This window comes from Nicotiana sylvestris, chromosome 7 (assembly GCF_000393655.2).
Source record: "Nicotiana sylvestris chromosome 7, ASM39365v2, whole genome shotgun sequence".
Classification (NCBI taxonomy): Eukaryota; Viridiplantae; Streptophyta; class Magnoliopsida; order Solanales; family Solanaceae; genus Nicotiana; species Nicotiana sylvestris.
Window position 1 is genome coordinate 38,346,709 of NC_091063.1, and position 72,089 is coordinate 38,418,797.

At 38.6% G+C, this 72,089-nt stretch overlaps 3 protein-coding genes across 3 annotated transcripts; all 3 read left to right on the plus strand.

The window, feature by feature from the left end:
* Positions 1–16,730: 16,730 nt before the first annotated feature.
* On the plus strand, positions 16,731–17,798 carry LOC104219533 (NDR1/HIN1-like protein 6). Its single transcript, XM_009770226.2, has one exon. It carries the CDS (start codon positions 16,971–16,973, stop codon positions 17,634–17,636), a length of 666 nt encoding a protein of 221 aa, XP_009768528.1. The 5' UTR covers positions 16,731–16,970; the 3' UTR covers positions 17,637–17,798.
* Positions 17,799–23,809: 6,011 nt separating this feature from the next.
* On the plus strand, positions 23,810–27,046 carry LOC104219534 (uncharacterized). Its single transcript, XM_009770228.2, has 6 exons — positions 23,810–24,077; positions 24,161–24,293; positions 24,530–24,633; positions 24,721–24,892; positions 24,985–25,113; positions 25,399–27,046. Exons 1-6 carry the CDS (start codon positions 24,037–24,039, stop codon positions 26,845–26,847), a joined length of 2,028 nt encoding a protein of 675 aa, XP_009768530.1. The 5' UTR covers positions 23,810–24,036; the 3' UTR covers positions 26,848–27,046.
* Positions 27,047–52,871: 25,825 nt separating this feature from the next.
* LOC138873005 (structural maintenance of chromosomes protein 4-like) lies at positions 52,872–54,037 on the plus strand. The gene is made up of 3 exons (XM_070151430.1): positions 52,872–53,042; positions 53,136–53,402; positions 53,462–54,037. Exons 1-3 carry the CDS (start codon positions 52,872–52,874, stop codon positions 54,035–54,037), a joined length of 1,014 nt encoding a protein of 337 aa, XP_070007531.1.
* Positions 54,038–72,089: the final 18,052 nt, after the last annotated feature.

Genomic DNA, 72,089 nt, shown 5'->3' on the forward strand with positions numbered 1-72,089 from the left:
TTCCGTGCTTTGGGGAGAGCTTGCCATGTAGACCCCAGCACAGTCTCCAACTCTGATTGAGTCTCAGGGAAGTCTTCTTACCCTTCTGCTCTTTACTTTCTTGATATGACATGGGGACATGCCATGATTTTAAGTGTGGGGTGGGAGACTTGCTCTAGTTATATTTGTACTGTACATAGACATTGTGTGTGTTGTAGCATGAAATTGATGTTGCTGTATATAATTGACTGTAATTATATTAGGAGTCTGACTTGGCCCAACGACGGACACTTATCGACGGGTCTCTTGAGGGTCCAAGTCGGATATATATTTTTAAAAAAAATAAAGGTAGAGGACTCTTCCTAAGGACGGACCACTGGGACAGTACTCTTGAGGGAAGTAGTCCGTGAAGATTTTTTTATTTTTTTTATTTTTCTTTTTAGGTAGTGTAGTAAGTCCCCCTTGGTTTTTCTTTTGGCCACGGTTCTTTTCCAAGGGTTTTTCTTGAACCGGGTTAGGTAGATTTTTCTTTTGTAGTTAAGACTAAGATGGGTAAAGGCTAGAATGCTACCTCTAATGTACACACCTGCAACTAACTAAAATGAACCTGAGAGTGTGACGTCTAGGCTCAGTTGTGGACTTGTAAATCTATGTCTTAATTTTGCACATCTTGCTTTGCTTGAACGCTCGTATGAGTGTGTTGATAGACTGATCCCAAATGAGTTACATGCTAAGTGTGTGTGAGATTTTACTTGCATTCTGTGCGTGCGTGCGATACCTAGAACTTGCCCTGTGTGTTTGCAAAGCGAAGTAGAAGTTGTTGGGTTTTAGAGATGCTTGAGGCATTTCTTTGTGTAAGCCTACATATAATGGTCAATCCACCTGTCTATATTGTCATAGTTAACCCCTTTGAGCCTGAAGCATGTTCTCTGATAACCCTATAATGACCTATATCCCTGTGTTTGAATAGCTGATTGTTTGAACCTATACCTCCGAAAAGCACTTAATCACTAAAGAACATACAAAAGTCAAAGTGTGGGGTGGTAGGGAGTTAGCAAAAAAATGGGGAATCAAGAATGAATTATTTGAATAGTGCACTGGTATATTCAAAAAAAAAAGTCAGTTGCACCTAAAGGAAAGTAGGGGTCACCTGTGAAACAAAAAAATGTGGAGGAATGATTGGGCTGAGCAGGAAAATTGAGATAAAAGGAAGTGTGTATTAAAAGTGTTTAGGGAGGTTAGTCACTACATCCAAATGTATCGTACCCGTCCTTTAGCCTACATTACAACCAAATAAAGACCTCTTGATCTTTGACTAAAACAGCTCGTTTAGTAGAGTACTACACTAGGAACAAACTTATGGTGTGTCTGTGCGGCATGTGAATGTTCTTTGCTAAGAGTGAGTGAATTCTTTCTATCTTCAGTTCCTTGTGTTTGAATTTTATGCGTGTGGAACTTCTCTCAGACTTTTTGATGTGAGGGAATGTGACTCGGGAAGGAAAAGTAAGTCTTCACCTCTGTTAGAGTAACTAGAGTGAGCGCAAGTGTGTCATGGCAGTAGAGTCTGCATCTGGGGTATGACCGACACATTGCTTAGGTAGTTCCGTCAAAATGGTGGGTGTGACATATTTGGGGTAAAGCATCAAACGGTTAGGCTTTTAAGTGTGGTTTAGCTTGCTTGAGTACGAGCAAGGGTTTAAGTGTGGGGTGTTGATAATAGGTGAATTTAACTATATTCAGGCCCTAAATAACCTCCTTCTTGCATAGTTTTAATAATAAAAGTGATAACAAAATGCTCTTATTAGTGCTTTTCATGATTTTCATGTTATATATGATTAGGGAAGGCTAGGGAGCACTTTTGGAGTCAAAAAAAATGAAGAAAGAGAGGCCAACCGTGAAATGTCCCAAGTGAACCACGCAAAAACAGGCTGAAGAATCAGAAAAATGACTCTGTCGCGGTTCTACCGCGACCGCGGCAAAACCGCGGTGACGGATGCTCGCGGACAGAAGAAGATTCAGAGGAGTTGTTTGACCACGGTTCCACCGCGACCACGGCAGAACCGCGGCAGGAGGCGGAAATTTCAGGGACTAAAGTGCAAAACACGGGATTTTTAGCCCAAAACCCTATTTTAAACACTAGACTTCGCCCAAGAGAGACATGTATTGATTTTTAGAGTTTCTTAGGAAGAAAAACCATTGTGAGAGATCACCCAAAACATCTTTCTTCTTTTCTTTGATTTCTATTGCTAGTTTATGATGAATCTTATCTTAGTTTGTTTACCCATAGTTATGAGTAGCTAAATCTTTTGTCTAAGGTTTTGATGGAACCTATTGGGGGATGAACTTCTTGTTTATGTGAATACAAATTGCTAGTTTCAATCTTTATTTATTCAACTATGTTCTTGTTGTAGTTAATTGACAGGATCCTCAATTAGCTGTGCCTATTTAGTGTGCATAACTCGGGAGAGAGTGCATATTTAGGTTATTGTTGAATAACACCACTCCTAAAGTATAAGAGGAATCTATAACTGCGGGTTTAAAGGCGGGATTAGGGATAACGAAGCCTTGGGTGCAATCTTAAGTGAACTGTGTTAATTAAAGCTAGCTAGTGTATCTCGGGAGAGTGCAATAGTATATTACTGTGATTACTCGGGAGAGATTTATGGTAAGACGAGCGTTCATGATTGATAGAGAAGTGTTGGTACATTTGTATGAAGCATAAAAAGAAGGGATTCCATCAATAGGGGAAATCTTTACCTTAGCTTTATTTCATCATTGTTTACAACCTTAGCATTTTAGTTTACAGCCTGTTTAATTTACTTGCAATCTTAGTTACTAAAGAAACCATCAACTTGTGATTCAAACATTTGGGAAGCTGGTTCTGAAGAGTTTAGTGAGTCTAAAGATTGTGATTGATAGGTTAACTCTCTGTGGGATTCGACTCCGGACTTGTAAACCGGATTATATTTGCAACGACTGCATTGTCCTTTTTATAAGGCATAGTTGGGGGTGATCATAGGCCATTTTGCAAAAATTGCCTCAATCATGTCTTGCATTTGTCTAGTAGGGAGTATTATTGTCTCACATAGTGTTCTAAATCTTTAACTCTATTTGGTTTTAGTTTTCTCATACAGGTGTGGATCTACTTACCGTAGTTTGAGAACGACAGACACCCGGGACCATCCAGTCAAGGCCGCTGCATTCAAGAGCTGCTTAAGGGAATTTTTTGTGTTTTGAGTTTGCCTTCCTTTTATGTTGTCTTTTACTTTCTAGTCCTTTCTAATAATACTGAGTCTTTTAGGTGGTGTCAAAATCTATCATTATCTACCTGAGTTTGTCGATTCTTTGTTATCGTATTTCAGATTCTGTATTCAAAAACGTTGTAAATGAATAATCCAAAAAGATTTTTATTTTTAGTTTAATTTATCCATTACTTTTTCAGAACTACGCTTGGTCTGATTTATGTGGAACATGATACGTAGGCAACCTACATAAGGTTCGATCGAATTATTTTTAAAATTAAAAGAAAAAGAAAAAAGGAAACAAAAAAAGATGAAATTATGGGATGTGAGAAATAAGAGGAAAGAAAAGAGTGATAATTAGAAAAAAGAGGAAGGAAAATGAGCAAGCCAAGAAGTGCTAGAAAAGAAAAGAAAAGAGAAGATTGAAATGAACAAATTGGGATGATGCCAAGTGACCTTGTGACCCTCGAAGTCATTCTTGAACCGTTAATTGTTGTTAGGTACATTGCACGTAATGTGATATTTTTAGCTGTTAAATGCCTTAACGCTAATATGATGACTTCATTTTGTTTCTCTTTGTTATTTTCATTATAGCAGAAGGGTGGTTGGTTTGTGGTTCTTAAACTGGTAATTCTTCCATACAACAGAAGGTCAAAGAGCAAGGTAGTCATTGCTAACAAAGATTTGGACATAGGTGTTATTGATCCGTCTAAGGAGATTGTTGAATCAGAATTTGAGTTGAAAGAAGAGGTCTTAAGGTTGAAAGGACAGATGGCCGAAATATACCAAGCCTAGATTAGTAGGCGTCCTCCCTCATTAGTTCCCGCTAACTACACTGAAAGTCTCGTCACCATTCCGCCACTGTCACAAATCCAGCTTCCTACTGCTGCTGCTATCTCCCCATAACCTTTTCACACTCTACCTGCCAAAACCACCTCACATCCCACTCCTTTGACCACTCATGTTTTTATATCTCATCCACCAGCTACCTTTCCTCGATCCTCTAGCGAGACTGTGTTCAAAGTCCCCGATGCCCAACACTATGCTCCAAAACCAACTTTCAAGGTCTCGGATCCATACTCTCACGCTCCTCACTTTGAGCCTCTTGGTGAAACTGAAAATCCTGCTAAGACAGTGGAATAAGATGAGATATCCAGGAAGGTGAAAATCTTAGAGCAGTCTTTAAGAAACATGCAAGAGATAGGGAGCCATATGAGCATGTCTTACAAAGATTTGTTCTTGTTTCCTGACATCCAACTACCTGTTGGGTTTAAGATGCCAAAGTTTGATTTATATGACGGACATGGAGATCCCGTGGCCCATTTGAGAGGTTACTTCAGTAAGATGAGAGGCGCCGGTGGGAAGGATAAATTATTGATGGCGTATTTCATTCAGAGTCTGAGTGGGGAAGCTCTGGAGTAGTACACCCACCAAGATACTAGCAGGTGGTACACATGGGACGACATGGCTCAGGTCTTTGCCCGGTACTTTCAGTACAATATAGAAATTGTCCCGGATCGCATGTCCCTCACCAAGATAGAAAAGAAGCCTAATGAAAGTTTTAGGGAATAGGGCTCAGATAGAGATAGCAAGCTGCCTGAGTCAATCCCCTATTGGAAGAAGACGAGATGGTAGAGTACTTTCTTCAAGCTCAAGAACCAACTTACTTTGGGCATTTGATCTCGAATGTGGGTAAGCCTTTTAATGATGTGGTAAAAATGGGAGAAATGGTAGAATATGAGCTGAATTCAAGCAAGATCATGAGCTATTCTACTTTAAAAGCCACAACACAAGCAATTCAGAATGACATAGGAAGCTCGCTGGGTCAGAAGGAACATGATGATGTTGTCATGGTTGTCTTAGGATCGCGACATGGTCCAACAGGTCCGTCTCACCAATATACTCAGCCTCAACCCCAACCCCAAACATATCCCCGAGCTCCACATAATCCACCCCATTATTATTCTCCAAACAATGTCCGGTCATCTATCTAACCATTGGGTCACTCCTTATGGCGGGCGCCAGCACTGCATAATGCACTTTTGCCTTCACAACATTTTCGAGCATCCAACAACCCTAGAAAATTGGGTCATGGAGGAGAACAAAGGCAAAGAAATAGTTTCACGCCAATCGGATAATCCTACACAAGCTTGTTTGAAAAGTTAAAATATTCTGGCCTGGTTGAGCCGCTCATCAGCTATACTCCGGACCCATATGCAAAAGGCTTTGATCCTACTGTCCGGTGCATGTACCACTCTAATGTCCAAGGGCATAGCATTGAAGAATGTCGTGCTTTGAAAAGGGAAATCGAAAGAATGATTCAAGAAGGGATAATTGTGATCCAGGATAGTGACACCCAGAATATCGTGCAGAATCCTTTACATGCACATGATGATGCACATTTTGTGGGGATGATACGTGGTGACAGGGAGTATGAGAATCCTCTTAGGAATTTGCTGACTGAAGTTAATGATATTAAAATTGGTAATGGTCTTGGTAATATTGATGTGAAACTCAGTGGCTAAGATGTTGAGTTTGGTGATTGGAAAGATGCTCCTTTCTTGGTTAGCCGGAAAGGAGTCTTGGTGGCTTATTTTGTTGTCATTTCTGTTGCCTGGGTTATTTCAGGATTGTAATCCGGATATTATCTTATGACTCTAACCCTTCTATCCTTTTATTTTGCCTAGTTTGTTTAGTCGTAAGTATCTCATTTAGTGTTATTTAGGTTTGTTCCAAGGTTTTAACCCCAGTTTATTTTTCTTGTTTCGTTTTTCAAACCCTTTCACCATCTGTCTAATGCAATTTTCTGTTTTATGTTATTTCTAGTCATTTTTGTTTAGTTCTCTTTTCCTTTATAGTTCTTTTCCTGCTGACTCTAGTGACATGACATGCACGCATAATTCTCAACCTGGTCTTAAAAGTTAGTTTAATCATGAAGAAATGAAATAATTTTGAAGATGACAGGGGACACTTGAGGGAAATAAGTACAGATTTGGACATTTTGATATTATTTGAAGCCTGAACTGTGTGAAACAGGGGCAGATAATTTGGAAAGTTAATAGGATGACAAGAATTCGTTAAGGGAGAGTGCATCCCAGACAATTCGAAGCGGGAAACTTTGAGTTCAATTGCATCTCAAGTTACAACATAAAGCCAAGGGAGTTTGCTCCAAACCGACGGAGCGCATCCACTGTGAAGAAAAATTACCCAACAAGAGTTCTGTACTTGATAAGGTACTAAAAAGTGGAAGGCATATTAGTGATATCAATGCTGAAGGTGAAAAAGAAATATTGTGCATGATATTCCTTTTTCATCTTCAAGTTGCACGTGTTGTACTTGGCATTTACAGGGATTGGGAGACCCTCTTTCAGCTACCCAAACACTTTATACCATTTGGTACCCCTTTTGAGCTTGTGCTAATTTTTCTGACCTCCCCTATTTTGGAATCAAGTTAGAGTCAAAAAAAAAGAAAAAAAAGTTCATGTCCACATAGGTTTGTTTTAGAAAATTCATTCAAAAATATAAGTCAAAAAGAAAAAAAACAAAAGAGAAAAGAGAAAAAGGAAAAAAAAGAAAAGGAAAGGAAAATAGCAACAACAAAGAGTAGTCTTTTGAACTATATTCGACCTGATTCTTGTCACCACAAGATACGTAGGCAGCCTTAAGGTTCGGTCGCACCAAATAAAATATTTCATAATCCCACAAAGTCGAGAGTGGGGCAGTCTTTCTTAGAAATTCCATCTCAAAAAAAAAGAATCAAATTCCCTTGTTCTAGAAATTGGGGCAACGTTTTATAATAGATTCCAAAAGTTGTAAATAAATTAACCCTACTGTCTTAGTTATTTTGAGCCTTTATGGTATCATTTCTTTCTAACCATGTCCAAAAGCCACATTATAGTTCAAAAAAGACCTCCTAGATAATATTTGAGAGTGCCGAGCTAGACATGCCAAGAGCATATGATGTTTTCACTATATTCAATGCCTTGTCATCTACAGAATCAGAGGAAATAAAAAGAAAAAGAACAAAATGAGAGAGTCTTATCAGTGAAAACCTTCACAGGCACCATAAGGCGACCGTAAGATGAGAGAAAGAACAAAATGAGAGGGGATTGATGGTGAAAACCCTTCAGGAACTACAAGTCGAATAAGGATCATGAATCAGATAGGATAATCAGAGCATTGAAGCCCAATTTCACGACTCAGAGGTACAACAAGAGTTGAACATTATACTTGATGGACAGTTTAGGCCACTTAATCCAAATGTGCATGCCATGGTCATTAGAGCTGGTATCCACATCTGATAAATTTCTACTTCGTAATTTTCTTGTTATGTATCATCTCTTTCCATTGTCCTTTACTTTGTTCCTTTTGTTTTGTTTACTTCCTATTCTTGAATTTGTTTGGTCAAAACAAGTGAGAAATAACTTCAAAATTTGCTACCAGCTTTCCAATTGCACAAAACGGAATCTGGCTAGCACATCAAAGTAGCATAAGTCAGGAACGAACAGTGTGCGCTCTAAGTGGGTAACAATCAACGTGCTTTGGGGATTCATGTGAAATGAAAAGGTTCGGTAAATGTCAATTCATGAGAAAAATGTAACAGATAGAGGAAATTGGGCTCGAATGGATCTGAGGTGTTTTTTGTGATAAGGGTTGAAAGAAAATGGTTAGTTGATAACAGGCAAGGTCTTCCAAGTTGAAGTCCAATTTGATCGTGACAAATGCAAGAGAAATCGCCCTCGTAGTCAAGGCCACAAACTAACCACCATGTTTTAAACTCACAAGTTTTCTTTGTCTGAAACAGGGATGAAGGCTAGGTTCATATCAAAGCTTGGAAGCTTGAATTTTTTAGGTTTAATGCCCCAATTCTGCTTACACAAAGGCTATTGAGAAGATCACACATCAACCCTAGGAGAAGCACTTCCTAGTCTAAGTCTTTCAAGTTATATTTTGTTTTAGGAGACGCACCTCCTAAATTGAGATTTCGCCACTAGGAGACGCACTTCCTAGTTTGGGTCATTTAAGTTCAGCCCTATGAGATGCACTTCCTAGTTTGGTTCATTCAAGGTTCACCCCTAGGAGACGCACTTCCTAGTCTGCGTTTTTCAGGATATACCTTTAGAAGACGCACTTCCTAAATTGAGATTTCACCCCTAGGAGACGCACTTCCTAGTTTGGGTCATTTAAGTTCAGCCCTAGGAGACGCACTTCCTAGTCTAGTTCATTCAAGTTTCACCCCTAGGAAACACACTTCCTAGTCTGGGTTTTTCAGGATACACTTTTAGGAGACACACTTCCTAAATTGAGATTTCACCCCTAGAAGACGCACTTCTTAGTTCGGGTCATTTAAGTTTAGCCCTAGGAGATGCATTTCCTAGTCTGGTTCATTCAAGTTTCACCCCTAGGAGACGCACTTCCTAGTCTGGATTTTTCATGATACACTTTAGGAGATGCACTTCCTAAATTGAGATTTCACCCCTAGGAGACGCACTTCCTAGTTTGGGTCATTTAAGTTCAGCCCTAGGAGATGCACTTCCTAGTTTTGAGTCATTAAAGTTTCATCCCTAGGAGACACACTTCCTAGTCTGGGTCTTTCAAGATACACTTTTAGGAGACGCACTTCCTAATCTGGGTCATTCAGATTTTATTTTTAGTAGATGTATTTGATAGTTAGATTTTCTTGGTTTTACTCACAGGAGACGCACTTCCTAAATTGAGATTTCACCTCTAGGAGACGCACTTCCTAGTTTGAGTCATTCAGGTTTTATTTTTAGCAGATGCATTTGCTAGTCAAAGTTTCTTGGTTTTTCTCACAGGAGATGCACTTCCTAGTCGAGTCTTTAGTTTACTCTTATCATTGCATCAATAACATAAGTGGTTTATAGTTTGCTAATAACTCACAAACCTTCCGAGTGCAAATTGGGGCAGAAAATTTTATTTGTTTTGTTGTTTTGATTGCAGGCACCCACCTAGAGAAAAAGGGAATTCGTTTCGGAATTATTTCAAGTTTCAAGTCAGTAGCAGGCGCCCACCTAGAGAACGAGGGAAGTCATTTCAGAATTCAATGCAAGTTAGAAGTAGCAGAAACTCGCGGCATGAATGCGAGTCGTTAGTCCGAGATGATCAACAGAAGTAGTCTCGATATAGAATAAAAAAGAAGAAAAAAAAAAGAAAAAAAAAAGTGAATCTAAAATGCATAAGCAAAGACTAAATGTGGATTGCTCAAGACATGACTGAAGTCACGAGTACGGTGTGTCCGGTTTTGATCCGAAGAAGCTGAGGTAGAATGAATCAACACATGCAGCTATCAAGCATTAAGGTTCAAATCAAAAGTCTGCATGAAGAACCAGTCAAGATTCAAGATCAAGCTTCAGAAGACTTATAGATAGGAATCTTGTAACTCATAGCTGTTAGGTTTGTTTAGTTCTTTTAGATTTTGATTTTGATGTAATAACAGGACCGCGGACCGGAACCTCGACGGAATGACACCTCAATCGGCTCTCCAACACGGTATACTCCATCATTGTTCCTACTTCTGAACTCCACGTGGCCTGATTCCTTTATAGCCAAGGATATGTAGGCAGCTCAAATACCAGGGCTTGGTCACATTCTCCTTTCTCTTAGTTTTTGGTCTCCCTAAATAAGGGTCGGGTCAAAAAACTTGTCTCGTCGCTCTTTGTCTGAAAATTCTTCGCGTTTCCAGTCAAAGAGGGGTAGCTGTAGACATGTAATTTTTTACCCTCCCCAAGATTTTACACATTTTAGCGTAAATATTTAGTTTAGGTTTAGTGTCTCTATTCTAAATAGTTTTGCCTCTATTACTTTATTTTATCACAAATATGAAAATTACAAAAATATTTTCTTTTATTTAGTTAATTAATATTTTATCTAGTTACTTATAATTAATCTTCCTTACATAAAATTAAATAATATAAAAATAGTTCCACTTTGTTTTCAGAAATATTATTTTATTTTTGCAATGATATTAATCTAATTCTATTTTTATTTTTTAGTATGATATTTGAAAAATACCAAAAATAGGTTTATTTTAACGGTTAGTTTTATTTTAATAGTTATTTTACTTAAGTAGGATTAATTAGTAAATGGGGTAGTATTTTTAGTCTTGTTCAAGGAGAAAGAATAAAATTTGGGCTTAAACATCCCATTTTTTAGGCCCAATTCGGACATAACCCATAATTCCTAAGCCCACCTTTACCCTAATCTAAAAGACTCCTTCTTCTTAACCAAAAGGAAAAAAACTAGAGAACCCTCTAAGACCACAGCCCCTCATCTCACCTTCTTTTTCTTCACCAAAACAAAAAACCTAGGAATTCTCAGTAGCCGCAAACCAGCCGCAGACACAAAAAGAGGATCGAGTTGTTCCCTCTTCTTCATCATAGAGACACCACCAAAAACCCTAGAAAGACCTTAGCCACCACAGCCGCAACTCTCCATCTCCTCACCCTTACTGTCGTCGCCACCCAACCCATAACACCAGCGACCAACAACCACCTCACAGCAGCCAACCCCAGTCAGCGACACACACACTGAAGAACAAAACAAAAAAAACGGAACACGCACACACAAAGTCACGGATAGAGAAAAGAGTGATGAAACATCAAAGGTCCATAACGAGAGCTTACTTTACATTTGTCTTCTTCTTACTCCCATTTTAGCTTTTAATCAAGGGTAAGGGGCCTGGTCTTTACGCTGAAGCCGGTGAGAAGAAGGTTCTAGGTTTTTAGTTATGATTTTCGATTTTCCTTTCCTCTAATTTTAAGAATTTTTTCATATAAATATTGTAAGTTCCTTCAGCTTCCCTCGGACTACAAAAATCAAAAAAGTACAAAAATAGTCCTATTCTTCTCTTGATTTTCGAATTTCAATTCCTGATTGCAAAAAAATGGAGATCGTTTGAGGTTCGGCATTGGATTGTGAGTTCGATTCCATCCACCGCTTAAGGTTCGCGGTTTCTGCTGGGTTTTCAGCTGATTTTGTTGAGCTCTATTCATTGTTTCTCTGTTGTATTGGTTTGTTGTGCGCATAAATTTTCTTACAGGTACTAATCTTTTCTTGTTCATCCGTAGTTCGTCCTTATTTTCAATAAAATGCCATTTGTGAAAAAAAAAAATTAATGATATTCTCGTGCTATAGTATGTACATTTATTTTTATGGTGTTCAGGTTCTACAGATATTAGGTATTTGTATCTCGAATAGAAGTGATCTTGTAGCAGATTTTGTTTGGGTGTTCTATTTGACATAGATTCGTTTTGATGAGTTGAACAAAAACTTAATCTTATCCAGATATGATGATTTTGTTGCAATATTTTCCATGGTCAAATAAATATTAATATTAGGAGTAATTTATTTGTAAGTATTTTGTGGAATTTACTAAATATGGTTATTAGAATATTTTGTTAATATGGTGTCATTATAGTGTTGATCAGAAGGAGCTCTATTACATTATTACTGTTGGAGATTTTGGAAAATGCAGACAGAAAAGTTATGAATATTTGTAGTTGCTTTTAGGCGCGATTAATAAATTATTGTGGCCATGGGTACGGATCCCGTGACATGGTCACGATACGTAAATCCAAATTCGGGAGTGCATTTCATGTGACCCAACCATAACTTCGACTAATAATAAAATAAATATTTTGTAAAGCGCGGGTGCATTTCATGTGACGCGGTTTGCAATGTGTGCCAAAACGACAAGTGTATGACAATCGTGACTTGTTCCAGAAAACAATTCTATGAATATTAAAAGTGGTTAGAAAGTTCAAAATGCACGTAAGTTTAAAATATGTATTAAATTAGATAATTAGGCCAATTATTAATAGTGAGCGACTGTACTAAAACCATGAAACCCGGGAATGCCTAACACCTTCTCTCGGATTAAAAGAATTCCTACCCGGATTTTTGTGTTTTGCGGACCGTAAAAATAGAGTCATACTTCCTCGATTCAGGATTTTTAACCGGTAACTTGGGACACCATAAATTATCCCAAGTGGCAACCCTGAAATCGAATAAAATAATCTCGTTTCGATCAAAGTCACTTTAATTGAAAAAACTCCCTATCCCTTTCGGGTAGAAAAAGGAGGTGTGACAGTGATATTCTTCTGAGGATCTGAAATTCCATCTTTCGGCACGTCTGGTATTTTAAACCGTTTTGAGATCATTTCTGGTGCCGTGCTTGGTTTGTATGGAAATTGAGTGTACTTCTTTGAGTCCGACCCTTTCAGTACTGGTGGTGCGTCCAGAATTTGGTCCAAGCAGGCATTTACTTCCCTCATAAACCATATGAGTTCATTTCTAAAGGGATCACTCTCGTTGTTGTGATCAAATCCGCTACCCCCGACCCCATCGAAGCCGACCTTGCCCCTCGGGGTGTTGTTGTCGACCCTCTGTGTTGTTTGATTTTTAGGGACGCCAGGAGGAATCGAACCTTGTCTATTCGCGTTGTTGGAAGTACCCGATAATGCCTATTTCAGCTCTGCCATAACATTATCCTACTGTGTGAGATGGCCTAAATTGGCCTTTTATTGTTCCTGCAAGACCCTTACCGTTTCAACGATGTGCTCTTTTTCAGTATCATCAGGAGTCGCCTCTCGAACATGTCGCAAGTACCGCCTGTCGTGGACCAGTGTGGCCTCGTTCCCCTTGCTGCGGGTACCACTGATTGAATCCTCGTGTTGAGGCTGATTTCCTTGGACCTCATGGTTGTGCGTGTTGTTAACACCATTATTTAATATTTTCCATGATTTTTTTCTAAGAACCAATAACCAAACGCGTTAGTAAAATAGGCAAGGACCAACTTAATTACACAACTGTCTAAGCCGGTGGGCCCCAAACTGTTTACCCGTAAAATGATACAGCTGAATTTATACATGGTTTATAGACAAGTAAATTAATTTGATCCTAAAAAAATACATAAATTAAACATAAATGTAATACTTAGCCTTGAAATGGAGATAAAATAGCAAAAATTATAATTCCGGAAGCAGGGCTTCCGGGGACAATTACACGATATCAGTAAACAAGAAGATAAAATTATATTGAGCTTTGAATAGAGTGTAGTGTATGTTTGTCAGAAAATTTGTCTCTCTTACAATAATAATAGAGCTCACTATTTATAGATGCACCTAGGGAACAAGGTCTTAGGATCAAGCCTCTTTTTAATGTCAATTATGAGGGTCATTGAAGAATGTATAACGGCAGACAGTGAATGTCATATTCTTTATAACGGGCCGTGTACTTAATGCTATAAAATATTTCTCATTAAATGCTACCAGGTAGCAACCATTTATTTTATCTTTATGAGTTTCATTCTCTTTGGTAACATACATGATCGTTGCCTTCGGATTCAACTATCTTCTGTCTTCGGCTCCACGTACCACTTCCTCATGCAATTATTTAATATAAACATATTTTACCCTATACACTCACATTGCAAATTTTTAGTAATGCTACTCACTAATTTATAAGAAACATATGTTGACGGTTAAAATAATATTTTTACGAATTCTCACAATCTAAAAATCTCAATTTTGCATAACAAATTAGATGTCAGTATAATTCGTTTTTAATATCAAAGTCGTCATTAAATTGTTTAATTTCATATACTGCACCTTTATTATAAAACTCGAATTATTTATTTAAATAACCTCTATCACATCCAAAAAAAAAGTATAAAGTCTAGTATTTTTTTTATTAATAAATCTGTAATATGTAATAAGTAATGTTTAATTTGAAAATTTTGGGCCCTTTAATTCTAGAGGGTCTAAAGCAATTACTTTAGTGGCTTTCCCTAGAGCCGGCGCTGCGTGAAATCCATATACACAATCAATATTATTGTCACAAAGACTTTGTATAAGTTATTATGTATATCGTTAATTCTTTACACTTGTATTATCTTTTGTTAATTGAACATGCGATCGAGTAACAAGAAGCCTAAAACATCCTAAGAAAGGTGTAACTGTTTTGCTCATGTTTAGCCACACATATGTAGCAATTTGCTTAACCAATGGAGCTCTATTACATTATTACTGTTGGAGATTTTGGAAAATGCAGACAGAAAAGTTATGAATATTTGTAGTTGTTTTTAGGCGCGATTAATAAATTATCGTGGCTATGGGTACGGTTTCCGTGACATGGTCACGATACGTAAATCTAAATTTGGGTGTGCATTTCATGTGACCCGACCATAACTTCGACTAATAATAAAATTAATATGTTGTAAATCGCGGGTGCCTTTCATGTGACGCGATTTATAATGTGTACCAAAACGACAAGTGTACGACAATCGTGACTTGTTCCAGAAAATAATTCTAAAAATATTAAAAGCGGTTAGAAAGTTCAAAATGCACGTAGGTTTAAAATGTGTATTAAATTAGATAATTAGGCCAATTATTAATAGTTGAGCGACTGTGCTAAAACCATAAAACCCGGGAATGCCTAACACCTTCTCTCGAATTAACAGAATTCCTATCCGGATTTCTGTGTTTTGCGGACCGTAAAAATAGAGTCATACTTCCTCGATTCGGGATTTTTAACCGGTAATTTGGGACACCATAAATTATCCCAAGTGGCAACTCTGAAATCGAATAAAATAATCTCGTTTCGATCAACGTCACTTTAATTGAAAAAACTCCCAATCCCTTTCGGGTAGAAAAAGGAGGTGTGACAGTGATATTCTCCTGAGGATCTGAAATTCCATCTTTCGGCACGTCTGGCATTTTAAACCGTTTCGGGATCCCTTTTGGTGTCGCGCTTAGTTTGTATGGAAATTGAGTGTACTTCTTTGAGTCCGACCCTTTTAGCACTAGTGGTACGTCCGGAATTTGGTCCAAGCAGGTATTTACTTCCCTCATAAACCATATGAGTTCATTTCTGAAGGGATCACTCTCGTTGTTGTGATCAGATTCGCTAACCCCAGCCCCATCGAAGCCGACCTTGCCCCGCGGGGTGTTGTTGTCGACCCTCTGCGTTGTTTGATTTGCGGGGACACCGGGAGGAATCGAACCTCGTCTATTCGCGTTGTTGGAAGCACCCGATAACGCCTGTTTCAGCTCTGTCATAACATTATCCTACTGTGTGAGATGGCCTAAATTGGCCTCTTATTGTTTCTGCAAGACCCTTACCTCTTTGACGACGTGCTCTTTTTCTGCATTATCAGGAGTCGCCTCTCGAACATGTCGCAGGTACTGCCTGTTGTGGACTGGTGTGACCTCGTCTCCTTGCTGCGGGTACCACTGATTGAATCCTCGTGTTGAGACTGATTTCCTTGGGCCTCATGGTTGTGTGTGTTGTTAACACCATTATCTGCTATTTTCTATGATTTTTTCTAAGAACCAATAAACAAACGCGTTAGTAAAATAGGCAAGGACCAACTTAATTACACAATTGTTTAAGCCGCACGGTGGGCCCCAAACTTTTTACCCGTAAAATGTACAGCTGAATTTATACGTGGTTTATAGACAAGTAAATTAATTTGATCCTAAAATAATAGATGAATTAAACAGAAATGTAATACTTAGCCTTGAGATGGAGATAAAATAGCAAAAATTATAATTCCGGGAGCAGGGCTTCCGGGGACAATTACAACGATATCAGTAAACAAGAAGATAAAATTATATTGAGCTTTGAATAGTGTACCGTATGTTTGTCAGAAAATTTGTCTCTCTTTCAATAATAATAATAGAGCTCATTATTTATAGATGCACCTAGGGAACAAGGTCATAGGATCAAGCCTTTTTTTAAAGTCAATTATGAGGGCAATTGAAGAATGTGTAACGGCAGACAGTGAATATCATATTCCTTGTAACGGGCCGTGTACTTAAAGCTATAAAATATTCCTCATTAAATGCTACCGGGTAACAACCATTTATTTTATCTTTATGAGTGTCATTCTCTTTGGTAACATACATGATCGTTGCCTTCGGATTCAACTATCTTTTGTCTTCAGCTCCACGTACCACTTCCGATCATTTAATATAAACATATTTTACCCTATACACTCACCATTGCAAATTTTTAGTAATGCTACTCACTAATTTATAAGAAACATATGTTGACGGTTAAAATAATATTTTTACGAATTCTCACAATCTAAAATTTTCAATTTTGCAGAACAAAATAGATGTCAGTTTAATTCGTTTTTAATATCAAAGTTGTGATCAAATTGTTTAATTTCATATATTGCACCTTTATTATAAAACTCGAATTATTTATTTAAATAACCTCTATCACATCCAAAAAAAAAGTATAAAGTCTAGTATTTTTTATTAATAAATCTGTAATATGTAGTAAGTAATGTTTAATTTGAAAATTTTGGGCCCTTCAATTCTCGGGGTTTAAGCAATTACTTTAGTGGCTTTCCCTAGAGCCGGCACTGCGTGCAATCCATATACACAATCAATATTATTGTCTCAAAGACTTTGTACAAGTTATTATGTATATCGTTAATTCTTTACACTTGTATTATCTTTTGTTAATTGAACATGCGATCGAGTAACAAGAAGCCTAAAACATCCTAAGAAAGGTGTAATTGTTTTGCTCATGTTTAGCCAGCCCACACATATGTAGCAATTTCCTTGACCAATGGAACTGTCCAATAAACAGAAGCCGTTTCTTCCCTGAATACAGTGGCCTCTTTAGGAAATACTGGTGGTCCTTCATCCATAAGGAAATAGGTACCACCACCAAATCAAAAGCAAGTTGTTTCCTCCTCCTTCTTTCTCCTCCACCATAATGCAACCACATCCGCCGCCTTATACAAAAGGCCCGCGGTATAGCGGTGAGTATTACTATGAAGAAAGGCCAAGAGGAGGAAACCCTTGCTTGAGATGCATTTGCTGCTGCCATTGCATCCTGTTTTTCGTTATCCTTGTTGTATCCGCCCTCACCTACTATTTCTACAGGGTCTACCAACCACAAATGCCACGTTACAACTTTCAAGCACTTGAGATTAAGGAATTTGGATATCAACCTCATGATTTTACCCTCACAATGGATATTATTGTCACTATTAAAGCAGAGAATCCTAACAAAAAGATAGAACTAAGTTACGGGGAAGCTAGCTCTATGAACATGACGTACACTGATTCAACAATATTATGTTCAGGAAAATTACCAGCTTTCCGTCAGGGATATAAGAATACAACCATAATCCAGGTTGAACTCAAGGGGAAAAGTCAGTTTGGATCAGGGCAATATGAGGCAATGCAAGAAAATGAAAAAAATGGCAAAATTCCATTATCGGTGACAGCTAAGGTACCTGTGGAGGTTCTGTTTGGAAAAACTCCTTTGAAGAAATTCAATGTGCTTGCAAACTGTTCTTTAATTGTGAATAACTTGAAGCCTGGCAAGAAAGCTGAGATTGTTGAAAGCAAGTTCACCTACAAATTATCAAAATGATAAAATCTGCTCCACGTTTTAAATTTTGAGTGTATTTATTGGTTCATTTGACCTTAGAAAACGAACCAAGGTAGCTCTCTTCCTTGTATCAATTCTGAGAAAAAAATATCATACAAGTACAATATATAAGGATTAATATAGTGTTTCTTAGGCTTTTTGATTTGCAGTTTTGCACGTTACTCTTGATCTGAACAAATAAAGATTTTGATGTTACGCGCGTTTCTTATGGCTCCTTTAACCTTTAATTTCCTTCCATTTCTTCGCATTATTTTATTTGGGAGAGGGATGATGTGGATCGAGCATATAAGCAGTAAGTGCATGCATCTGCAACCAATATCTCGATCTAACTATATATACACGAATATGGAATATTAATTTTTTTATATAATATGTATAGAACATGTATAAGCAGTATAATTTTTAAACTTCACAAGGTTTATTCTTTGAGTACTGCATAAATAAGCTCTACGTCCTCTACAGAAGCTGCTTTCAACTTGCACAATTCAGATTTTAATCCACCGACGTAAAGGGTAGCATGTTGTACTAAGCTTCCGCGATGTTCAGGCAGGGGCGGATGTAGTGTATTACTAACAGGTTCAATTTAACCTATAATTTTCGACGCGGAACAAAAATTTATTTATAAAAATTCATTAAAATTACAAAAACAGTAGATATGAACCGATAACTTTAAAAATATAACAGTTTAAACGCTAAAACCCTTAAAAGTTAAGCCCCTAAAATTTAAATCCTAGATACGCCTATGTGTGCAAGATCCAGCGAAGGTCCAGGCTACATCTGAATAAGTAACTGATGACAATTTTTTCATTCCTATAGCATCAAAAAATTGGTCTTCTGAAAAACCATGAAAAAGGAGCTGCATATTTCCTACCAAAGGTATGGAATAAAAACACTTCAGATTTGGAGTATGCAAATAAAAGGGTCAATTTGTATCTTGTTTCCTCATCAAATTCAGATATATTCACATTATACAGATAATATTTACCTATTGAATGGGATTACTACATTACTCGAGCTGCTGCCTGATACAAGGCTAGGGAATATCTTTACTGAACCTCTGCACAGAGTAGGAGTGTTAAATGGGCGGATTGGCTGATTTTTCGCAGGTCAAAATGGGCGGATCATTGCTTTGCCTGAGATAGGTTGCGTAAAGATGGATTAAATTACTTTGTATCATAGCTCAACTTGGCCAACTCTTACTAATTCTTAATTAATGTATGTTGTTTTCTTATGAATTATTTAATCATCAAATAAGGGTTTTCTTTTGTTATGATCATATATCACTACTAGAAATTCGGCAAAAACCGACCACGTCGGTCGATGACAAATATTTCAATTCAAAATATTTTATTTTTCAATTTCTTTTTACGAAATCGACTAACTTCTATCAATTTTTTTGACACAAAAATGCAGGAAACTATTTTGACGTCCCGTGAAATTTATTTTTTAAGAAACCGACCAACTTTGGTCGGTTTTTCATGTAAAATAAATTAAAATTAATATTCAAAAAAACGGACCGAAATTGGTCGCTTATTTCAGTAAGTCATTTTAAAAAACCAACTGATTTCAGTCGGTAATTTTATATTTTTAATAAAACCGACCGAAATCGGTCGGTTATTCTCGCGCAAAAATACAATTAAAAAGTACAAACAAAATTAAAAAAAAATCTTAAACCAAAATGTACCAATGGTCTAGTGGTAGAATAGTATCCTGCCATATTATCGACTCCGGTTCGATTCCTGAGTCGGTGCATTTTTAATTACATAATTAAAAAACTGACTTCGGCCGCTTTTTTGGCAATTTTTTTCTTTAAGGTTGTTTGTGAAATTTAATTGACTGACTGAAATCGATCAAAAATTCCGGCAAACTTCGGTCTCTATTTATTACCAACCAGCCTTGTTTCGACAGATTAAAGTCGGTCGAAAATTAGTCGGTTTTTCCAGTTTTCAGAATTCGGTCGATATTCCTGGACGGTTTTTCGCAGTTTACTACTAGTGTATAATATATCAAACAAAAAAGAACTATTTTAAAGATATTTTAGCAAAGTTACTCAAATATTAGATTGGGCTAAAAATCAGCCAAATTTAGATGGACCGAATTCAATAAATTGGCATGTCAATGAAGTGAAAATAGCACGGGCTGGCCAGTTTCGGACTGGTAATTGAATAATAGTCAGCGTTTGTAAAGTCATTGAAAAATAGCCACTATTTTGTTGCAACACGAAAAGTTTCGGCATAATATACTGGAGATTGGTGCACACGTGTATGAATTTCCAGCATATTATGCTGGATCTCCAGCACACGGAAAGTTCCAGCATAATATACTGGAGATTGGAGCACATGTGTATGAACTTCCAATATATTATTGTGGAACTCCAGTATATTATGGTGGAAGCTCACATGTAAAAACTTCGAACTCCAGTATATTATGCTGGAATATTTTCCGGATTTTGAATAGTATTTTCGTTCAGATTTATCTTTAAATGAAAAGTGGCTAAATTTCGATTACTTTTAAAACTATGCTATTTTTTAATTATCACTTGTAAGTGTGAGTATTTTTAAAGTAACTACGTCAATGACCGGTCTAATCTAAGCGAACTGAATGGGTTAAATGGGTTTGAGCTGAGGTTACCACCTTATAGAAGTCGGTGGATAAATTCTAATAGCATGTTTGGCCAAGCTTATTTTTGGCCAAAAGTAATTTTTTTTTTTTTTTGGACAAAAGCACTTTTGGCCAAAAATTGAGGTGTTTGGCCTAACTTCTGGAAGGAAAAAAAGTGTTTTTGAGGAGAAGCAGAAAAAAGTAGCTTTTCTCCAAAAGCACTTTTTTGAGAAGCACTTTTGAGAAAAATACACTTAGAAACAGTTTTTTAAAGCTTGGCCAAATACTAATTGCTGCTCAGAAGTGCTTTTCAAACTAATTAGTCAAACACAAACTGCTTCTCAACCAAAAGTACTTTTGAGAAAAGCACTTTCGAAAAAAAATACTTCTCAAAATAAGCTGATTTTTGCAGCTTGACCAAACGGGCTATAAGACTATCTATTAAGTCCCCGTCACCACATTAGCAACCTGATCATTTTTGTACAAACAATACAAGGGAGAGATATTATCATTTGTTTTCCTTCAAGCCTTATATTTCTTTATGTATTTACTCAAGACTAAGGTGATAGAGAGAGCATGACTTGTGCAAGTAATCTAAACTCTATATTTTTTTACCAAAAGAGCAAAAAACTTGTAAAATTTACTAACAGTTGTCACAGTCTTTGACTCACAGCATTAAATATTGCGGTTAAGTACAACCTGATACAAATTTAGCTCACCTACTACCTAATTTTCAAACTATCCAACTTTAAATTGCTTAAGAGAAACATCAAGCAAACTGCAGAGCTCCTAGGTACCCTTGTAAATGTCTACTCCCAATCAATTAAAGTCCAGGAAATAATCTTAGGTTACAATTCTCGTTTTCTGCAAAAGAAAGAATTTACTACCAAGTATGATGTTGAACTAAACTTATTCCTAAGTCCAAAATCACCATAAGAATCTATTGAAACCATTAAAATATCAATCCGTGATCATGTGCTCGAAAGTCAAACATTGGTCAACTCTTACAATTTAAGCACACTAGAAGCATCAAATTGTAAAATGGGGCTAAAATACTCAAAACGACACATTTGTTTATGCAAATTCAATAAATACATGATAGGTGTCTTTAACACATGATTATCACTTAATTATCATTAATTAACACGTTATTATCGCTAAAGTTTAATCGTCAGACCTACCATGTGTTAAAATATTCATTAGATTGTGCAGGCCTGAGAGGTGCCTGACATTTAGCTTCATGCCTTAGCCAAATTTTCCAGGTCACTTTTGTTAGGGTTATAGTAAATATGCCCTAGATCCAATATTATATTTGATGTTTTGAACATATTTTATAAAATATATATGGCATTTGATATTCTTTTATCATTGTTATTAATTGCTTGATTAATTTGATAAGGTCCTTGATTAAATTTTGAGACTTGACATTGTGATGGAGATCATGATAATGAGAGTAAAGTTTCTTATAATTTAATCTAAATTTGTTCTTGATCGTAGGATTATAAATTTGGACATTAGTAATCCGATTAGATCAATATCTATGTGATCGTCTTTATGGGATAAAGATTAGTTGATCTCATTAACTAAATTACATAGATAGATGATGCATATAGAGATATGATCATTGAACCGACTCATTGGATAATTCCTAATGGTTAGAATTACCATAAACTGTCAATAGGATATTCTCTTGAAGAATGTGATGTAACCGTTTCCTTTGACCTGAGATCGTCATAGTAATTGACAAGTTATTTATTGTGCTTTGATACTAGACACCTATGGCCCTAGGGCGATAGTTGAAAGGATATTGGGTATGATTAAATGCTTGTAGGATTAGTGATTGATCAAGATGGAATCTGTCAACTCTTGATAATGAGTTTAAGCTCCATGTTGTCATGAATTATAAACGACCAAATTAAGACCTTGGCCAGAGCAATTGAATGAAAGAAGAAATGAGTTTCTTAGGTCATTCAATGGTCGATTATATTTGACGTGAACACATAGTTGGTCGCCTATTAGGATTTGACAGTTGAACCATATCCTAGGGTGATCCAGAGCTATAAGGACAGAAGGAATTACTACATTATTCTTCTACTGGTTCTTGAGAGTAAATTGTATACTTCATATTATCCGGTTGTTAAGGAGTGTGCTAGACGCCACCCTTGATTAGTATATTGATGTGGTCAATTTACTACCGGCTTAGTATTGAACCTATGGGGTCGCACACTAACGAGTGTTCTGATCTTTGCTAAAGGATTAATTAACTTATTATTTGATAATTAAATTAAGGAATTTAATTAGTCAAATACATTTAGTTGTTAGTCCAAATGAAATATTATTATATTATTTGCTAGCACAGAGGATATAATTAATATTGTAAACAAATTGAAGTTTTCTATTTGGAATAGAAAATTAAATTATATCTCTTGGTTGAAATATATATATGATATATTTGATACTCATAATTAAAAAGGCTCATACGTTAAAACCAATTTTGAATTGGATTAACTCATAAAGTCCATAAAAGGACGAGCGGCTGACTTAACCCATTAAGAATGGGATATGATGTTTCTCTATTAAATACTAATAAGGATCGTATAATCCAATTTGAAATTGGACTTTGTGGAATGTCCATAAAAATTGGCAGTCACGAGACCCATGGAATGGGATTCGAACCGGCCACTAAAAATTTCATAAAGTTTATTTTTGGAATAAACTTTTACCTAAGTAAATCATTACCTCAAACAAATAGGAAAAGGATTTGTAGGTGATGCTATATAAAGGGTGATGGAGAAAATTTTCCGCATTATTAATTCTTGAGAAGAAAAACATTTTGTGAAAGTGAGAGTGCAATACAAAGCCAAGAGAGAAAATACAATTACAAGAAAAGTGTTTCTTGTTCTTCTATCTTTGAGTTGAGATTTTTGAGAAAAATTTCAGCACAAGTTTTCCGTTCAATTTGTTCGCGGGTTTCGTTGATCAAAGAGTTGATAGAAAGGATCAGTCTCGGTGTGGATACACATAGAGTTTTCGCACTATCGAAGAATTTGAAACAAGACTTTTTTCACCAGGTACGTCTTAGATCTAATCTATTGATATGTAAATAAATTTTAAACATAAAAAGATCTGCCGCTGCGTGTTACGAACACCTATACGCAATCCTTCAACTTTTCCAAACACTTGTATTCTATTGTTTCGGTTATTTATCAGTTGGTTACCAACTCGTTGCCTTGTTCGTAATAAATTGACCATTATTATATATTTTTGCCTTTTATCTTCTCCAAAATGGGTTGAATTTGGTGAACTGTTCGTTTGACTCTAAACAACACATAGATGTAAAACTTGACGGTTATGCTTTGTTACATAGCCGGGGTTAAATTAAATTATTAATTATTAATACAATTAAGAACTAGAATGGAAAACGACCTAGCAAATAATATGGCGGGAATAAAAGTAAAAAAGATTAACTGATCGTGATAGAACAAATGAAAGAAGTGGGGAGCAGTTTCCAAATACTATAGGAGTAATTCGAAGCTTCACCTCTCTCCTTATAAACCCCCAACAACTAAACCCCTTCTTCTAAAATAACTACTCCAACTTGTCCATTGATGGTTCAGTTCATATATAGTACTTTTTTTGTTATGTATATTTTACTTGTCTGATCACTGTAGCACGTGGCAGCCCTTCAAATTCATTATTTTTCCTTTATTTTACTTGTCATAAGAACCCAAGAACTTGTCACTAGGCCATCAATTAGTCTGCTTGGAAGAAGTTAGCAGACATGTTTGATATATTCTTTGGGTGGAGAAAAGCTTCTAAATGGTAAATATGAACTACTAATTTTATCTTTTTTTGTCGTTAAAGAAGGTGAAATAGCTTATATTACTTTATTTTTTCTGTGGCAGTAAGAATTTGATCAAAAGGGTTCAGTGCCGGCTTAAGCTGCTGAAGAACAAGAGAAGTTGCATTATCAGGCAGCTGAGGGACGATTTATCTGAGCTACTTAGAAATGGGCATTACGAAATTGTTACTGAGAGAGTACGTAATATGGATTCCTCAAACAAATAATTATGCTTCTTTGGACAGAATTTTTTGCCTCAAAATTTTCCACAATTTCCTAATGTGAATTCCTCTCTTCATATAACTGCTGTGACCTGATTTTCTTGTCTTCAGTAGTTTCTTGAAGTTTTTATGAGCTAGAAAGCTTGTTATATATATTAGTAGATAACTTGTACATTTGATGATTATTCTGTTCATTTTCCTACAATTTTCAGGTTGAACAGCTATTTATGGATGAAAAAATGGTGGCAGTGTATGACTTATTGGAGAATTACTGTGAATTTATAATCCATAACCTTCCGTATATTCGCAGACACAAGTAAGAAACAATAGCATTTCAGTATACGTCAATGCTTTAATGTAATGACTAGTGATTCATGTTTTTCATACTCTGTTTTTCTTTTAGGGACTGTCCCAATGATATAAGTGAAGCAGTGTCGAGTCTAATATTTGCATCAGCAAGACTTGGTGATTTGCCCGAGCTTGTGATGATTCGGAAGCTCTTTGGCGAACGTTATGGCCACGGATTTGAAACATCTGCCCTTCAATTACTCCCTGGGAATCTTGTCAGCCATCAGGTTAGCCAAATCTTGCACGAACGCCTTTTCCAAACTTAAAAGTCTTTGAGTATTAGTATATCTTTCTAATTCTGATCCTTCTTTGAATACAGATAAAGGATAATTTATGCACAAACTGTGTATCAGATGAGGAGAAATATAGATTGGTGGATGAAATTGCAAGGATTTGCTTCCAACAAGGACCTTTGCTTCTTGAATACAGACGCGAATCAGAAGAGCTGGTACTTATTTAAGCAATCTATCACAGTATGTGACCAGAAGGTCACGGGTTCAAGTCGTGGAAACAACCTCTTGCAGAAATAGAGGGTAAGGCTGTGTAGAATAGACCCTTGTGGTCCGGCCCTTCCCAGGACCCCGCGCATAACGAGAGCTTAGTGCACCAGGCTACCCTTTTATCACAATATGCTTCATAAAATAGCTTAAGCAAAAGAAAAAAGATAAAGCATGTTTTTCGTGCTTTATTCTTATTTTGGCACCACACAATTCCTTATGCCAGGAAATTGCAGGTAAATGAAACAAGTAATGCAGCAGCTGATTACAAGGAAAATGGACTAATGAGATTAAAGGATCCCAACATTATAGAGACAGAAGCAAAGATAGTAAATTCCGATTATTCATCTAAGAGCATGAATGTTATCGAAAATCCTTCCATTTCTCGCCAAGAACTGCTTCCTACTGCAACTTCAACATGCCTTTCAACAACTAACAATGATTCAGTGCACTGCTTGAAAAACAATGGTAACAAAAGAGTTCTAGATTCTGCTCAGCCGGGCTATTTATCCCAATCCCCAATATCAAGTCCTGAACACATAATAGAAAGGCATATGGCCAAAACTTGTGGCTTTACTTTAGATAAAAATATAGAGAGAAGAGATGCAGAATCATCTACAGAAGATTCAGCTGAATCACCTCAGCAGATGATATACCTAGATGACATTCAGGAGTTTGAGTCTGTTGTGAGCAAAGACGTGAGATTCCAGGATCAGAGGCTATTCATGTTCAAAGCCCCTATTGTTCCCTTGAGACTAAAGATAGATACTGGAAGCAATTTTGAGGTGCAGATTGCAAAAGAACGACCAAGAAGCTCGAGGAAGAATAACAAGATATCTGGAAAAAGAATGAGAAGGAGATCACTTTCCATTGAGAAGAGCTTTATGTCAGACACTGATAGTACAATGTACTACGGTGACTTACGTGAGAGTTCTCCAGATAGCAAACCAAAAAGCCAAAACAGGCGAAGAAATTCCAGGAAGAGTTCTGTTGAGGAAAGTCAGAAGTCCTATTATACATTTGCACATGACAGCCAAGATCAACCTTGCTATGTCAAATTCAGAAGCACACTGACTTTTGTCAATTCGAGGTGCAATGGGCCGATGGAAAATCACTGCAGTTTGGAGCATCCATGTTATGACTGGATCAGTGATGAAAAACCTAACGGGGAATCTTCTTTTCGCGTGCCAAGGAGAAGAGTCAAAGCTGCAAAGGATTTCAGTAAGCATAGTCTAAAGGAAAGGAAACAAGGATTTTATCAATGCCAATGTTCCTTCAGCCAAGACCAACATATCATTGGCGATCGATTAGTACTTCCACCACTGATAGCAAAAACAAGTCAAGATGTTGAATCAAGGAGGGATCATTTTGTAAAGCCTGATACGGAGGAAGTATGGGAAAGCCGAGAAACTTGTTCTCCGATTATGTCCTCAAAATCAAGAATGACAGATCAAAGGGCAAGAAATGAAAATCAGAATCCTTATTTGAGGGCAATGACTATGCCTCCTGAAAGGCCTAAAGATAGCATCATAGATAACTTTCTTCGGTCAAATTCCTTTCCAATTCAGGAGCCTGGAAATGGATTGTCTGAAAATAGCCATGTCCATCCTAAGCTACCAGACTACGACGAAATAGCAGCTAAGTTCATGGCTCTCAAGAAAGAGAAACTGCAAAACAAATGCTAGCATTACATCAATGGCTTTACCATATCATGGCCATCTTTACTCTAGGCTGGAACAAATTACTTGATTTACTTATTGTTTCTATTCTTTGTTCATAGAGTAGCAGAGCTATACTTGCATTGTAAATGGATATTTCTTTGTGTGTGTGCGTGCGCTCGCACGCGTATGTTTTAGTGAATTTATGGAAGTCCTTGGAGTGAAATGAGTGATGCTTTGATGAAACTAGCTTGTGTTTTGGTGATTAACTAGTAAACTCTGAGTGGTTTTGGACTGCTTTTACTCATTGCTGCATTTTTTATGTAGAAATTCTTTGACAGATAGTACTATCATTCTTTCCATTTCATTTAAAAAGAATTCCCCTAAAAGATTCACTTAGGCCCGTGTTTTTGGAATCAGTAAACAGTTTAATAATATAGACACTAGGTGAACAGTACTCAGTTTTTCGCATTTGAGATTGATTTCCCAGATATATGAATTATTTTTGGTGAACCATCCAGATTTACAAGTGGTAAAATAGCCACAGTTTCAAAAGTAATCGAAATTTAGCCATTTTTCATGTAAAGATAAATCTGAATAAAAACACTGTTCAAAATTCGAAAAATATCCCAGCATAATATATTGGAGTTCGAATTTTTTACATGTGAACTTCCAACATAATATACTGGAGTTCGAACTTTTTTCATGTGAACTTCCGGCATAACATGCTGGAATTTCATAATGTGCTGAGTTCCAACATAATATGCTGGAAGTTCATACATAGATGCTCCAATCTCCAGTATATTATCCTGCAATTTCATAATGTGCTGGAGTTCCAGCATCATATATAGGAAGTTCATACGCATGTGCTCCAATCTTCAGTATATTATGCTGGAATTTTCCGTGTGCTGGAGTTCATACACAGGTGCTCCAATCTCTAGTACATTATGTTGGGACTCTCCGTGTTGCAGCAAAATAGTGACTATTTTGCAATGACTTTGCAAACGCGGATTATTTTTCAATTACCCGTTCGAAATTTAGCTAGTCCGTGCTATTTTAACGAATCATCAACTACTAGCCCATTTTTCACGCAGATCGGACTCGTATAGGCTATAGCTGTGGGTATGAACCAAACTAGAAATGGGCTTTCTTTCATAAATGGCCAACACAGTCATTATCCTGAGGCCATGTTATTTGTGGCCATGGCCCCATAAAACGATTTACAGTAATTACCTTAATATATCCTGTGGATATAAGATCTAGACATTATGTGCAACATATATCTGTTGAAATTGGCTTTTCTACTTATTTTTTCATTATAATTTATTACAACAAAAGTGCCAATGGAATAAATCCTCAATTATACTAAAATTAAGTAGTTCACTTCCTCCAGCACTATAATTATCTTAATTTTGAGCCTTAGTTTTTGGGATGTCTACATATGATTCTCTTAGAAAGAGTTTTTTTATGATTACTATGCATATTTGACAACTGATCAATAATATAACTAATGTAAAAAGACTTAATTTTAACATATGAAAGCAAGTTAAAACATTTCCTCCGTAAGCTAGTTTATAACAAACTCGCTTTTAAGAAAAATATTTATATAAATAGTGTTTAAATTATAAAAAATAAATAAAACATCTCCCAAATTTCATCCTTTGAAGCACAAAATGAGCACACTAAATCAATAACAACCATACCTCAATCCCAAACAAATTAAGATCGGCTATACCAAAATATTAAAAAATGTCTAACAAATCTAAAACATATTCCCACCTAGTAGTAGGTATCACTTATAAGAATTGAATATGTTGCCCTGATACCACTCTAAGAAAGGGACAAATAAGGAAACTCAAATCTAAGAATTTAGTATGGTGCCCTGATACCAAATTTAAGAAAAAGATAAATAAAGAAAAATAGAAATATTATTAAGAAAAAATTCTTGACAAAGGATAAACACGTGTTGGAAGGAAAATCACATAGAAAAACAACCCCAAAAATTTCAGAATAAGATAAAACCGAAGATAATGACGAGCTTTGACATAATGACTTTGCACAATTTAGACATATGAAAAAAGAATAAAGAGACATAAAGTAAAAGAACGGTAAAAAGGATGAGACGTAAAGCTAAAAATCTGGGTAAGATGATAAGGTGTGTTGTGTCAGAAGATAAGGAGCAATAAAGGAGAAACAAATTTTCTTATGGGAATTTTTGAAAGCATTTTAAGCCTATGTTAAAATTCAAAATTTTATATAAATAGCTAGACTAGTTTGTTAGATAAGTGTTTGAAAAAATCTTCAAAGCCTCTCTCAAATAAATACTCTCATCACTATCATACAACAACAACTCTTGTTTATAATCGTGTATCATTTTCGGTAGTGTGAAAGCTTTGCAGAGACTCCGGGTTTTTCTAAAGAGAAATCTTTCTCTGTTGTTAACTGTGTAAGTTTGTATGTTCCAATTAAATTTAGACGTATGTTTTGTTTTAACATTTCTAGTTTCTCCCATTTACATTATTATGTATCTATTTATTTTTATCATTTGCTTCATTATGTATTTGTATTATATGGTTAGCTTTTCAAATTTCTTAGTAACTTCAATGAATTAACCCGTTGATTCCTAGAAAAAATTCACTCGGAGCTTAACCCATAAAATTAAAGGATATTTATTGACTGTGACCAGAGTGAGGTTAAAGAAGTTAAGAAAAATAATTTAATATTTCAAAAAGAATATTTAAAATTATGTCTAAGTTCATTATTTTAATATAATATTAATGGGTCTTAATACAAATGTAACTAATGGAATAATTTTCAATTACAAATTTGAAAATATTAAAACTAATGATTGAAGTCAGTTACAATGATATTAACGTTTTGGCATTTGATAGCTTTCAATGATTTTAATGTTTTGGCATATGTACATTCAAAGGACTTTAACGTTTTGGCATTAAGCCTTAATGGCTTTAATTTTCATCAGATCCATACTACTTTTGGAATATATATAAATATATCTTTTTGTATTCATTTGGTAATGTGTGTGGAAAACTTCTCCTTTTCTTTTGTGCTGGTTTTTCTTTTATACAATCTTTTTTTGTTTTTACTCCTAGTTATACTAGAAGAGCTTGTTGAATATTGGAAGATACGCCTAATAATATTTATCACGGTGTGAACGAGATATCTTTAAGGACAGTGTTCTTGACACGCCTCAAGCTAAATTTTATTCTCCATATATAATTCATTATTTTTTCCAACAAAAGAAACAAGTGCTAAAAGTTAGAATAAAAAGAAGTGAAAGGAATAAACAACGTAAAAAATATGAGAAATAATCTTGAATTCTAGAGCAAGACATAGTTTAATCGGCTACATACTAAAAGAGTTAAGAACATAAAGGACGAAAAACTTGCACGGGCATCTTATTTCATCGCCCCCATTTAACCTATATCTATTTTTGTTAAAAATTTTAACTTGTACCCACTTTTTAAATAATTTCGCCCTCTTTTTTTCTAATCCTTCTTTTTCTTCTTCTTCATTAGATCCTGCCTTTTCTATACTTTTTTCCGACATGTTCTCAATAGCTGATGTCATTCTTCTATCTGATTCTTTTTCAATTCACCGCACCATTCATCAACCTTTAACTTTAAATTCACTTGCAGAAAAGAGAATACTGATATCTAAAGTAGAAAACAATTCCAGTAAACAGCAGTCACCCTTACAAGAAACAGAAGTAAAATTCTTTTTTTTTTTTCCATCTTAAGTTTTGATCTTTCTTTCAATTAAATAGAGGTAATCAACCTAAGCAAGCTAATTATGACTTATAATTGATAAACAGAATTTGTCCAAGTTACTTCAACTGGTGCAATGACTTATTCTTTCATACTAAGTCATTTACAAAACAAAAACTTCAGCGAGTTACAAAACAAAAACTTCGCCAGTTACAAAAACAAAAACTTCAGCACACGTGGTTCAGCACACTTGCTACTTCAGACCCGTCTGCTAGAATGCTGAAGTTTTGTATGATTGCCTTTGCTATTTCAACCTCGTATGCTGAAGTTATGCGAAAAAGCGGGTACGCTTGTAATTTTTTTTTGCAAAACGGACACAAGTTAAAACGTGACACAAAAAGCGGATATAGATACAAATGCCCCGTAAAGGACTTGGGGAGTACCGAATAATTTACAACATACATCAAAAACTCAATCAAAATTATTATAGATTTATGCCCATTAATATTTCTAATTATAACCTAGAAATATTTGCTAGAAGAATATAAATTAAATATAAATACTAGATTATACTCTATATTAGATCTAACAGTACATTTTATTTACCTTAAACAAAATCGAAATAATTGTTTTGATTTTCGTGAAAGCAGCTCTATTTACTACGTAGGTTAATATCATATGCTTTGAATAAATTTAATTTAAGAATTTAATATATATCGATCCAGAGCTAAGTATAAACTATTTTGTTTAGAAGGATGTATCAAAACTCAAAAGTGTAGAAGAAGTTTGGACAATAACAACCGAAAGAGAAATAGACATAGACAAATCTTAGAATATCAGTACTAGAAAATAGATTAAATGACTTAGAGAAAAAATAATTTAAACTGAAGATAATTTCTTTCTAACAAGTATAAAACTTATTTTTAATTACTAATATATAAATCTTTTCCATCATGCCTTATCTTTAGCTAAAGAATTATAAAATGAGTACTGTACCAACAAAATTTAGGATTGTCACTATCCAGTCTTATATGACACGGATTGACTTTCTGTAGTCAAACTTATTTGATTCTTTTAAATATAAGAAAAAAAAATATCTTGTAGACCTAATTATTAACCATTAATAAAACGTTGACTTTCTTCTTCATTATGTAAGCTGAAGAGACTTGGTTGACATGCAACCTTAATTAACATCATAGTGCTTAATGAAATGGCGTCCAAATGGCCACTAATAGTCATTTTTTAGTAATTAAATTTCATGATAAACATCCATCTCGTCGACAAAACACTCAAGTTCACTAGCTAATTTTATTTGCAGCCGACCAATTGGGATTTTTTATTTGTTTAATTACATATAATTAAGTTTTAGTCCTCAGTTATTGTTCCCAGTTTTCGACGGAACTTATGTTCTAACCTACGAGGCTACGACTACAAAACGCCCAAAACATCTCATTGGCTTTTTCTTTGTCAACTACTGCTTTAATGTTAAATTAGTTGAGGATGTGGTTTTAAGTGGACAAAGTACTAAAATACTTAAAATAATCTTCAAAAAGAAAAATCAAAATGAGACAAGATTAGAATAAAACTACTCATAGTACATTTAATTTGTTTTAGTCTTTTCTTATTGTTGATATTATTATCACAAGTTGGTAATGCAAAGCCAAAGTTTTTTTGTGGGTCCCTTTTTTTCTTTTACTTCTTTTATCTAGTGTAAAATCCAAAAGTTTTTTCTTTTACTTCTTTTATCTAGTGTAAAATCCAAAAGTTTCATATAAATTAGGAATGAGACTTCCTTTTATTTTACGAAAAAGATAAAAACTATCCCTATCATTTGTTAAATGGTTTACGGATATCCCGTCGATCTATCTGTCTAAAAATAAATCAATCCATAGGGGTAGCTTTGACCCTTTATTTGGTAAGCTCATTTTCACACTCATTGGTAATGAGTTGCACCTTATTGGGCTTAAAGAGCTAGTAACACGTACTGAGCTCGCGCATGTGAGCTTGTATATCTTCATGTTTGCATTTATTAGACATCTTTATTAAGTTTCAATACATAATGCTCTACAAAGTGGATAATTGAATATTGGAATTTTTACACCTTAGTTATTTTAAATAAATACTCTTTTAAAAAATTATATTTCATAGTTACCTTTTAAATTTTATAGCCAAATATCTATTTATGATCACCTCCTATCATTAAGCCATAAAATACGTTTTGTATTATTTTTCTCTCTCATTCTTTCAGATTTTTCTCCACCCTCTCTTTCTTTCAACGCCAGTTTTTCTCTATGAATACAACAATGATTCTCCACTGATTCATCTCCATTGTCGAACAAAATTTCCATTGTCAGTGGCCTGGGGCTCTAAATCAATATCGAAATCAAGCCTTAGAATACAACCATTTTCGGTTTGATGCGGTTTTCTGGTTCGGTTTGTACACCCCTACCTTTCCATTCCACCAAACTCCATCAGGATAAAAACACCCGTCTAGTAGGGCCATTGTGCCAACCTCCTGTTTCTCCGAATCCAATGACACCATTGCATCAATCCTTTTGTTATCATACTTGCTCCTATATCTAATCCAATAAAAGATATTTAAAAAAAAAAAAACCCCGCCAGCGAAGAAAATTTGGGGATTTAGCATTAGCAAGTCTTATGTTTCGTATCAATGTCAAAATCTGACATAGGGTAAATTGGGGCTGACAATGGAGGTTCGAAATCTGCTATCGACGAGACGACATTAGGGTTATTCTTGAACAAAGACGACGGAGTTTGGGGCTGAGCAACTTGAAGAGTCTGTAACCTTTTTTTTCATTGTATTTCAATGTATCTTGTTGTATTCTATGTATTTCATTGTATTCATTGGGTTTTTTTCATTGTATTTCAATGTATCTCGCTGTATTCCATGTATTTCATTGTAATCATTGTCTCGCTATATTACATTAATGTATTCATATATTTTTTTTAATTAATATAATTATGTATTCAGATGTATTTATGTATTCAGATTTATAATTGAGTTTGTTAAGTTATATTAGGAGTCTATTTATGTTAATTGATTTACTTTCCATTTAAAAACAACTGAATAGACCATGATTTACGCTATTTACGTTATTGTATTCACAAATACAAATCGTGAATACAGCCGAATACAATAATTGCCTAGTTGTACTCTCTTGTTTCACTCCGAGTTTTGTTATTGTATTCATGAATACAGTAGCTTAAATACATCGAATACACTCTAGCAAAACTGAAAACATAGCTATAAAAAGTAATACAGTAAATGATAGCTACAGCTAGCTAATAACCACTAAACATAGTTGTTTGTGAAAATTTCTCTTGAATATTTGGGTGCTAAATTATATTGGACTGGTTGAATTACAGACAAATGGATATTATTAAAGGTTATGAAAGGGATAAACACTTTTTTTCTGTGATTAATTTTGAAATAAATCGAGGGTCTATTGGAACTAATGTCTTTACCTTCTTGAAATAGGGGCAAAATATGTGTATATACTACCATTCTCATACCTCATACTGTGGAAATACACGAGGTATTTGTTATTGTTGTTGGTTAATTCTAAAAGAAACCTTAGTGTTGTTCCTTTCTTAAAATCTTCCACCTTAAATCCCTACAAGTATGTTATTGCAGATAACTGAGTACTCATACCATTGATTATTCAACGAAATTTAAAGTAAGGCAAACAACAAAAGAAAATTTGAGAAAGAAGATTCACGCTTCAGCTTTTGAAGAGCATTTTTTATATATTAAAAAAATCAACTAAAAAAAATATTAATTCTATAGAATAAGTAGTACGAGTTAGATATTTTTATCAGCCTTACGAATTTCAATATATAATCATTGCTGTACCAATAAATGTAAGACAAAGTTGAAAATTACTAGGAAAAAGCTTATGATTTTCCCGATATGCGTTTTCAACGTAGTTCCAAATTTCCAATATTTAGTCAAAAGGTAATGTATATGAAAAGGTAAATGAAAGAAGAATTTTCAATGTGGAATGAGAAAGATACTAGTTCTAGAGAGTTCCATGGTCAAATAATGTTGTTACGGGATAGGAGGACTGGTCCTTTAAGAAGTCGTTTGGGAGAGTGCACAAGAACAGTGCGAAATAAAGTGCGTTAGTAATGCAAACATTAGTTATGTGGATATTATTTATTATCTACTGTTTGGTGTGGTGTATTAAAATTATAATGCATTGCATAATTTTTAAGAAAAATAATTGCTTACAAAAATGTCATCCATATTCTCTAGCTTTAAGTGACTTTAAGGACAATTTTATCTTTAACCATATTAATGCATGCATTAATAGCCTTGGTATTACTCATGCCATGATTTTCTATGCATTGCTTATACATAAGATAACATGTTGAAAAAATATATCAAATAAGGTATTAGTAATGCATAGAGCTAATGTTTGCATTATTTTTTCTAATACCTCCTACCAAACGACCCCTAAATGTTAGAGTCAGAGTTAGAGTTCTGAATTTATGGGTTCTGAAAAGATAATTTGTTAAATTTTGAATAATTATTTATACATATTAAGTGCTCTCTCCGTTCACTTTTACTGACATGTATGCTAAAAATAGATTTTTATTTTTACTTGACACTTTACGCATATCAAGAGAAGACAAAAAAAAATTCTTGTTATACTCACAGTATTTATTACTCAATTCAAATCATTTTCTCAAATTTAATAAAATATGCATCAATTAATATGGGTATCATGGTAAAATATACACTTTATTTATTATTTTTTAAGGGATGTAAAAAGTCAAAACGGGCCAAGTAAAAGTTAACGGATGGGGTAGATTCTTAAATATAAATATAATACTTAGAGGAAGAGTTACTGAATTTTATCGAACATTGTGTCCCGTAAAGGATATGATTATTGTTGTGGTCATGACTCATGTATTCCAAAAGAGCCTCTCATTTGCATGACAGTTTCATGCATGCTTTGGACACCTAATCTATGTAGATAGATTTTGGTTGGTGAGTTTTCATCATTAATGGAGGGCCAAAGAAAACGACTTCTCTCTTTTGTCACCACGATATTAATATCTGCAAATCCATTGGCTTCTACTCTAATCCTTTGCTTTCCACTTTAATTTGTTATTGATGATATTCATCTAATTGAAGAAGTATTAGACCTGTGCCTAATAAAAGTTTATTTAGTTTGGTAGCTAATCTTGTTGACTTGATTTGGTTAGGTAGCCAACTTTGTTGAATTAGTTTGGTTTGTTAGCCAACCTTGTTGAATTTCTTTGGTTGAGTAGCCAACTTTGTTGAATTGTGAAAAGTGTGTGTAAATTGTCAAATATTGTAGGCTTTAGAGAGTGAAGCTTTGGCTATAAAAGGAGAGCTTCAACTCTCATTTCTTCACACCAACAAAGAGAGAAAGAAAGAGTGAGGTTTCACAAATAGGGTATAAGAAAATAGTTTGTGAGTAAAATAAAGAGTGAGTGATATTGTAGTGAGGTGGGAATATAAAAAGAGGGTTATTTCTTTTGAGTGTTGTAGTGGTCTTTGGAGTATTTTACTCGGACCTACAAAGTGTAAATTCCTTACTATAGTGATATCAGTTGCTCCTCTCGGGGCCGTGGTTTTTCCCTTATTAAAAAGGTTTTCCACGTAAAATCTTGGTGTCGTTGTTACTCTTTTATTCTTGTTAATTATCATATCTCGGTGCTACATTATTATTCCGCTTTTATTGCCGTGAATATTATTTCTGTGGAGGTTTATTCCCAACAACTGGTATCAGAGCACAGGTTCTGCTCGTTCACTGAAATACTATTCACTATCGGTAGTACTATACTCAGTGAGAAATAAAAATGTCCGCAGTAAAGTACAAGGTAGCAAAATTCAACGGAGATAACGGTTTCTCAACATGGCAAAGAAGGATGAGGGATCTACTCATCTAACAAAGATTACATAATGTACTAGATGTTGATGCCAAAAAGCCTAATACCATGAAAGCTGAGGATTGGGCTGACTTGGATGAAAGAGCTGCTAGTGCAATCAGGTTGCACTTATCAGATGATGTGGTAAATAACATCATTGATGAAGACACTGCACGTGGAATTTGGACAAGGTTGGAAAGCCTATACATGTCCAAAACGCTGACAAATAAATTGTACCTGAAGAAGCAGTTATACGCCCTACACATGAGTGAAGGTACGAATTTTTTGTCACATTTAAATGTGTTTAACGGACTAATCACACAGCTTGCCAACCTCGGAGTGAAAATCGAGGAAGAAGATAAAGCCATCTTGCTATTGAACTCGTTGCCATCTTCGTACGATAATTTGGCAACAACCATCCTGCACGGTAAGACTACTATTGAGTTGAAAGATGTCACATCGGCTCTTCTACTCAATGAGAAGATGAGAAAGAAGCCTGAAAATCAAGGACAGGCTCTCATCACAGAAGGTAGAGGCAGGAGTTATCAAAGGAGTTCGAACAACTATGGTAGATCCGGAGCTCGTGGGAAGTCAAAGAACCGATCCAAATCAAGAGTCAGAAATTGCTACAACTGTAATCAACCAGGTCACTTCAAAAGAGATTGCCCAAATCCAAGGAAGGGCAAAGGTGAAACCAGTGGCCAGAAGAATGACGACAACACAGCCGCCATGGTGCAAAATAATGATAATGTTGTCCTCTTTATAAATGAGGAAGAGGAATGCATGCACCTGTCAGGTCCAGAGTCGGAATGGGTGGTTGACACAGCGGCATCTCACCATGCCACACCGGTAAGAGATCTTTTTTGCAGATATGTAGCAGGTGATTTCGGCACAGTGAAAATGGGTAACACAAGTTACTCAAAGATTGCGGGGATTGGTGACATTTGTATCAAGACAAATGTCGGATGCACATTGGTTCTAAAGGATGTGCGGCATGTACCTGATTTGCGGATGAACTTGATCTCGGGAATTGCTTTAGACCGAGATGGATACGAGAGTTATTTTGCAAATCAAAAGTGGAGACTCACTAAGGGATCATTGGTGATTGCAAAGGGAGTTGCTCGTGGCACGTTGTACTGGACAAATGCAGAACGTCACGGGCTGGTCTCCATGGTTGAGCCCACGAGCCCGGGACCGTTTAGCCCGGGACCGGCAGGCGGGCCTGGCGGGCCCAACGGCTATTTTTCAAAAAAAAAAAAAATCTCCAACGGCCATATTTAAAATCTAGCCGTTTGGGCTGAAAATATGACCGTTTTTTAAGTTAAAAAAATGGTCATTTGGCCCCCAAACTTTATTTTAACCCCAAACTTTATATAATTACACTTTTCCCCATTTCTCAACTATAAATACCCCCTCATTCTTTCATTTTTATTCACCAATTCATCAATATCTCTCAATATCTCTCAATCTCTCTCAATCTCTCTACTACAATTACTTAATTTATTGTTGAAATTTCGTGAAAAATTGTGAAGTTGTTGAATTGAAGTTTTCAAGTGTTCAACGATTTTCAATTTTCAAGAAGTTGTTCGGCAATCCGGTAAACTCGTTTCAACTCTTACGTTTTTAGAATATATTTTTGTGTGGTTTAGTTTGCATAATTATAATTAATATGGCATTTACTTTGAAAAAAATATTTGGTAAAGGAAAAGATAAAACCGGTGAAAGTAGTGGCCAACCAACTACCCTTCCCCCGGCTCCCCGACCTAGAAAAGATAAGCAAGTTGAAAGTAGTCGCCAACCTAGACGTCCTCCTCCTTCCGTAATTCTTGATAGTGATCACCCTTGTTTTCAATTTACCGATAGTGAATTTTATCATAATGTTGCACCAGGTGATAGATTAGATGATGAAATTATGAATGCTCTTTATCCTAATGAAACCATCTTAGAAAATAATGAGGAAAATGAGGATGATGATGAAACTCAAGCACCGGATTTAGATGATACACCTACTAGTCCTCTTAATAACCCAAGTGATGCACCGGTCGACCCACCTGTAGAAACTCCTACTTTTAATAGAGAACCTGCTAAACGCTTAGAAACATCATTAGTTTGGAATTTTTTTACTCAAGTAAGAGAAAAAAATAAGGCTAAGTGTAAAACTTGTGGGAAATTAATGTCGCATAAATATGTAGGAGACCGTAGCGGCACAGGTAGTTTGACTAGGCACATAAAAACACACCCTAGAGATAAGGCTAGATTTTTTCAAATGAAAGCGCATCTAGAGGGGACAAGTGTAGATTCTGCGGTTAACCCTAGTACAGGTTCAAATCTAGTTCAACCAGGAATTAACACTGTCACTGGAGGTATTTTATATTACGATCCAAATAGAGATCGTGAAGAATTAGCAAAGATGATTACTGTTATGTGCTTACCTTATACTTTTGCTTCTAATCCTAATTGGGTTCATTATATTAGAAGAGTGTTTAATCCTACTTATAAAGGTTGGCCTCGCGCAACAGTTAAGAGTGATATTTATAAATTCAAACATGAATATGAACAATATTTGCGTTATTTATTTACTCATATACCTAATCGGATTTCTATTACTACTGATATTGGTAGAAGTGGTAATGATTGTGATTACCTAACTGTTACAAGTCATTGGATAGATGAGGAATGGATAATGCAAAAATGCATAATTGCATATAGAATAATTAATTCGCGTCACACAGGTAAGTTTATAGCTAACACTGTTGCAGATATTTGTAGATATTTTTGCTTTAGCGATAAAATAATGGCAATTTCAATGGATAATGCTTCTAGTAACACCAGTGCTATAGGCATGCTTACAACAACACTAAATCCTGCATTTACTAATATTTTCCATGTTAGATGTATTTGTCATATTTATCATTTAATTGTCGGTGATGGTATGCGAATATTAAACATAGAAATTGAAAAGGTTAGAATGGCTCTTAATTGGCTTTTTTATTCAAACCGTAGAAGTAGACTTAGAGAGTATTTTAAAAAATGTGATGAATATGGCCTTAGAGAAAGAAAGGTTCCTAAACCTTGCCCGACTAGATGGAATTGTATGTACGAAAGTTTAGTAGTAGCATATGAATATAGAAACCCAATTAATGCAACGTTTAATTCTCGGGTAGGTGGTGAAGATGATGATGAAATGCTTACCACTCAAGATTGGACTAATGTTAAAATTCTTTTAGATTTTTTAGAACATTTTCAAATTGCAACAAATGCATTTTCTGGGCAATATTATCCTACTATTTCAAACTGTTTAGTTTATATTGCAGCACTATCTGATTTGTTTGTTGAATTTAGTGAGGGTGGGGATATTTATGAACTTGCTATAAATGAAATGAAACAAAAGTTTAAAAAATATTTTTTTCCTATCCCTCCTATTTATGGTCTTGCTGCAATGCTAAATCCTACAATGAAATTGGGAGGTCCTCATTTTTGGTATTCAAATATTTATAAGGCTTTAGATCTTTCAAATGAGGAAATTGCGACACTTGCAGATGCAAAAGCTTCAATTAAGATTAACGCTCAAACAGTTTATAATGCTTATCAACTTGCCTTAGAGCATGCTAGGCCAACTATTCCAACCCCTACTTCGTCTAGCTCACAATCCTCTAAAAGAGTTGCGGGCTTAAAAGCTCTTAAATCTTGGACGGAGTTCAGGGGGTCTCAAGGTGAAAATTATGATGAAACTTCACATCTAAATGAGCTTCAAGTTTATTTGTCTCAGGGACTTGAAAAGGAGAATCCAGACGGCTCTTTTGATCTTTTGGAATGGTGGAAGGCAAGGGAAAAACATTTTCCTGTTCTTGCAAGGATGGCTCGGGATATTTTATCAATTCAAGCTTCAACTGTTGCATCAGAGAGCGCTTTCAGTCAAGCAAGACTGCAAATAGGTGATCATAGAGCGTCTATGAGGGATAGCTTGGAAAAATCAGTATTGTTTAGAGATTGGATCCGCTCGGAAAGAAGAAACTTTGGAATTGCAGAAGCACAACCGGCGATAGATGAAGCTTATGAAGAAATGATAGCGGAACTTGCGGAGGATTCGGCTTCGCCCGGAAGTGGTGATGAACAAGCTTCTTTTCCACCACCACCAACGCAACCTCCTCCGAACCTTGAAGGATTTATGAGATTTGTTAGAGATAATACATAGAATAATATGTAACTTGTATTTTGGCACATCTTCCTTAGTTTTTTTTCCTTCTAATGGTGGTATTAGTACCTTGTTGTGCTCATTCCATTGGGGGAAGGATGACTAAGAAAGATATGTCATTTTTTGGTAATAAAATTTATTGCTTCTACCCATGAGCTTTCTTTTCGCAATATTTCTTTGTCTATACTTAGAATTATTTATAAGCTACAATATATACATAATATACAATATATATACTACAAGAAAATATATAAGAGAATATATATACATAAGATACAATATAATATACTACAAGAAAATATATTATGCGAAAATATATACATAATATACAATATATATACTACAAGACAATATATTATGCGAATATATATACATAATATACAATATATATACTACAAGAAAATATATTATGCGAAAATATATACATAATATACAATATATATACTACAAGACAATATATTATGCGAATATATATACATAATATACAATATATATACTAAAAGAAAATATATTATGCGAATATATATACATAAGATACAATATATATACTACAAGAAAATATATAAGAGAATATATATACATAAGATACAATATAATATACTACAAGAAAATATATTATGCTACAATATATACATAATATACAATATATATACTACAAGAAAATATATTATGCGAATATATATACATAAGATACAATATATATACTATAAGAAAATATATAAGAGAATATATATACATAAGATACAATATAATATACTACAAGAAAATATATTATGCTACAATATATACATAATATACAATATATATACTACAAGAAAATATATTATGCGAATATATATACATAAGATACAATATATATACTATAAGAAAATATATAAGAGAATATATATACATAAGATACAATATAATATACTAAAAGAAAATATATTATTATGCGAATATATATACATAAGATACAATACATATACTAAAAGAAAATATATAAGAGAATATATATACATAAGATACAATATAATATACTTCAAGAAGTGATATTTATGCATGACAATTTAGTGTTTTACTATTGTTTTGTTATTTTCTTTTTCGTCAAGCACTTTAATAATTAGATATACATATATACTACATATATATTTTTAATATAGCCATGATACTACAAGAAATTGTCTTTAAAAAAAAAACCCCCGCTAGGCCCGCGAAGCCCACGAGCCCGGCCCGTTAAGCACAGGACCATGTGGGCTTAGGCCCGTCACGGGCCGGTTCCACCCATTAGGCCCACGAAGACCGGGACCGCCAGGCCCGGGACCGCCAGAGCCCGGGACCACGAAGGCCCGGGCCCGGGACAAAATACAGCATTAGTGGAGACTCACTAAGGGATCATTGGTGATTACAAAGGGTGTTGCTCGTGGCACGTTGTACAGGACAAATGCAGAAATATGCCAAGGTGAATTGAACGCAGCACAAGATGAGATTTCTGCAGATTTGTGGCACAAAAGAATGGGTCATATGAGCGAGAAGGGATTGCAGATTCTTGCCAAGAAATCACTTATTTCTTACGCCAAAGATCAGGTGTTGCAAATTTTCCAGAAGTTTCATGCTCTAGTAGAAAAGGACACAGGTCGAAAGCTAAAGCGTCTCCGAAGTGACAATGGAGGTGAGTACACTTCAAGGGAATTTGAAGAGTATTGTTCAAGTCATGGGATCAGACATGAAAAGACAGTTCCTGGAACCCCGCAGCACAATGGCATAGCCGAGAGGATGAACCGCACCATTGTGGAGAAGGTGAGAAACATGCTTAAAATGGCTAAACTGCCTAAGTCATTTTGGGGTGAAGCTGTTCAGACAACCTGTTACCTGATCAATAGGAGTCCATCAGTTCCGTTGGCGTTTGACATCCCAGAGAGAGTTTGGACCAACAAGGAGGTGTCTACTCGCATCTAAAGGTGTTCGGTTGCAGAGCGTTTGCACATGTACCAAAAGAGCAGAGAACAAAGCTGGATGATAAATCTTTTCCCTGCATATTTATCGGATATGGAGATGAAGAGTTCGGGTACAGATTGTGGGATCCTGTAGAGAAGAAGGTCATCAGAAGCAGAGATGTAGTCTTCCAAGAAAGTGAAGTCGGAACTGCTGCCGATATATTAGAAAAGGCGGAGAATGGTATAATTCCTAACCTTTTTACTATTCCTTCTACTTCTAACAATCCCATAAGTGCAAAAAGTACGACCGACGAGGTTGCCGAGCAGGGGGAGCAACCTAGTGAGCTTATTGAGCAGGGGGAGCAACTTGATGAAGGTGTCGAGGAAGTGGAGCACCCCACTCAGGGAGAAGAACAACCTCAACCTCTAAGGAGATCAGAGAGGCCAAGGGTAGAGTCATGCAGGTACCCTTCCATAGAGTATGTCCTCATCAGTGATGAGGGGGAGCCAGAAAGTCTTAAGGAGGTGTTGTCCCATCCAGAAAAGAACCAGTGGATGAAAGCTATGCAAGAAGAGATGGAATCTCTACATAAAAATGGCACTTACAAGCTGGTTGAACTTCCAAAGGGTAAAAGATCACTCAAATGCAAATGGGTCTTTAAACTCAAGAAAGATGGAAATGGCAAGCTGGTCAGATACAAAGCTCGATTGGTAGTTAAAGGCTTCGAACAGAAGAAAGGTATTAATTTTGACGAAATTTTCTCACTTATTGCCAAAATGACTTCTATTCGAACAATTTTGAGCTTAGCAACTAACCTAGATCTTGAAGTGGGACAGTTGGATGTGAAAACTGCATTTCTTTATGGAGATTTGGAAGAGGAGATTTATGTGGAGCAGCTAAAAGGATTTGAAGTAGCTGTAAAGAAACACATGGTGTGCAAATTGAATAAGAGTCTTTATGGATTGAAGCATGCACCAAGGCAGTGGTACATGAAGTTTGACTCATTCATGAAAAGTCAAACATACCTAAAGACCTATTCTGATCCATGTGTATACTTCAAAAGATTTTCTGAGAATAACTTTATTATATTGTTGTTGTATGTGGATGACATGTTAATTGTAGGAAAAGACAAGGGGTTGATAGCAAAGTTGAAAGGAGATCTGTCCAAGTCATTTGATATGAAGGACTTGGGCCCAGCACAACAAATTCTAGGGATGAAGATAGTTCGAGAGAGAACAAGTAGAAAGTTGTGGCTATCTCAGGAGAAGTACATTGAACGTGTACTAGAACGCTTCAACATGAAGAATGCTAAGCCAGTCAGCACACCTCTTGCTGGTCATCTAAAGTTGAGTAAAAAGATGTGTCCTACAACAGTGGAAGAGAAAGGGAACATGGCTAAAGTTCCTTATTCTTCAGCAGTCGGAAGCTTGATGTATGCAATGGTATGTACTAGACCTGATATTGCTCACGCAGTTGGTGTTGTCAGCAGGTTTCTTGAAAATCCTGGAAAGGAACATTGGGAAGCAGTCAAGTGGATACTCAGGTACCTGAGAGGTACCACGGGAGATTGTTTGTGCTTTGGAGGATCTGATCCAATCTTGAAGGGCTATACAGATGCTGATATGGCAGGTGACATTGACAACAGAAAATCCATTACTGGATATTTGTTTACATTTTCAAGGGGAGCTATATCATGGCAGTCTAAGTTGCAGAAGTGCGTTGCACTTTCAACAACTGAAGCAGAGTACATTGCCGCTACAGAAACTGGCAAGGAGATGATATGGCTCAAGCGATTCCTTCAAGAGCTTGGATTGCATCAGAAGGAGTATGTCGTCTATTGTGACAGTCAAAGTGCAATAGACCTTAGCAAGAACTCTATGTACCATGCAAGGACCAAACACATTGATGTGAGATATCATTGGATTCGAGAAATGGTAGATGATGAATCTCTAAAAGTCTTGAAGATTTCTACAAGTGAGAATCCCGCAGATATGCTGACCAAGGTGGTACCAAGGAACAAGTTCGAGCTATGCAAAGAACTTGTCGGCATGCACTCAAACTAGAAGACAGTGCTACCTCCTCTAGATGAATGAGACTGGAGGGGGAGATTGATGATGTCCATCTCATTGAAGAAGTATTAGGCATGTGCCTAATAAGAGTTTTCTTTGGTTTGGTAGCCAACCTTGTTGACTTGGTTTGGTTGGTAGCCAACCTTGTTGAATTAGTTTGGTTTGGTAGCCAACCTTGTTGAATTTCTTTGGTTTGGTAGCCAACTTTGTTGAATTGTGAAAAGTGTGTGTAAATTGTCAAATATTGTAGGCTTTAGAGGGTGAAGCTTTGGCTATAAAAGGAGAGCTTCAACTCTCATTTCTTCACACCAACAAAGAGAGAAAGAAAGAGTGAGTACCCGAGATGGTACAAGGGAGTTTTTTCCACTTAAAGGACAATCGAAACGGGATTGGTTTATTTATTTCAGAGTCGCCACTTGGGAGATTTAGGGTGTCCCAAGTCACCAATTTTAATCCCGAATCGAGGAAAAGATTGACTCCATATTACAGTCTGCGTACCAGAAATCTGGATAAGGAATTCTGTTAACCCGGGAGAAGGTGTTAGGCATTCCCGAGTTCCGTGGTTCTAGCACGGTCGCTCAACTGTTATATTCGGCTTGATTATCTGATTTTATACAAATATGAACTTATGTGCAAATTTTAACTTTTTACCGCTTTTATAATTATTATTTTAAAAGAATGTGAACATCATTTAAAACATGTCTTTGGACTGCGTCACATGAAATGCACCCATAATCCGGAACACATTTTATTTGATGTTTTGAGATTTGGATTTGGGTCGCATGAAATGCACACCCATGTTTAAGAAAGTAAATTATTAAACACGCGCCTAAAGAGACTATCGCGTTATTATTCCGGGAAGGCCGTGAAATTCGCTAAACGGCCCTCCTGAATTCTGAGTAATTTAAAACAAGTATTTACTGAGGGCCCCGCAATTCGTATTTTTATTCGGCGAGGCTCATCTCCTTCTTATTTTTTAAAGGAATTTGCAACGTCGTGGACATGCATCTCGAACCACGTTACAATCAATGTACCCGCGATTTAGAGACACATTTCAACTCCGCTGAGATTTGGATTTGGGTCACATAAATGTGCACCCGAGTTAGGGAGGATAAATTATTAAAGGCGCGCCTAAAGCAACTAGCGCATTATTATTTTGGGTCGGGCCGTGAAATTTGCTAATCGGCCCGTCCCGGAATCTAAGTGTTTAATACATATATTTTGTGAGGGCCCCGCAATCTGTGCGTTTTCATTTGATGAGGCTCGTCTCATTTTTATTATTATTTTTTTTTATATTTTCTTTTTAAAAAAAGGGTAAACTTAAAGTTACTACATTTTTACTTTATCTATTTAAAGAGTTAATTCAAAGTTATTAAAATATATTGCAAGCCATGCTATACGTAACGCACTAGTGGTTCACGACAAGTTCTATTTAACTATGTTCCAAATTGGAGCCGGGTCACATGAGATGCACCCCCGGTTCCTTTAATCTAATTACATGCAAACCAACAATATTGCCACAAATCACTAATTTGACGTTATTTATAAACTATCATTCTTTTTCCTCTTAATCTAGTTTAATGAAATATAAGCTAATAATCTAACAATAAATGGCAAACATCTGACAATTAGTGATAAACAAAAATATAAAACTAACAACAGAACATAACATTAACAATCAGCGATAAACTAACATGACGAGATAAACTTCAAATACGGCAAATGTACTACTATTACTCAAATTTACCGAGACAAGACATGGAAGCAAAGAACACACCGAGACAACAAAATAACATGAATACTCACGTTTAACAGCAACATCGAGTTCCAACATTCGAACTCGCCAAAAATGGAAAGCAACAACCTCGACTTACCGGACCTCGACGAACCAAAGTCGACCTCGACGGAACTCATCCCGGACAGAACTTCTGGGCTGTTTTGTTGAACGTTTTCGTTAGGTTTCAGCTTGTGCGTATGTGTGTTTTCTTGGTCAGTCATGTCGAGGGGGAAAGGTCATTCATGGCTGGACGTTGCAGGCAGTCGTTTGGACGTGGGGGTGCGACTGGATGGTCACCTTGGGCAGTGACGACGGGGGGGTGCGACGACGGCGAAAGCATGCAGAAACAGCTGCTCGGAAATGCAGCGAAGCTGAAAATGGTAGAGCAGCTCCGGTCGGGGTAGTCCGTTGGTGTTCAGGCGTTAGGGGGGGGTTTGCGACTGGTTTCTGTTTGGTTATGGTGGTTTCACGGTAGAGCGGGAGCTGGGTCGTTTGGTCGTCGATGGAGATTGGAGGAGAAGGAGTGGGGCTCGTAGGGTTTTGGGTGCTGGACTGGCGGAGCTGGACGAGGTGGAGGGAGCTGGTAGCGGCGATAATGGCGGATTCACGGAGGAAGAATGAGTGGTCGTTTGGTGGTAGGTTTGCTGGTTGGGGGCGGTTGTGGATGGTTTCACGGAGGTGGACAGTAGGGCTTTTTAGGTTTTTTTTTTTTGGTGAGGACGAAGAATGTACAGTAGTCCGTTAGGGTTTCTGTTGGTTCTCCTTGAGGAAGACGAATGAATAGTGCTTTTTGTTTTTCATTTCGGACGTGAGGGAGTGAAGGTTTTTCAGTAGGGTTGCTACAGGTTTTTCTTCTGTTTTTTCTAAAGGAGGAAGGAGATGAATAGTCCTTTTTCCAAAAATTTCAAAATCCCCCTTTTCAAAAATGTTTGTCCGTGTATTTGACATGGCTTTGCCCAGGGAAATGAGCCCCACGCGTGGTGGGGTTCGAGGCTTGTGTCCCCCACGCGTGGTGGGGTTCCCCGTGCGTCGTGTTCCGTCCGTGTTCCCCACGTGTGGTGGACTCGGATTTTTATGGGTTAGGCCCGAAAATTAGGCCTAAAAGCGGGTAGTTTGAACCCGAATATTATTCTTTTTCTCGGACCCGAGAAATATGAACACGACGTTGCTCAACTAGTCCTATGTAAGCAAAATAACTAACAAAAATAAGACTAATATTTAAACAAAACTATATCTTTTTAAGTATATTTTTCAAGATTTAAAATAGCTACAAAATATTAATAAAACTATTTTTTTGTAATTTTCGTTTTTATATAAGGATAAAATATAAAGTAATATTTTTTGTATTTTTCAAAAATTAAAATGACTACAAAACATTAATAGAACTATATTTTTGGTTATTTTCGAAATTATATAAAGTACAAAAATAAAGTGCAATTTTTTGTATTTTTCAAGTTTATGAGAAATACATAAACTAAAATTTATATATATATTTTTTTGTAATTTTTCTTTTTGCAACGAAATAAAATAAAAATAGTTAAAATGGCTATATTAGACCCAATTTCATATATTCACGCTAAAAACGTGAAAATTCTCGGGGAGGGTCAAAAATCAGGTGTCTACACCAACAAAGAGAGAAAGAAAGAGTGAGGTTTCACAGACAGGGTATAAGAAAATAGTTTGTGAGTAAAATAGAGAGTGAGCGATATTGTAGTGAGGTGAGAATATCAAAAGAGGGTTATTTCTTTTGAGTGTTGTAGTGGTCTTTGGAGTATTTTACTCGGACCTACAAATTGTAAAATTCCTTACTATAGTGATATCAGTTGCTCCTCTCGGGGCCGTGGTATTTCCCTTATTAAAAGGGTTTTCCACGTAAAATCTTGGTGTCGTTGTTACTCTTTTATTCTTGTTAATTACCGTATCTCGGTGCTACATTATTATTCCGCTTTCATTATCGTGAATATTATTTTTGTGGGGGTTTATTCCCAACATTTACCATTCTATATTTGTTTACCTTGGTATAATGGGAGTCATCTGGAAATATTTTTCATCAAAAGGTGAAAAATGACTTTCCATTTTTATGGACGGAAGTTATTTTAATTTTCATACGACTATCTTAATATTTAACGTACTACACTTATTATTAATCTCTACTACTTGATAGTTTCATTAAAAACTCTTTGATTTGCTAATAGTATTATTAACATTTAATATATTTTTTTCTATATCCATACACCAACCAAATATTTATCAAAAATACATATTTTTCGTGAAATATTTGTTTCCCTAGAGGAAACGACAAATTACAGTACCCTGTCAATCAGGAGTGGCGGGTTGTAGCAAGTTGTAATCGCAGAAGTGAAGCCCTCTTCTTATGTTAGATTGTCTCACAATTTCATTATTTAGGGCTACTTTAATATTCAGTTAGCTCATTCAATTATTATGGAGACAAAACTTAGGACTATTTTTATTTTTTTGTAATTTAAAGGAAATTAAGAAAATTCAACTGAGCAGCGTAGTCAAAGGTATTGCGGATGTCATAATTTTTAGTCACAAAATTTGTCTATTTAACACTAATACCAAATCCACACATTTTAACTTTTCCACTGCCAAAAGTATATCAAACAATTAGAAACAATAATGTGTGGCAGACAATTGCTTTGCTCAAGTTCCTCGTTTGAACAATATTTGGTTAAAGCTGAAAAAATTCAGTATTTGATGTGAAAGCTGAAAAAAAGTTGCACTGAATACAAATTTCACATAAATTTTTTAAAATATAGTGAAGAAAAAACTATTATTTTATTTAAAATACTGCTAATTTTTTTTAAATTTTTTAAATTTTCTATTTTAAATGTCAAATAATAAACAAACTTTTGAACAAGTACTTTAACTTGCAAATATTGCATGTCAAAAGGGCTCAGCTGGTTGACACGAATGTGTCACCAAGACTTAAATATAAGTTTTAAAAAGTGCTTGTTAGATCAATTATGTAGTTTGGGTGGAAATATTGGTCAGTCAAGAATTCATATGTCCAGAAGATGAAAATAGCGGAAATGAGGATGTTGAGATGAACGTGTGAGCATACTAGGAGAGATAAGATTAGGAAAGAAGATATCTCAGACAACGTGAGAGTGGCCTCCATGCTGGACAAGATGCGAAAACCGAGGTTGAGATGGTTCAAACATGTGAAGAGAAGAGGTCCAGATGCCCCAGTGAAGAAGTGTGATAGGTTGGCTATGGTGGATCTTAGGAGAAGTAGAAATAGACCGAAGAAGTAATGGGAACACTTGATGGGAGGGCGTAGAGGTCAAAAATTATAAGAGGAGGTTAGTAGGTAGTCGTACGTTCCTCATTTCCATACTAATAATAGATATTAGTACCTGTTTTCATACTTTCCTTTTCTTAGGTTTCAACTTCACCCATTGTTTCTTTCGTTTCAACACCGGGAGATATTTGCACAAGTGAATCTGATTAAGGGAGTTAGGATATTTTGTGGACAAAGCAAAGAGAAAATTAGCTTCTTTTTTGGTGGTGGGGTCCCACGTGTTGATGGAACCTCAGAAAAAATAGGGAGAAAAATGATGAAGTGACCGGTTCGTGCCGATTCCACCGCCCTCCCACAGACAACCGTTTTGTTGGTTGACTTTCATGTTAACGACTTAAGTACAAAAAACCTGACATTTTAAAACCAATTTAAAAGTCCTTTGCCGAAAGTTAGTGATTACGTTGATATCTCCTTAATCCCACGCCCTTCTCATCCATTTCTCGCACACATCATTATTCTCTTCGACTCAATTATATTTGCGTTCTTGAAACTACTTACTTTGGTATATTTAAGGCCGTTTGGCCATTAAAAAAATTATTCTTTTCCAAAACATTACATTTTTTTTTAAATCAGTGTTTGACCACAAAATTTTTAATTTTCACTTGAAGATAAATTTAAAAAAAAATATTTTTCAAAATTTTCACTTCAGATCATTCACAAAAATTCAAAAACATCCCAAAATTATATTCGTGTCCAAATACAACTCTAATTTTTAAATAGCATTTTCACTTAAATTTTTTCCACTTTTTTCGAAATTTTATAATTCTTATGTCCAAACGCCCACTTAGAAATCACCTATCATAATAGTTGTTTGACTCAAAAGATATTAAAATCTTTTTTGAACAAATCAATCAAAGATGAAGGGGTAAATCGTAGCTGAAGATAATAAACTCTAGGATGATAACAATAGGGAAGAGAGTTGTAAACTTTCTTTTCTTTCAAGGTTGGTGAGCTTTACAAAGTGTTCATGACCTGTTACAAGACTCTCATCCCTCTTATATACTGAGGAATTCCTTCCAACCGTAGAAACAACATGTCAAAAATCTTTTGAGGAATATTCTCCATATCTCCTAATGGGCTTACTCTACTGCCGAGGTCGTATTGTTCCTTCTTTTACCACAAGGTCGTATCCCTCTGGGCGTCGACTCGCGGATGCTCGGTCGTTTGTTATGCTCACTGTAGGTCGTGGTCAGTCAATTCAGACCGATACAGTTAGTCCCTCTGCTCGTCGGGGTTGCGATCGGGTGCGTCCTCGATGAGCGAACGATATGCCTTCTTTAGGAGAGATTTGACCCGTTGGAACGTTACGACGTGGCCAACGAGAGGTGGCTATCATATTCAGCGAAGCCCCAAAGAGTACACGCTACCCGGGGGTGATGTCAGCTTTACGTGCGTCATCATTACGCGGATTTTCGAGGCAAGGGCTGACGGCTTGGCGCTTTGATTATTGCGCCGATCTGAGGCATGCCGCCTCGGTTCTGGCGCCACCCAACCCTATAAATAGATGAGGGGTTTGATTTTTTGAAAAAATTTAGCCATTTCTCTCTTGATAGTCTCTCAGTCTTCTTCATTTGCTCTTATATCCTCCTGCTTCCATTTTCGTTCTTCACCGGAAGTTTCTTCTTTTTTACTCCCTTTGTGTTGCTACTCCTTTAAACGATACTATGCCGAGGTCTCGTCGTGCTAGCGAAGAGGTTCCTGAAGTCACCCCATCATCCACAGTGCCTCTTTCCGGCAGCGGAGAAGTGGTGGTAGAAGAGGGTGACAGCCCTCTTACGGTAGAGGAGCTACTACCGAGGCATCCCTTGTCTTGGAGTGATTTCCTCAAAGATCCACCTCCTACTCCAAACCCCGTATTTTCTTAGATGGAGCAGGTTCATCTTGATGCCCTCCGTATAAAGTATGGTATTCCCGCCCATGTAGAGATGATTCCGGCGGGGAAAGATTACGTTGATGTCCACAGACTTGAGTACTGTTCTTTCTACGAGTATCCTTTCATGATCGGCTACACCCTTCCTCTCTTCCCTTAGTGGAGGAATTCTCTAGATTTTACCAGGTTTTCCCAGCACAGCTTTCGTCGTACACGCTTAAGGTACTTCTACTATTGACTAAGTATGCAGAGTTGGCGGAGTGTAGCGTCTCTGTCCATCTTCTTTTGCACCTATTCACGCCTGGCTTCCTCAGGGGTACCATGTTTCATTTGAGACTTCGTGATACGAAAGGGCTGGTGGTCGGGATGGACGACTGGGCGAACCGTAAGTTTTGGCACAAGTATTTCTTTATCAAGACCGAACATGTCGTTTCTGACTTCGCCAGATTTCCGGAGCGATGGAACGGAACCCGTAAATGTCGTCGTTCGTTATGTTCCCCTCTCTTCTATAATTATTGTAACTTTTACTTACTCACCGTTTTGCATCTATGGGCCATCCACCTCACCCTATTGCGGGTATCAAGGATTAGGTAGCCCGCCTATTGCATCATGCAGCGGAAAATTGAACTTGGCCCCCCTTCGTGCAGCGTTATGGCCCTAGGGTTTCCTCAGGTAAATATTTGACTCACTGCCTTTTTGGCCATGCGACCTCGCTTAATACTACGACCCTTTGTGATGACAGGTCGGGGAGATTCTAGATGGAAGGTGCTAGTTCCCACCTTTAGACAAGTCGTCGCTACTGCGGACACACGATTTATCTTGTACGAGTCTGTTCGGGAGGGTCGTCCTCAACTTATTCAACTGGGAGATTCATCTCGAACTGTGGCCACAAGGGAGGAGGCTTCTTCGGTACCATCGTCACATCTTTTGGATGGATCGTCTAATGGGGATGAGCCGTTGGAGAGGAAAAGGAGGAGGATAGAACTGGGGAAGGGCGTGGATACGGACGCCGATGGCAGCAGGGCGTCCCGGACAGCCCTGGTGCTCGTATTTATGGCCGATGCCATTTTATCAGGGAGATCCCCCTAAGTGGAGGGAGTTGGCCCGGGAGCCGGTTCAGTACGCTCCGTTGAGGGTGGTGCATCGTCTAATGTCGGAGGGCCTCGTGTCGAGGGTGACGGCTCGGGTTCGGATATCGACCTAGAGGATGTTAATGAATTTGTGGGTCGCCATACCCATGTAGAGGTTAGGATGGACGGGTCTGACCGTCATGTGGTAGCCCCGGGTAACTACAACTTGCTGATGAATAGCGAGCAGGTGGTGTCGGCCCTTGATTCTCTCTGTGCCGCTCCTGAAAGCAAGATGCTTGGAGCAATGAGCGACGTGGAGTTATCTCAGAAGGTCACTGGTATGGCCCTGCAGGTAGGTGCCTTTCCTTCTCTTTTTGTCGTTGGATTGGTGCGATAATCGTCGTTTTGCATTTTGCTTCTAATTTTTGTCCTTCTTTTTGGTCAGACCCTCGTCCTGAAGGTGGAGAGAGAGCGTCGTGAGAGAAAAAAAATGGACCTTTACGAGAAGATGTCGTCCAAGTATCAGCAGTATAGTGCTAAGCATCGGGTGATGTCCGACATCTATCATCAGGATCCTGAGTTCCAGGTGTTTCGTGAGAGGATCAAGCAACGAGAGGACCAATTGGAGAGCAATATAGAGGAGTTGAAGGAGAGGGATGAGGAGCTTGTGAAGGCGGTCGCCCGTAATAGTGAATTGGAGGCCTCCCTTAAGGTGAAGTAGGACGAGTTCGAATTGAGCTAGGGGTGACGGCTGAGAATGCCGACTTACAGTTAAAGGTAGCCGATTTGACCGCCGAGTTGAGTGTTAAGGTAACGGATATTGAGGGGCTCAAGGGCGAGCTGAACGTCGACGCCGATAAGCTAGCGGCAACTATTTGTGACTCGGTATCTTTGGAGGATGCCCTCCGTATTTCCAGGTCGGAACTGACTGGGGAGAGGGAAGCCTCTGGTCGTCAAGTTGCAGGGCTCAAAGGGCGTGTCAAGGAGCTGGAGGTGGAGTTGGCCACATTGAAGGGACAAATGGCCTCGCTGAGGGCGGAGGAGACAAGTCGACGTTCTCAGCCTTCTATGTCTCGTGCCTTAGCTGATCCGGGCGTGCCCCGCCATTTGTACGAGTTGTGGGTCCATGCGGAGGCTCGGCTTGACAGGTATAAGGCTTTTCATTCCGAGGGTAGAGCTACAGAGGTAGAGGTTCAGGCTGTACACGCCAAAGCTCGTGCAGTTTGTGAGTCATGCGGGTACAACCCCCTCACACCTGACGGGGAAGGCATCAATTTTGATGACACGAATCACCTTGCTCTAGATTCGTGGTATAAAGACACTTACCCCACTGGGGATGATGTGTAGTCTTGGTTTGTATTTACTTTTATTTAGGAATTTTTGCACGGGTCGTACTTGGGCCTATTTGTAAGGGCGAATGTAAATGATATTTTGCTGTAATGTAAAATTTACCTTCATCGACTTGTTTGTTCATTTGTTTTTTTTTTCTTTGCATTTATCGCACATGATATTGACGCCCTTGGCTATTGGGATGTCGTTTCGACTGTCGTCGAAGTAGAATCCCATCGTGGTTCGAACGAGGTTGAACTGATATTTTCATCGATGGCCTTGGCCATTGGTATGTTGCTTCAAACTGTCATCGAAGTAGAATCCCGTCGTGGTTTGACTGTGGTCGAACTTAAATTGTAGTCGATCGCCTTGGCCATTGGGATGTTGCTTCGAACTGTCGTCGAATTAGAATTCCATCGTGGTTCGACTAAGGTCGAACTTAAATTGTCGTCGATGGCCTTGGCCATTGGGATGTTGCTTCGAACTGTCGTCGAAGTAGAATCCCGTCGTGGTTCAACTGAGGTCGAACTTAAATTGTCGTCGATGGCCTTGGCCATTGGGATGTTGGTTCAAACTGTCGTCGAAGTAGAATCCCGTCGTGGTTCGGCTGAGGGCGAACTTAAATTGTCGTCGATGGCCTTGGCCATTGGGATGTTGCTTCGAACTGTCATCGAAGTAGAATCCCATCGTGGTTCGACTGAGGTCAAACTTAAATTGTCGCCGATGGCCTTGGCCATTGGAATGTTGCTTTAAACTGTCGTCGAAGTAGAATCCCGTCGTGGTTCGACTGAGGTCGAACTTAAATTGTCGTCGATGGCCTTGGCCATTGGGATGTTGCTTCAAACTGTCGTCAAAGTAGAATCCCATTGTGGTTCGACTGAGGTCAAACTTAAATTATCGTCGACGGCCTTGGCCATTGGGATGTTGCTTCGAACTGTCGTCGAAGTAGAATACCATCGTGGTTCGACTGAGGTCGAACATAAATTGTCGTCGATGGCCTTGGCCATTGGGATGTTGCTTCGAACTATCGTCGAAGTAGAATCCCACCGTGGTTCGACTGAGGTCGAACTTAAATTGTCGTCGATGGCCTTGGCCATTGGGATGTTGCTTCGAACTGTCGTCGAAGTAGAATCCCGTCATGGTTCGACGGAGGTCGAACTTAAATTGTCGTTGATGGCCTTGGCCATTGGGATGTTGCTTCGAACCACCTAGTGCGGCCGCGGCTAGGTTCAAAACAAACCTGGTTCGATTGAGGTCGAGATATGTACCGCGGCCGCATTGCCTTTAGCCTGGTTTACGAACTCTCTGAACCACCTAGTGCGGCCGCATTCAACTTTGTGCGGTTCACACTAGGCCTTCTTTCCTTAGATTTTTTGGTCTTTGATACTTGAGCAGGTTTCACTCCTTTTTGAGCCGATCTTTGACATTTCATCACTTTATCGATCAAACCAGCAATCAAGCACAACTTGTGAGCCTTTTAGGATTATTTTGTAACAATATATGATCAAAGCATAGGCAAGTAGGGGCATAAAACATGTTAAAATCCTAACTTATCAACTCCTCCAAACTTAAACCTTTGCTTGTCCTCAAGCAAACAAAATAAGACCCATCCCTTAAAGGAAAATCCAAGTAATTCCAGTTGTCCTAAGGTAACCTCAACAAGCATCAATTGGGACTAACAATTGCCCTCAATATGAATGGATCATTAACAAAATTTAAACTTTGAAAAACTATGGATCAAGTGTGAAACAAGAGCATCAAGAATTGACTCATTACATCAAAGAACTCTCTCAATTACTTTGGTCGATGTGGAACCCAAACTCACACATCCTCAACTCTCCCTAAGCAAACTTCACCTTTTAGAGTATAAACACACAAACCAAGGTTAATGGGAATTCACTTGTCTCTCTCAAGGAAAGGTCACAAGTCCGGCTCTAAGTACCATATGCTTGACCCTCATGTAAGTATCCACAAATGCGAGCGTCATCCAACTCAAGATCATATAAGGCTTTTGTGGAGTCAATGTGAAGGCTTTTGGTTCAGGGTAGGAAAAGTTGTTGGTCTATATGGGTTCCATCTTCCCTTAAGCACTTCTTTTGATTCATTTTGGCACAATTCTCTTTGACTCTTTGAGTATTTCACTTCTTTTCAAGGGGTTAGAAAGACACATTGTCACTCTTTCTTATGCAATTCAAAGAATTTCTTCTTTTTCTACTTTTTCTACACCTTTTTCACTTTTGTTTTTCTTGAATCCCATTTTATTCTTTGCACATTGGGCTTTCTTTTTGTCTTTTTATTTTCTTTCTTTTTCATCGCCTTCCTTTCCTTTTGCTTTTGTACCTTTTACCACTTTGTTTCCTTTCTTGTCTCTCCCCCCCAAACTTAGACTTTTGCCATTTATTCAAGGGAAGATTTGGGTGCCAAGAGAGGGTATAATTTAGAATGGGTATAGGCTTGTAGCATTGGTTCTTGAAAGAAAAAGGTTTAAGGCTCAAAAGGGTTAGCTAGGGATTATATCATTGGTAGGATATGGAATTGTTCGACTATTATTTGGATCAAGGAGAGCCTATAATCACTTCTCAAGTCAAATTTCACTCAAAATTTCGCCTCAACAAACATTCAGGGCAAGTTCTAGACCATTGGCTCGGGACTTGGACTCACAATTCGATTTCTCACCACACACACTCAAGGATTGCTAAAGACATAGAATCGGAGGCCCACAACAACCTTAGACACGATTGAGCACACAATAGTCCTGAAAGACCACATGATGTTTGTTTGGTCAAAACAAGAGTCTCAAGGTCACTACTTTCACCATCCTAAACACAAACACTTGTCTTTGACCATGGGATCAAAGGCAAATGTGTTAGGCCCAAGTGAAGCTTTGCTTGAGGTACCCTTAACTATAAACTACCAAAAAAAAGTCAAAAATGGACTCAAACCTTTAAGAAGGTTGTCACGTCATCCATCATCGGGAAGAGCAACCCGGTTCGCACAATACTCTACCCTTGGAAAGAACCGTGGCATTAAGAAAACCAAGGGCTTATTGAAAACGCCAAAAACGAAACAAAAAGGCTGCGAGCCTATCTACTAAACTAAAAATGAAAAATTTGTATGAAAATAGAAAATAGAATGAATATTTACAATAGGGGATTAGAATATACAATGGGGGATGAATATATACAAAAATGTAACTTTATATACAGACCAAAGAGAAGATAAAAAGTGCGATAAAAGTAACTAAATGTAAAGTTATATACAGACCAAATAGAAAATCAACAGAAACATAAACTAAGTCAATTAATATATACAATCATCCGGATAAAAAGTAGGGCGCACCTCCATAAATGAAAGATGGAATTGTCCCTAATGCCAACTAAACAAATTGGCATCAAAAATCAAGATGAAAGGATATAGGAGCAGCCTAAGTCTCGTCTGTATGCATGGGAACATGAGTGGTCCCCGGGTCCTCTGTATGTACGGGAACCTCGTACTGGTTCTCGGTCTCCTGCTGCTCAGCTGCTGGGACTGGGGCCTGCACCTGTACAAGCTGAATATCTAGAGCAACTTATGACTGACTGGAGGAGACCTCCTGCGAGTCTACCAACCGGATGACCACCTCGTCTGCACTAGGGAGCTACGTTTTCTTCCTAGGAAGCCTCTGAGTCTACTCCTGCTGTGGCTTTGCTACTGGTGCTGCTGTTGGGGCTGGATCCCCGAATAATAAGTCAAGAGGCATCTGCTCTGCCATCAGCTTGTCCACATCTGCTCTCAACTCTTTCACCGACTCCTTGGAAGCCCATGTTTTGTGCAGCTTCTTGTGCTCCTTGGCAAGCTCCTTCAGGGTCTTGCCATGTGAATCTACTACCTTAGCCAAGGCACCCTAGGTACTGATGATCTTTTCCTGGTTCTCCAGGATCTTCTTCAATGTATCCTCAATGGCCTGTGGAAACTATGTTGGCTGCGGTGCCGATTGAGCCGCAATGGTAGAAGTCAAGATGGACAACTTGGATGACGCAACTGACATCCAGTTGTTCAAGCTATGAAGTGTCTGGATCAGCTGGTGGGCAGTGATAGGATGGTCCCGGGAAGATGGAATCCTCAGGCCAGCTGAAGTAGAGGGACCAGCAGTAGTGGAAAGTCCGGGAGTTATGTCAGCGACTATGGAAGAAGGCTTAGTTGAGGGCTCTACCGCAACCGGCTCTTCAGATTGGCCGATTAGAGCAGAAGCAGGTGGCTTGTAATTTTTGTCCTTGGGGTTGTCTGACCCCTTCAGACTGTACCATGAAAACGGAGCCACTGGTTTGACCTTGATGTCAAAAGGTCTCTTCTCCACCTCCAGGTCCCTGAAATACATAGTGAGGGTGCTGGGAAAAGGGTAGTTCCGGTCATGCTCAACCCCTACTGCAGAAATGATGCGGGACATCACATTGCCCACGTTGATAGGATATCCCGCCATAATAGATGCAACAAGAACAGCCCGGGCAAGCGGATTAGTCTGATCATGGGTAGTGGGATTGAGCCGACTGCACACAAAAGTCAACCATCCCCTAGCCTCAAAGTTAAAAGTCCTCTGAAGTATTTTTACCCCTGCTTGCAACCACTCTGGAACCATACCCGGGACTGACAGGTATGAGGCTAACCACGGACGAACCTCCTCGCTCATTGCCAACTTTTCATTGTAAAGGAACTCATCTTCTTCGTTGAACCCCAAGTATTCATTTAGTGCCTTCCCAGTAAATACCATATTTTTGTTTCGAACTTTGGTCACTTTAGTGCCCTTCAAGATGTGGGCCACATTGCTATAAAATTCCTTGACCATGTGCTCATTCGCCTTCACACAATTATCTTTGAAGTGCTCCCAACCCATTCGAGCTTGAAACTGTCTCTGTACATTGGGATGTAGGGGTAGAAGGTCTCTTTCAATGAAGCTCCTCTCAAGAATCAACTTTCGTGCCAGCCACCATTCACTGAAATTGTGGAATGCCACCTCACTGACGAATCTATCTTCCCAAACAGCGGGATTTCTAGTCTGGTCAATACCCCCAACTTGAGGCACACTACCCCCAGGTAACTCCCCATCTCCCTCATCACCTCTAACACCCTCTCCAGATATTGACGCTGTGGGAGAGGTAGAGTATTCATCACCACTACCTGCCGCTGATCCCTTAGACGACCCAAAAGAAATGTTGATTAAAGCTCGAGCATCGGGGGAAGAGGGAGGAGTGTCTCTATGTATGGCATTCTTCGGATACGTGATGTATAGTGGGACTGAATCTGAAAAGATCTCCCTGGAGGGCTCGTACTCACTCCCCGAGTAGTCAATGGCTCTGTCGGCCGCTTTGATTGCTTTCCTCATATCCTTTATGTTTTTTTCTAGCCTGGGGAGTGAGTTTTACCATTCTTTACTTCCCTCCCCGGGAGGAATTACCTCGGCTTGGTTGTTTCGAGCCTTTGCCTCTTTGTTTAACCATTGCCTGCAAGCATAAATATCTAGCTTTGTTAGTATCAACACAGACAGTGAAAGATTTGTGGAAAATGAATTGCAGAACAGAAGATCAAAAGTTGCAGAACATATTGCAGAAACAGTGTACTGCGGCCCGCACAAAAAGGAGTGCGGCCTCATTGGGTGCACCGCGGACCGCACAAAAGCCACCGCGGTCCGCATTAGGGTAAGGTCTAGAAAACCACTCCTCTGAATCTCTCCATCGCGGTCCGTACAAAGTGGTATCGCGGCCGCGGTGGGCCAGCGCGGACCGCATAAAGTGAAATGCGGACGCGCTGGGCATACTTTTAATTTTAGTCTTTTGGGCATTGCGGTCGCGCAAAATGGCAATGCGGACCGCGTCAGGGCACCGTGGACCGCACAAAGGCGACAACGGGTCGCAGAGAGTATTTTGCACAGGCACTAAGTTAGGGTTTAGTTTTTGCTATTTTTGTTCAATTTTTACACCTAACTTGTCCCTACTCAATTGCCCAATCACTAAGCATATTCAGCACACAAACCCAACATTTAAAACTACCCTACGCTAACAGTTAAATAAAGACTACGAGAAGAAAAAGAAGCTAAGACTACTGGGCATGAAAATAAAAGGCAAGTATAAAATTAATCAATGAAATATGGATGAAATGTTACTAGATTGTGGAGATGGAATGCAACTAATCAATGCAAACAAGAATTACTATCAAATGAGAGTGTGAACAGTGCTTTTAGGCTTCTGAGTGTTAAGAGTTCGAAAAGTGTAAAGGGTGACCCTTGGTGTCTATTTATAGAGAAGCAATAGGACCCATCCTCACCTACCAGCGCGGCCGCACAAAACCGACTGCGGACCATGCTGGGTGTCTTCACTTGAATCTTGAGAAGGCAACCTCTGCGAACCGCACAAAACTAGACTGCGGACGCGGAGTTCCACCGCGGACCGCACTAAATGGAATGCGGCCACGGTAGCAAACTTTAGAGAGCACCACTTCTGACCTTCAACAATGCGGACCGCACAAAGTGCAATACGGCCGCACTGGCAAACTTTAGAGACTGTTCAACTTTTTTCAAACTATTTTGCACTGCATCAACTCAATCCCTGCAACATCTCACAATCAATTAGCTCAAAAATCAAACCTACACTACCAAGAAAAACACAGAAAACAACAAAAAGAAAAAGACATGTGTTGCCTCCCAAGTAGTGCCTGATTTAACGTCGCGGCACGACACATGTTACCAGCACATCACTTTAGATGTAGAAGTGCCACCACGTAGCTATCATAAAATTTCCCAAGATAATGCTTGACCCGATGTCCATTGACTTTAAATACTTCACCATTCTTGTTCCTTAGATCAAGAGCACCAAATGGGGTCACGAACACAACTTCAAAAGGCCCACTCCACTTTGACTTGAGCTTACCCAGAAACAGACGTAACTGGGAATTGAACAAGAGAACCATATCTCCAACCTTGAACTCCTTGCCCTGAGCATATTTGTCGTGAATGTACTTTATTTTGTCCTTGTACAAGGACGAGCTGGAGTAGGCATGGAATCTAAACTCATCGAGCTTATTAAGTTATTCAACCCGTAGATTTGCCGAAACATCCCATTCTAAGTTCAACTTCCTCAAAGCCCACATGACTTTGTGCTTTAATTCCACCGGAAGATGGCAAGCCTTCCCAAATACCAATCGATACGGAGACATACCAATCGGAGTTTTGTAAGCCGTCCGATAAGCCCCAAGAGCGTCATCCAACTTTTTTGACCAATCAGTCATATTAGCATTGACAATTTTAGACAAGATACTCTTAATTTCTCTGTTGGAGACTTCCACTTGGCCACTAGCTTGAGGATGATCGGGGGTAGAAACCTTATGATTGACACCGTACTTGGAGAGCAACGTGTTGAAAGCCTTGTTGCAAAAGTGAGATCCCCATCACTAATGATAGCACAAGGAGTGCCAAACCTTGTGAAGATACTCTTTTTCAAAAATGCCACAACACTCTGTGCTTCATTGTTGGGCAAAGCCACTACTTCAACCTACTTTGAGACATAGTCCACCACCACGTGAATGTAAGTGTTCCCACAAGAGTTCACAAAAGGACCCATGAAATCGATGCCCCAAACATCAAAAATATCCACTTCGATAATTGTATTGAGGGGCATCTCATCCCTTTTAGAAATTCCGCCGGCTCTTTGGCATTCATCACATCTCTTGACCATATCACCCGCATCTTTAAACAAGGTAGGCCAATAAAATCCTCAACTAAGCACTTTAGAAGTCGTTCTCGCCCCGCTATGATGGCCACCATAGGGAGAGGAATAGCAAGCCTCCAAAATACCCAATTGTTCCTCCTCCGGGACACATCGTCGAATCACACCATCGGTGCAAATCTTAAACAAATATGGCTCGTCCCAATAAAAATCCAGGCTATCCCACTTGAGCTTCTTCCTTTGGTTGGAAGAGAGCTCACACGGGATGATTCCGGTAACAAGATAATTTGCGACATCGGCAAACCATTACATTCCATTCATTGACACCGCAAGGAGTTGCTCGTCGGGAAATGCATCGTTTATCTCAAGGCTGTCACAAGGCCTCCCCTCCTCCTCCAAATGGGACAAGTGGTCCGCCACTTGATTCTCACTCCCTTTTCGGTCAACAATTTCCAAATCAAAATCTTGGAGAAGCAATACCCATCTCATCAATCTTGCCTTTGAGTCCTTCTTGGTCATCAAATACCTAAGGGAAACATGGTCGGTATGCACTATCACTTTGGCCCCCATAAGTAAGGTTGGAACTTTTCCATCGCAAAAACAATTGCCAATAACTCTTTCTCGGTGACTGTGTAGCTCCTTTGAGCCTCATTCATGGTCTTGCTTGCATAGTACACCGGATGGAATATTTTGTTGATCCTTTGGCCCAAAATAGCCCCAACAGCAACGTCACTAGCATCGCACATGAGAAAAGGCAAGCTCCAATTTGGTGCGGTAATGATGGGGGTAGAAGTCAACTTGAGCTTAAGAAGCTCGAATGCTTGCATACAACTCTCATCGAACAAGAACTTTGCATCTTTCTCTAGCAACTTGCACAATGGATGTACCACTTTAGAAAAATCCTTTATGAACCTCCGGTAGAAACCCGTGTGTCCAAGGAAACTCCTCACCCTTTAGGGGGAGGGAGCCTCGAAATAACCTCAATCTTGGCCTTATCAACTTCAATTCCTCGCTTCGAGATCTTGTGACCCAACACTATACCTTCTTCTACCATAAAATGACACTTTTCCCAATTGAGAACAAGGTTGATGTCTTCACATCGGGCCAATACTCTATCAGAGTTTACCAAGCACTCCTCAAAAGAATCCCCAACCATGCTGAAATCATCCATGAAGACCTCCAAGATATCCTCCACCATGTCGGTGAAAATAGCCATCATGCAATATTGGAAGGTCGTCGGAGCATTACACAATCAAAATGGCATTCTAGAGAAAGTGAATGTGCCATAAGGACATGTAAAGGTGGTCTTCTCTTGGTCCTCCAGGGCAATTAGAATTTGATTTTACCCCGAGTAACCATCCACAAAGCAATAGAAAGCCTGGCCCGCAAGACGATCAAGCATTTGGTCAAGGAATGGCAATGGGAAATGATCTTTTCTAGTCACCTTGTTCAGCTTCCGGTAATCCATACAAACTCTCCATCTGGTGACCGTTCTAGTGGGAATGAGTTCATTGTTGTCATTGGTCACCATGGTCATACCACCCTTCCTCGGCACACATTGCACCGGAGAAGTCCACGAACTGTCAGAAATAGGATAAACCACCACAGCATCTAGCCAATTGATAACCTCTTTCTTCACCACCTATTGCATCGCCTCATTTAGTCTTCTTTGATTCTCCAAGGAAGGCCTTGAATCCTCCTCCAAAATGACCTTATGCATGCAAAATGCGGAGCTTATACCCCGAATGTTGGCCAATGTCCATCCAATCACCTTTTTCCTCTTTTGAAGTACTGCCAAAGTGGCATCAACCTGCATGTTAGTTAAGCAAAACGAAAGAATAACAGGTAAAGTAGAATTTGAACCCAAGAATTCATACCTGAGGTATGGAGGAAGTGGCTTCAACTCCAACACCGATGGCTCCTCAATCGATGGCTTTGTTGGTGGAGTTTTGTGGTTTTCAAGATCCAAAGATAGCTTCCTAGGCTCATATGAATAAGAGCCCCTCCCATGTAGGGCATTGACACATTCCACTCTACTAGCATCAACATTGACATCCATGTTCAAGAGCACTGCTTCAAGAGGATCTTCCATGTTGATCATAGCACTAGTATCATCCACAATCACTGTTGTGACAAGGTCTACAAATGAGCACACCTCGGTGCTATTGGGTCGCTTTATAGATTTGCAAACGTGAAAAATGACATTTTCATCTCCCACTCACATCATCAATAATGCCCAAAGGTCGCTTCATCAATCGATCCGCCATTTGAAGTCTCATTGAAATTGGCCTAGGTTGCCCAATACCCAGAGTTTTGAAAATCGAGTAGGGCATCAAATTGATACTAGCTCCTAAGTCACAAGAGCTTTAGCAAAATTCGCACTCCCAATGGTGCAAGGAATGGTGAAAGTACCGGGATCTTCAAGCTTCGGGGCTATTGAATGCACTAGCACTAACTTGGTGAGTCATCTTTATAGTTTCACAATCCATAGAATGCTTCTTTGTGACCAAGTCTTTCATGAATTTTGCATAGCCCGACATTTGTTCAAGTGCCTCCACCAATGGCACATTAATAGATAAGATCTTCATCATATCAATAAACTTTTTGAACTGATTATCATTCTTCTGCTTTGCTAACCGTTGAGGATAAGGTGGAGGTGGCCTAGGCAAAGGTGCCTTGGCCTTTGGTACAACCGGCTCGGGCATGTCAATCACGTGTTCCCTAGACGGGTTAACGGCATCTTGAGTCTCTACCTCGGCTTCATCATCAATATCAATCCGCACATCATTGTTCACATTTTGATTAACCACATCATCAACAATCAAAGGCACATCATCATCACATAGCTCAACATCATTCTCCACAATTCGCTTTTCTCTCGAGGCATGCACATCACCCCCTATTCCACTCCTAGTTGTAACAGCCATCACATGGTTGTTATTCCCACCCTTCGGGTTCACTACCGTATCACTTGGTACCCTTGGTACGAGTATTCAAAGCTTGAGAAATTTGCCCTAGTTGCACCTCCAAGTTCCGGATAGATGTATTATGAGAAGTCAATTGCGCATTGGAATCTTGGTTCTTTTTCATCATTTGCTCGAACATGTTCTCAATTCTCCCCATATCACTCCCGGAAGAATTCGTACCTTGAAAAAGAAAGGGGGTGGATTGTTCGGTTGATGGTACATGGGGGGCCTTTGAAAGCCTTGCCCCCGGTTGCCTTGGTTCCCGCTATTGTTCCACCCTCCTTGATTGTTGTTGTTGCTCCAATTATTGTTGTTCTCGTTCCAATTGCCTTGATTGTTACCTTGATTACCCCAATTATTGTTTTGATTGTTGTTGTTCCAATTGCCACCACCTTGTTGTTGGTTGTTATTATTCCAATTACCGCCTTCTTGTTGTTGATTGCCCCAATTTCCTTGGGGACGCCATTGTTGATTCGGAGAGTTGCCTCTATTCCCTTGGTAGTTATTGACATATTGGACCTCTTCACTTTGATCATCATAGCACTCATTTGAATAAAAACCACCATCACTGTTGTTGTCATATTGTTCACAATTACCTTGAGGTTGTTGTCCTCTTTGCCTCCTTTTCAACATAGAAACACCTTCCATTTCATTGACTTGGCGCGGGTTTTGGACTTGTTGCAATTGCTCCTTTGCTAATTGATTCATAGTTGTTGTAAGCTCGGCAATAGCTTGGCCATGATCGTGCAATTCCTTGTGCAAATGGATGACCGTGGGGTCACCTTGGGGCACATTTGCTCGGCTTTGCCATGCCGAAGAGGTGTCGACCATTTCATCAAGTACATCACATGCCTCTTGGTAAGAAAGTTTTATACAGTTCCCTCTGGCTAATTAGTTCACAATGCATTGATTCGTGGTGTTGATGCCTCGATAAAAGGTATGTTGAATCATAGCCTCGGTCATGTCGTTATTAGGGCACTCTTTCACCATGGTTCTATATCTTTCCCATATCTCATGCAAAGGTTCCGTTGGCTCTTGCTTAAAGGCTAGAATTTCATCCCGAAGAGCTTCCATATGACTTGTAGAAAAGAACTTGGCAATAAATGTGTCCGTCAATTCATCCCATGTTGTAATAGTAAGATCGGGGAGCCTTTCTAACCAATCCAATGCTTTACCCCGAAGAGAGAACGGGAAAAGCCTCAATCTCAACGCATCCTCGGACACGTTTGTCTGCTTGCTACCCCGACATATATCTACGAACCCCTTCAAGTGCTTGTAGGCATTTTGATCGGAGGCGCCCGTGAAATACCCTCTTTGCTCGAGCAAGGTCAACATAACATTTGTGATTTGAAAGTTCCCCGCCCGGATTCGGGGAGGAACAATCGCACTGGCGTACCCTCTTGTTCTAGATCCTCTACCTCCTCCCCCGCTATCACATTGCCGAGAGGGTCATTTGCATTAAGAGCCATTTGTACCTGATTGATCGACACAAACAAAATTAGTAAACAAGAAGGAAAGAGAAGCAAAACACAAAACTAAATAAACAGATAGTCAACACCGTAAGCTCCCCGGCAACGACGCCAAAAAGGGATCGCTGCCAACTTGACACTACACTAAGGTTGGAAGAGCGGGTCGCAATAGCTTTTACCCGATATGAGGGTCGGGATCGATTTCCTCAAAGAGCTAGTAGTGGAGTTGGATTGTCTGTCTAGCCTCGAGATGTGTTTGTACTCCTAATGTCACTTCAAACATTTTTGGGTTTTCGAATTATAACTATTTTTATAAAAATTATTGATTAACACTACATTATGCTATGAGAATATTTCTAAGTTGTATCTAATGGGAAGAAGGACACTAGGGTCGTGACACTACCTAGGTGGCTAATTGACGGGTAGATGTTATTAAGGTTTGATTGACATACTTGGGGCTTATGCTATAACCATTGCACAATTTTACCCACTCTCACACCTCTTAGTAGAGTATACTGTATACTGTATACTGTATTCCATATTTCGTATCTTTTATATATTGTTGTTGTTGTTATTGTTATTTTTATTACGCATTTCTATGGTACTAATATATCATCTCCTATTGCTTTTTTGAGCCGAGGGTCTTCTGGAAACAACCTCTCTACCCTTCGGGGTAGGGGTAAGGTCTGCGTACATATTACTCTCCCCAGACCCCACTTGTGGGATTATACTGGGTCGTTGTTGTTGTTGTTGTTGTCACACCTCTTAGTTGAGAGAGTGATTTTGCCCAATTGACTCTCTCGAGACCAAATGGGTAGGCTGACCAAGCAACTAGGGTTCAAGTAGGGTAATTACTCTCTCGAGGTTTAACCCGTTAATTGGGACTATCATTTCTCATGAGTCCATCCCAATTCCTTGTTGGGTCAATTTTGGGGTCATAAACTCTCTTTCTCAAGAAGAGTTAAACCCAAAAAGCTTGAATCAGTGTTTGTAACCACCAATTCTAGATTAAAACATAAAATCAACCCAAATAGCAAACACCTATAGTCAATCTAACACTAGATGGCAACACTCATCAATTACCCACACTAGGGTTGAGCCACAACCCTAGCTAATAGGTTTAGCTACTCATGCTAGATAAAGAAATTGAAGAAATAGATGAATTACTAAACATACTAATTAATTGCTAAAATTAAACTACAAGAATCTATCGTAAATGTAAAGCAAAAGTGCCAAAAATGGCTACAAATATCGTTCTTAGGAGCGCAACTCACGTCTGAATACCAAAGATGACCTAAAAATGGTAAAATATTCTGTTTATACTAGGCTGGAAAAACTGAACAAAAATACCCCTGCGGGGTCAATGTGGGCCGCACTAAATGGACCGCGACCGCACTGGGCTCTTTGTCTCTGACTTTTGCTTCTCTAAACTTGGACTCCACGGACCGCGTAGAATGGACCGCGGCCCCGGAGGGAGCTGGGGCGGTCCGCTCAATCACAGCCACAAACCGCATGGCATTGGCTTTTCAAACTTTCATCTCTCTGAATCTCATGACCGTGAACCGCACAAAAGAGTAGTGCGGTATCAAAGCCTTCACCGCGGACCGCGAGATGTGTACCACGGCCGCGTTACCTTTATCCTGGTTTACCAACTCTCTGAACCACCTAGTGCGGCCGCATTCAACTTTGTGCGGTTCGCACTATGCCTTCTTTCCTTAGATTTCTTGGTCTTTGATACTTGAGCAGGTTTCACTCCTTTTTGAGTCGATCTTTGATATTTCGTCACTTTGTCGATCAAACCTGCAATCAAACACAACTTGTGAGCCTTTTAGGACTATTTTGTAACAATATATGATCAAAGCATAGGCAAGTAGGAGCATAAAACATGTTAAAATCCTAATTTATCATGGCCGCAGCTAGTTTGGCGAGGCCATCTGCTTCATTATTCTGCACCTTGGGTATTTGGTCGAGGCGACATTCATGAAATTCTGGCAGCAGTTTGTGGATTTCCGACTGGTATCTTTGTAGTCTCTGCTCTTTGATTTGGAAAGTCCCGATGACTTTATTCACAACGAGTTGAGAGTCACAGTGGAGGAAGAGTCGTCGGGCGCCGTATTTGAGAGCTAACTTCAACCCTGCAATCACAGCCTCATATTCGGCCTCGTTGCTAGTCATCTCGGGGCATCACATGGACTGGCGAATTACTTCGCCCGTAGGAACCTCAAGGACGAGTCCTAGTCCCAACCCCGAGGCATTAGAGGCACCATTGGTGTGGAGTATCCAGAGGTTGGTATGCATAGAAGCGCGGAGTGCTTCTTGTTTTTCCTCGGACAATGTCTCCCTGCTGAAATCAGCGACAAAGTCGGCAATCACCTGCGACTTAATGGCAGTTCGCGGTTGGTATGTTATGTTGTGCTCGCTAGGGGGAAGGTTGTTACCACTTTTATGGGGTGACATTGAAAATATGGTCTAAGCTTTCGTGAAGCCACGACCAGTGCCAGAGCTAGTTTTTCAGGGTGAGGCTACCTTGTCTCGGCATCGATTAAAGTTTTGCTGATATAATAAATTGGAGATTTCATACCTTTGTTTTAACGGACCAAGACTTTACTTACTACGACTTCAAAAACTGCTAAATACACAAGCAGACACTCACCTGGATCTGCTTTGACGAGTAGTGGTGGCGAAGACAGATACGCTCTTAGTTTTCTCAGTGTGTCGACATATTCCTCGTTCCATTGCAGCCCGCGGTCTTTTCTCAGCACATTGAAGAATTTGTGGTATCTGTCAGAGGATCGTGAAATGAACCTTGATAAGGCGACTATTCGCCTTGTTAGCTTCTGCACCTGCTTTTTGCTGGTTACTACCTCTGGTATTGCGTCAATGGCTTTGATTTGATCCGAGTTGACTTCGATTCCCCTTTGCGACACGAGGAAGCCAAGGAATTTTCTTGAGGTTACACCGAAGGCGCACTTCTTGGGATTTAACTTCATCCCGTACTGCCTTAATATTTCGAAGGCTTTTTCAGATGGACAATGTGATCCTCCTTCTTTGTCAACTTTACCAGCATGTCATAGATATAGACCTACATGGTCTTACTGAACTGCTCTTTGAACATTTTGGTGACTAGCCTCTGGTACGTGGCCCTACATTCTTGAGCCCGAACGGCATCACTTTATAGCAATATGTTCCTTGGTGAGTGATGAAGGTTGTCTTTTCTTGATCTTCTTCAGCCATTAGAATTTGGTTGTAACCAGAGTAGGCATCCAAGAAGCTCAACAATTCATGCCCCGCTGTCGCATCGATCAGTTGGTCGATATGGGGTAACGGGAAGGAATCCTTTGGGCATTCTTTGTTTAGATCGATGAAGTCAACACATATTCGCCATTTCCCGTTCTTATTTTTGTCCATGACCACGTTGGCGACCCATTAGGGGTATTTCAATTCTCTGATGGAACTGTTGGTGAGTAATTTATCCACCTCTTCACTGACTGCCTCATTGATTGCGGCATTGAACTTTATCCTCATTTGCCATACCGGTGGATAGAGTGGGTCGACATTAAGTCTATGAGTGGCGATGTCCTTTGGGATTCCTGGCATATCTAAGTGGGAGAAGGAAAATAAATTGGCGTTTTAGTTAAAAATTCACGATACTTACCTGGCTCCAAGAGATTGTGCCCTATATAAACCTTTTTTGTGTTGTCGGCGTCGTCCAATTGGTCGGGTCAAGATCCTCTAAAGTTGCCTTGCAAGCTTCTACGATATCCGGGTCTTTGATGGCCTCTGTTGGTAGGTTGGGTTTAGTTCCCGACATGGCTGATTGTTATGCCTCCGCACTTGCTCCTTTCAGTTGTTTGGTGTGCGTGCAATCTTGGGCGATCCGATAGCATTCTTGGGCAGTGCGTAGCTCGCCTCGGATGCTGAATATCCCCCACGAGGTGGGAAATTTGATCACTTGATAGAAGCTTGAAGGGACGCCTCGCATGGCGTGTATCTATGGTCGCCCTATGATGGCATTGTAGGCTGTTTCCTAGTTCATAACGTGGAATGTTGTCTCTAGGGTGATCCCTCCCGCTAGGACAGGTAGCACTATTTCTCCAGATGTCTGCTCTACTGCATTATTAAAACTTGTTAGTGTTATGCAACGCGGTATTATTTTATCCTCAATCCTCATTTGCATGAGAACTCGTAGGTGAACGATACATGCGCTGCTTCCGTCATCTACCATGATTTTTTTTACAAATCGTTGGCATCTGACTTATCAAAGATGATACTGTCTTCGAGGTCATCATATCGTTCGTAGGCAACCGTCCGTTTGAGTTTGTGTGTGGTGGTGAAATTCACATGGTTGATTACCGTGTCGTCGACACCACCAATGATCATATGTATGGTGCGCGCTGGTGATGGTGGCTTTGGAGGTCCTTGATATGGATCGCGCCGTCGAGCGAAGTTAACCCTTCCTTTATCGCTGAGCAGTTCTTTCAAGTACCCTTGGTTCAGCTTCCTAACTACTTCCTGCCGTATACCTATGCAATCTTCGGTCTTGTGTCCTCTTTCGTGGTGGAATTCACAGAGGACATTTGAACTCCTGGTGCTTGGGTCCGATTTCAGTTTTTGCGTCCACTGCACCTTCGTGCCCAGCTTCTCCAGTGCGTACACTATCTCTGAAGGGGAAACACAAAAGTTATGATCAGATAGCAGTGGAGGCATACCTCTTTCGCTTCGAAGGGGTGCAGTGTGTCATAACACGACATCCGTATGTCTTGGAGGGGGCGGGTTAGATGTTCGGACATAGGGTTGATGCCTTTCTCGATTAAAACGTAGTGGTTGATCTCTTCGCCCATCGTTACGTCGATCTCTCCTTGCCTCGATCTGAACCGACGTTAATCGCTGAATCGGGCCGTTCAGGTCGTACTCATCTGCCCTTACCTCAACGCAATAGGCATTGTGGATCTCTTCTCATGTGGTGGGGGGATACTTTATGAGTCTACTGAGCAGTTTTTTGGTTGCCTTTGATCCGTTCCTGTTTAACCCATTTTGAAAGGCTGCTACTGCCATCCCTTCTGACACGTTTGGAAGGCTCATCCTTACTCTGTTGAATCGGGCCAGGAAATCCCGATGTCCCTCGCCAATCGTTTGCCTGACAGCGAAGATATCTTTGACCCTAGCTTCAGCCTTCTTTGCCCATGCATGAGCGGTGGCGAATTTATCTTCCATCTCTTCAAATGTTGATATCGATCATGCTGGTAGCTGGGAGTACCATGTCAATGCTCCCCTTGTCAAGGTCTCACCGAACTTTTTTAGCAGCACAGATGGTACATGTTCCTTTGACAGATCGTTGCCCATTATCACAGTAACATAATGGATTAGATGATCCTCCGGGTATGTGGTCCCATCGTATATTTTCAAGTATGGCAGCATCTTGAAGGTTTTTGGAATAGGATGAGAAGCAGCCCCGTCGTTGTATGGCTGTTCGATGAATCACCCCATATCGCGTTTTGGTAATAGCTTAGGGGGGCCTGGTATTTTGTCAACCCTCTCCTGATGCTCCTTCATTTTATCACAGAGTGTTTTGTTCTCGTTTTTCATCTCTTCCATTTTCTTTAAGATGGCCATAAGTGTATCGTCACCTGTATCAGTGACAGTGCGGATGTTACCCGTTCGCGTAGCGCTTGGCTCATTGGTGGTAGCTATGATTTCTGTAGGTGGCAAGTCTTCGACATCTCCTTGAGGAGGTTTTTCAAGCATGTTGTTCAGAGCACTTGTCAACCATTCTTCTAGCAACTTTTTGACTGCTGGTGGTGCTTCCCCTACCCTGGACGTTGAGGCTCCCCTTTCGCGCAAGATCGTTAGATCCCCGTGTGGAAGAGGTGAGATCTCCCTCTCCGGTGTAACTCTTGGTGTTGTATTCTCAGCGTCTTCTCTACCGGCTTCGTTGAGGGAG

What these genes read in the sequence shown, in the direction of transcription:
- LOC104219533 (XM_009770226.2), top strand. Translation starts at nt 16,971, where the DNA reads ATGCAACCACATCCGCCGCCTTATACAAAAGGCCCGCGGTATAGCGGT.
- LOC138873005 (XM_070151430.1), top strand. Translation starts at nt 52,872, where the DNA reads ATGGACGGGTCTGACCGTCATGTGGTAGCCCCGGGTAACTACAACTTG. An exon ending in TCACTGGTATGGCCCTGCAG is followed by an intron (nt 53,043 to 53,135) that starts GTAGGTGCCTTT and finishes CTTTTTGGTCAG; the next exon opens with ACCCTCGTCCTGAAGGTGGA. An exon ending in AATTGGAGGCCTCCCTTAAG is followed by an intron (nt 53,403 to 53,461) that starts GTGAAGTAGGAC and finishes GCCGACTTACAG; the next exon opens with TTAAAGGTAGCCGATTTGAC.
- LOC104219534 (XM_009770228.2), top strand. Translation starts at nt 24,037, where the DNA reads ATGTTTGATATATTCTTTGGGTGGAGAAAAGCTTCTAAATG. An exon ending in TGGAGAAAAGCTTCTAAATG is followed by an intron (nt 24,078 to 24,160) that starts GTAAATATGAAC and finishes TTTCTGTGGCAG; the next exon opens with TAAGAATTTGATCAAAAGGG. An exon ending in GACGCGAATCAGAAGAGCTG is followed by an intron (nt 25,114 to 25,398) that starts GTACTTATTTAA and finishes AGGAAATTGCAG; the next exon opens with GTAAATGAAACAAGTAATGC.